The following is a 68378-nucleotide window of genomic DNA, read 5'->3' on the forward strand; positions in this document are numbered from 1 at the left end:
TTAAACAGTTTACAGGAAAACTACCACATAAATGCATGCAGAGTGCCCTCTGAAGAAGTCTTGCATTGCATTCATGTTTCGTTTGTTTAATTGTTCTATTTAAATTTAGGTTTAATAATAAATTCATCTGAATAATAGAATTAAAATTAAGAGTTAAACGTCAAAGTTATATATGTTTAAGTTTCATTGAAAAATTTAAACTCTTAAATTCCAGCAACACATTTATAACAATAACAAATGAACTAAAATGAAATATCCAAGGTTAGTTACATTTCTTTATTCACACTTGCATGCATATATATATATATATATAATAACGATACCTCCAAATCTGTTTGTAAAACTAAAAATGGTATTTATATGTTAAACCTGTGGTTTACGTATTATGAAATATGTTAGACAAAAAAAGTAATTCTCTTAATATTCAAATGTGAATCAACATCGTTCAAATATAAAATGTAATAAAATTAGTAATAAACTGGAATAGAATTATTTCACAGAACATAATTTTAACAGTATCAAAATTATTATTTTAGATATAGTAGAAGATTTTGATTTAACACTACAAAAAGAAAATCACTACATGCTTTTATGCAAAGCAAATCTGCTAATGCCATTTTGCGTATGGGCTAAACGATACCTTCCAACATACATAGATTAACTTTAATAACCCCCTTAATTTACTTACTTTTTTATGTTTAAAGTGCACAAATAGAGGTGAACGGTGATTAGGAAGTAATAAAAACTCTCTTTATAGTGACAAAGTAAATGTAAATTTTATTTCTAATATGGAAAAAAGATTTTAATAAGCATTATAATAATAAAACAATGAAAGATTTTGTTGTCTCCCTGAAGAATAATGATGTATATAAGCTTCAAGATCTTATTTCTTTTATTAACTTACAGTTCAAAATTCTTTGTTTCGATCTTGATAGATTCTATTGATTAATTCTTGATTTCTATAAATTTTAATAGGTCGTGAACCTAAAACAGAATTAATAAAATTAGTATCAATCACACAATAGATAAAGTGTAAGATTTGCTACATTTTAGGTTTATCCCTTATTTGGCTATAAATGTGTAAAATATCGTTGGTTGGCATAAATTTCAAAAAGCTCATTAGCACGACAAGAACTCTTTTAGAGTGGTGACAACCTTTCGGCCGACTTACTTTCCTATTATTCATAACTACAAGTCAGACATATTGGACTTAGCCACTAATTACTAATATGAAAATTCTCAAGGCTAGAAGTGTTATTAACGACTTATGAACGTCGTAGTATTAAGTAGGCGTTACATTTAATCTCGGAGAGGTTAACATTTTCTTGTCGGGGATTTGTAAGACACGCCCAACTCTCATTCAGATGCTTTGCATTATTGAAAGTGATTTTATTGTAAAATAAATACTTCTTAATATCAACCTTTGATTTCAGAATCACGCCAATTATATTTATCAAGGTCTTCATATAAGAAATAACATCTACCAGTGATATAGATTATATCTCTGATTATGATCTATATCAACTATTTTTCACTTTGTTGTAAACAAGTAGTTACTGGTTTTTCAATTTTACTTTCACTCACTCAATTAAAAATAATTATTTTTCCGATTAAGTAAATAGTTTATTATTTCCTATGTAATTCAGAATTCCTGTAATTGCACTTGATTCTTATCAATCAATATTCGGATCTCTTTTTTTTCTTTTGATGTAAATATCATTCCTTTAACTATACTCTATATTAACCAATCATTCGACTGCATTCGTCCGTTGCCTTTGGTAAAATAATCTCAGGTGAAGAGGCTAGTGCCGCAAGGCAAATACCCCGAATAATACGCTTACATTAAAAAATTATCTACCAGTAGAATTAAAGAAATGTAGTTTGTGGTAATATAAAAATAATATTCTCCCATGCACCTAATATTATATAACATCAGATTCTAAAAGTTGCGTCTGCTTCCGACAGATCAATGCGGATGCAACAAGATCAATTAAAGAGGTAACAGTTTCAGTTAATCGTCCTCTTTGTTTGTCCCTCAGTAAAACAGAGCTAAGAAGACCCGCTGCATGAATCGTTGTTATTACTCGTGTCTGCCTGCACGTGATCGTACACCTGCTTCGAAATTTTGAAATAATGTCCCATAAATGCATTTCAAAGGATTCTCCATTGTTTAGATTGTGGCATTGAGACCCTTTTGAAGAAGAAACACAATGACTGCATTCATTTCATACATATTTTACACCAATTCATTATGATGAAAAATTTTGCTCTATATAAACATTAATGATGAAAGCATTGATCTTGCAAATACAAAATTTGGTTAAGAATGTAAACAATATTCACTAAAATTGCACTTCTTAGAAATCATTTTTTTTAAAAATTAGTNCCTACTTATTTTAATATTTTTTAACATTGTGTGTCAAAGACAATTTAAGCACTTCCTTCTTATTTTTGCTTATTTTAATATTGTCAGAGGTTCGCGCGGTTGTAGCGCGGAAAAATTATAAAAATATATATATTAAAAATTATAAAAGTATAAATAATATTATGTATATAATATTATATATATGTGCACTTTTCTTTGATTTAAACTTTACTCGTAATAAAAGAAAGCATTATAATTTTTATTGTATCATTTCTAATATTTGGCGGCACATTTTAAGAATTTGGCGGCACACAAAAGTGCCGCGGCACAGTGGTTGAGAATCACTGACTTAAGTACTTAGAGCGTCGTACCTTTAATTTCAGAATCACACCAATTATATTTATCAATGTCTTCATATAAGAAGCAAAATAAAAATTATAAGAAATAACATCTACCAGTAGCTCTTCTCCGATTATGATCTATATCAACTATTTTTTCACTTCTTTTGTGAACAGGTAGGCACTAGTTTTTCGATTTTACTTTCACTCACTCAATTGTTAATATTAATTTTTCCGATTAAGAAAATAGCTTATGATTTCCTATGAAATTCAGAATTCCTGTAATTGCACTTGCTTCTTATCAATTAATATTCGGATCTTCTTTTTTTCTTTTGATGTAAGTATCATTCCTTTAACTATACTCTTCAGACCTGCCAACTTTTAATCCCTTCCATTATCATTTTCCCCAGTGGTATTAAAATGGAATTAAAACTTCAATTTTAAGCAAACAAATGCGTTGTATTTGAAAAAAATTAAGTTGACAACCATGATAGTAAAGCATATTAATATACAAGCTTAATTTTTGTAAGAATAGTGGTGATCAAAATCATTTAAAAATTAAATTTATAAAAGAAAAAATAGTATATATTTACTACCACTTTAAATATGAAAATAAAATCTCCCGCAAAATGCGGGAGAGTTGGCAGGTATGTCTATATTAATCACTCAGCTGCATTCGTCCGTTGCCTTTGGCAAAATAATCTCAGATACCCCGATTAATACGCTTACATTAAAAAATTATCTACCAGTAGAATTAAAATAATGTATTTTATTGTAATATAAAAATAAATTTTATCAATGCACCTAATATTATATAACATCAGATTCAAAAAGTTGCGTCTGCTTCCGACAGAGCGGATGCAACAAGATCAACAATTAACCTTTTCGCGCCGACTGTCACAAATAAGTGTCAGCATAAAACTGTATAAAGCAGGGTAAAAAAGATAAAACTGGTAATCAAAGTATTTCTTTAGCAGTTTATTTGTGGGCGGAGTTATAATTGTTTCAATTATTTAATTCACCATTACTTTGTTCAAAATAAAACTATATAGTTATACTTTGAATTCACATTGATTATATATATGATTAAACTAACAATAATTAAAGTAAAAGCAAAGTAAGTCTGTCAAATTAACAACGACTACATTTAAGGTACCGTTTTTTATTTAATTACAACTTGATTCTGATTTTGTACGAATGCTTTCCTGAATCACCCGTCCCCAAGGGGTTAAAGAGGTAAGCTCTTCAGTTCAGTTAATTGTCCTCTTTGTTAGTCCCTCAGTAAAGCTGAGCTACTGAGAACCCGCTGCATGAATCGTTGTTATTACTCGTGTCTGCCTGCACGTGATCGTACACCTGCTTCGAAATTTTGAAATATGTCCCATAAATGCATTTCAAAGGATTCTCCATTGTTTATTAATTATTACGATTGCGGCATTGAGACCCTTTTGAAGAAGAAACACAATGACTGCATTCATTTCATACATATTTTACACCAATTCATTATGATGAAAAATTTTGCTCTATATAAACATTAATGATGAAAGCATTGATCTTGCAAATACAAAATTTGGTTAAGATTGTAAACAATATTCACTAAAATTGCACTTCTTAGAAATCATTTTTTTTTTTAAAAATTAGTTTCCCCCCTTTTATTAGGATATGAAAATTAATAACTATTATCTAGAATAACTAAATAATAAACAGAATTATTTTAAGTATATAACTGATGACATAGACAAATACGTATCTTTATAATTAAGCTCACTCATTATACTTTTCGATTTCAAAGATATTCCTTTTTATAAACAATTATTATTTTTTATCCTAAATCGAATTTGCTGCTTTAAATATTCGCAGAATTTTAAAACTGCTTTTACATTTACTTTGTGAGGAAATTTAGTTTAAAGAAAATTAAATTGAATAAGAATGTTAACATAAGACAAAAATTGTTCAAATCTCACTTTTGAAAATTTATATTTAGGGAGGAGTAATAATTTCATACAAAAAATTTAATTCGTAAAAAAAAAATCAGTTGTTTATTTTTCTGCTAAAAGATTTCTTTTTCCGTTAATAATTAAAAAGAATTTTTATATAAGAACTATTTAAATATATTTCCTAATAGTTGTAATTTTAGTGTCATTGAGAGAAAAGTTATTTGTCTGAGCCATTTTGCTTTTTAAAATTCTATCCATTAGGACAGTGTTTCACAGATGCCACCAACAATTGAACATCATAGTTCATTTTATTCTTCCATGCAGGCGATTCAACCCTCACAGTCAAAAGTTAAATTTGAACTTATAAGGACCGGAAGTACTCCACAGTGTGCAGTCTTTAAGGACTCCTAAACCATCCGACCAAAAGCTATGAAATTTGGCATACGCGTAGTTCAAAGCACGAGAAAGGTCGCTATCCAGATTAGAACATTCTATAATAAACTGTTCGAGTTTGATGAGCGAAAAACGTAATGGAATTTTCTGATTGATTAAGCTTTAGCCATTGTTTTAAATGTAACGATTCAATTGTTCACCTATTTCAAAGATATCATCAGTGATAATTGCTGGCTTATACCTAGTTTATTGCACATATTTAAATGTTAAATTACTTTATATTCGCTGTATTAGATAAATTCAATGAACACTATGAATACGTGGTCTGCGGCGCCAATTTTATACTTTGTCTTATACCACTCACTTTTATTATATTTAAATTAATTATTTTAAACGTATTTCAAAAAATTACTTATTTAAAACCAACAGTAATTGAAAGGGAAAAAAATGTTTATGTAATTAAAAGCAAAATTAATAGGAAAGTGGTACTAATTCATTTAAGAGAAAGATGAAAAGCAAAGCCAATGATGCTTAATTAATTAAGGTACGATATGCATATTGAAATAAAAGTAATAAGCTATGTACTAGAAAGTAAAGGAAATGGAGTAAAGATATTTATTTGTCTAAAAGAACCGCAAGAAATAGTCATACCATCAATGCCAATACTTAGGAATTAAGTGTTTTACCTCCCCTCGAAAGGGATAGGTACCTGAGAAAATCATTTAATAATGAATTGGTAAATTTTAACTATCGCGAGCAATAGTATTATGCCAAGAGATGCTAAATGCATTTTATCGTTATTCCAATGGTATGAATTACAAACAACGAGCTTTGTTTTAATAACGTAATGCCACCAAAGAGTACAGCATATAACATTAAATTTTTAAAAAAACTGAAATTTATTTTGCTATATTATTTAAAAACTTAGTGGAAGAACCATGTAAGGGACATTTTCAAAACGAAAAAAAGAACACATGTATCCAAATTATTTTATTACTAATTTTTTAAAAGGTGGGACTAATAATTCCTTTCTTTTATTTTTTTACCTCTGCCGAATTTGAAATAAAACTCATTCAAGCATACTAAAAACTAACATGGATTAGTTATGTTAAGATAAAAGTGAAAACAAAAACAATTCTATTTCATTAAACATACCCTATATCGATGCAAACACTTTATGTTAGTTTCCCTAATTCATTAATTTCCTTTAAAATGCCATTCACTTGATTTTTCCATCTTTAATTGAGTCTGTAGGGGAGAGTTGGATAAAACGGGATAGTCGGACAAAACGGGATACGTCACCTAGGGACCAGACTATTGCAGCTATCTAGTGGACAACGACAGAAACGTGTTATTCGACCGTGATTATATTATTCTCGGTGCGTCCCATCTCGAGATCACTATTCGATAGAAAGTTGTAGGTCTCAGAACTTTTTTATTATATTTTCTTGCCATTTTCTACATTTACGTACGTTGTTTTTTACATTGTACTGCCTCTATATATGGGAATAAAATTCCGGTGAGTATTAAATTTGATTAACTATTTATTTACCAATATTTTTATGTGCAGTCTATCTAATTTTCTTTGCACATTTAGGCAGCAGCCATGTTTGTTTCAAAAAGTGTCAGAGTCGGACAAAACGGGACACTTATGAGTTGGATAAAACGGGATAGAGTTTTTTATGTCCCGTTTTATCCACCTATTTATTTGTTGGATTATTACCTTTTAAAATAGCCATATATTAATGTAGGCCTAGGTTTTTTGAACAGCTTATTTATATTAGCCATAGATATTTTTGAAACATTTAGTCTCTTTATATAGTAATGCAAAATTTGTTTATTAACGTTCATTATTAAGCATTTTATTTTCGACTCTAGGATTTCACATCATTCTTTAGAACTAATTGTAATGTATTTCTCTGATGAAGACTTGAGCTTTTTTATATATAAACTTCTTAAATTTCTGGATTGCTCAATTCAATCTACAGTCAATTCTAAAATGAATTCTTCTCTTTGTAACTGAATAATTTAAATGCTTGATTATTAAAGAGTATTTCAGGGATGTTACGACATCAATGGAGTGAATTAGAAATGGAAGAAAAGGAAAGGATTATTAAACTACAAAAAAAAGAACCAAGAGAATTGAAGGAAAGGCTGCTAAGAAATCTCTATTAAGAGCACAAGGCACATCTCGACAACGAAAAAATGTGAAAATAAGCCTTCATGTTTGAAAACTCATAGTCTTTAAAAACAAATGTAGCATCATATTTTTTTGTGTACTTACTTATAAAACAACAATCTATATAAAAGTGTTAGAACAGTAAAATCCCATGAATATAATTTATAGAAATTTTGCTTTGCAGTTCTCTGTCAGTTAATTATGCTTTTCACTTAGTTTTATGCAAAAAATTAAACATTGTAAACCCTATCCCGTTTTATCCAACCCAGGTATGCTAAAACGGGATATGTAAGAGTTTGGAAATTAATTTTTTTTTCCATTTCACAGTCATTAAAATTAGTTTGAAATATGTTTTGTGTGTGCTTCAATAAATGTTGTAGCTACAAAAAAAATAATGTATGGTTTTCCTTAACAGATATTCCGTAGTAAATAAAAACAATAATGGTATCCCGTTTTGTCCAACTCTCCCCTATATGCCTTTCAGTTTTGAGCATGATTGCATCGTGTTTTTCAGTAACGATTTATTAATTATTTTTTAGCTTTTTATTCAACCCTGGCGAAGAAAGCGTATTCAGCTGGTACAATAATATAAAGTTTACTATATTTATACCAGATTAATGCAGCATAGATTAGGTTTTAATACATTAACTGCCTATACATACATCAACCTTATCAAATAATATACGAAGTAGACTCCTGAAAGGAATAAATCGAATGAACTGGGCAGCTCACATTTTCAGAAGGAATGATGACTCAAATTTAAAGAAAATCCAATTACACAAACCCCTAACGAACAGGAAAAGAGATAGACCCAGGCTGAGATGGCTGGATATAGTTGAGACTGATTTCCTTAGAAAAACTGGCGAACAAGTGTCAAAAGTAGAGAGAAGTGGATTCGAATTCAAAGGAAGGCATTGGCCCACCTTGGGCTGTCTAGCCAGATATGATGATAATGAGACTCCTGAAAGGAGAATATGGCATCTTTAAAAATAATTTTAATTATGTAAATAAATTGCAATTTTGAAGGAACTAAATAAAACTTGTGTAGGTAGTTTATATGTGCCATATCTTTAATGAGAATTACTAACAATAAAGACATTATGTCTTTTACATAAATTATTAATGAACCATTATAATTGAATGACATTATTAACTAACACATAGTAATTACAATTTGAAAAAATAAAATACACAAAATGATAATTAGCAGCCTCTATTAAACAAGTCCCAAAAAATTAGCATTAAATAATGAAACACTATTTTTTCATGTCCCAATAAAGCTTAAAACATTTTCTATTAACAAAATCATATTATTTAGCAAATATGCGCCCACAATTTTAATTATTGAGGAATCAGTAATAGTTACATCAATTTCACCTTATTAATTAAAGTAAAATTCTAAGCACTAATTATAATATTTTCTCGCTTGCACTCAAATACATTCATAAATAAAATACTATCTTAAATTCTGTTTTTAAAAAAAAAATCGCTGGCCATTTATATATAATTGAAACGATAAAAATGAAAAAAATTTTTTTTAGTTATCATGGCGCAGCTGCGTCGCAAGCACAGCAGAAGTGCGACACTGCGCATATCATCATTTTTATAGAAGAGACCTTAAATTAACATTTAGAATATCTCGATAATAAAATTTTTTTTTATACATTTCTTAAAGTAAAGTTTTAATTTCTAAATTATAAAAAAAAAAAAAAAAAAAAAAAAAAAAAAAAAAAAAAAAAAAAAAAAANAAAAAAAAAAAAAAAAAAAAAAGATCAGTTAATAGGTCCGCTCACTTACGGCCGTAGACTGTTTAGGCAAGGCTGAACTAGATTATCCTTGATACAGAATAATTTGGATTAAGCATTTGTAATAAATAATCCCTTTAAATGGTCTAACAATAATATTAAGTACATCAAAATATTTTTAAATACATCAAATAACATAATTTCTAAATTATTTGATGGGAGATAGCAGTCTAAAATGCATTAACGAAGAGTTCATGTGAGAAAAATTTTTTATTCTTTTCAAATTAAAAAAAAGCAACAAAACGATATAAAATAAAGTCGCTCTTACCAGTCGGCACAGCGCCAAAAATAAAGCGGTCGTGTTTTACTTTAGAAGAGCAAATAATTAACAGCAAAAAAATATTTATGTGCTCAGCGGCAACCTTGCGTTGAGAGGGTGGAAGTTTGAGAGAAGAAGATTGAAGAATCTTACATTTAAGGAAAGAAAATTATTCTTCTATTATTGAAAAATAATTCAACCCTATTCATCGAAAGAATTAATGCTGCGACTGGTCACATAAATCTGCAAAACAATTTAATAAGAAAAATAAAATGAAAAATTTTAAGCTAGAAATTTATTTAAAAAAAGATTCAAAGATAGAAAGATTTAAAAATTCATTAAAGTCTACAATTTGAGGAAAAAATGTAAAACAATGTAAAAATTGAGCATTCAAAGTCACTTTCATCACTATCAGCGACAAATAAGTTCAAGATTTCATCATTTGCTGTATAATCAACACTAGAAGAAAACTCATCAGAGTCATTGCTGTCGGAGTCATCCTCGATGATGCCGGCATTTTGCAAACGCTCGAGTCTCCGCGGGTACCGCATCCCTATCCACTTCCTGATAATCTCATAGCTTGCTCTCTTCCTCTTTCCACTAGCAATCTGTCCACTAGATCCTCTTCCTCCTCACACATCCATTTCCCCATCTTTTCCGAACTTCATTTTTAAATGCCCTGTTGATTGTTATATCAAGGGGTTGCAATTTCTTTGCCAAGCCTCCAGGGATAATGGCTATTTGGGTGGAACGTTACCTCACATTTTTTTCAAGTTAAGTTTCTAACTCACATTTCACATAACTTCACATTTTTTTCAAGTTAACTATTTGCATGGAAAATAAATTATAATATAAAGTAAAAAAAAGTGCTAAAAATTTGTGAAAAAATATTTTTAAATCGTAATAACTGTTGACATTTTCACAAAAATGTTTTATCACAAAGAATATTATAGTGCGGCTTTGAGAAGAACTCTCCCAGACTGAAAGTCTGGGGCCGTCTGCTACTATGGTGAGAAGCGAGAGTACATCTATAATGGGGGCGAAATGGAGGAACGAAGTTGTCGACTGGTTTACTCACACCGACCTATGCCAAAACTATTAACCTCACACCCAAGTGTCTTTTTCTCGTAACCATAGTACCGGTCACAATCACGAGACGGATGTCTGGAGTAGTTCTTCTGAAAGCCGCGCAATACTAATTTCAAAAATAAAGCTGAACTGACAGAGGGAGGGATTAAGTTACATTTCAGTGTAAATGTTGTGTCATAAACACTCATGAAAGAAGCTTCTCTTTAATGCAAATGTAAAAGATAGAACCTTTTTAAATGACTATTTGGTGAGAATCTTTTGTTGCATAGACAACAAGAATGCAAAGTACCACCAGAATAAGGCTAATTTCAGATTATATGCTACATTTTAGATTTTCGTATTCATGACTTAATTCCAAGAATTTTTCATGACTTAACGAAGTTACTATTTTCTCCGACAAAAACACAACAATAAATTAAAAAAAAGCATCATAATAACATTAATTGAAATGACAGGTATAACCAAAGCTGTTATATTCAACATCTTAAAATTTATAGATTTCAAATTTGAAAAACAGAGTAAAGAAAGAGTTGAAGCTATAAAGTAGCCGAAAATAATACAAAAGCAAATTTTTTTTCCCTTTTTTTCTGTAAGAATTATATTTAAAACACTCTTTTCTTGTTCATCAGAAAGGAAAGAAATACTCCTAGTTTTTCTGTTCTCATATCGGAATAAAAAAAAAATTGGTTAATGGCTGCCTTGATTCAGCTAGAATTTGAAATTGATAAAATAAAAATTGAAAAAAAATAATAACAAAATTCTGAAATTAAAGAAGTTAAAAAGATAATTTGCTCTCGAAATGATGTTTTTTCTTTCATTTTTTGAAAATACACAATAATTTTTAATAACCATGATAAAACATTTTATATTTTTATAAAATATGAATGTGAGTGAGGATTTTGTTACGAATTCAGATATTCGAAACACCATGAAATTGAGGAGGGGGGAGTAAATTCCATTTTTAAATTCATGACTTTCCATGATTTAAAAAAAAAATAGTTAAAATCATGACATTTCATGACAAATTTTGTTCAATATCGAAATTCGTGACTTTCCATGATTTCTCATGGCTTTCCAGGTGCGCAGATACCCTGTAATTTTTATAATGAATGCTAGAGTGGAGGAGTAAGTAACATTTCAGTGAATGTTTTGTGTAAACACTGTATGAAAAAGCCTTCTCTTCAGTACAGTTGAATCAGATAACGCCTCTTTAAATGATGATTTCTTATGAATTTTTTATCTCAAAGACTACAAGAATAATACTTGTTGCAATTATAAGGCTAATCATTATTCTGAATAATAGAGTGACGAATTCAGTCATATTTCAGTGAGAATGATTTGTCACAAACAATGAGGGAAAAGGGTTTCTCTTCAATATGAATGTTTTAAAAATGTTTTATCACAGAGACTACATGAATAAAGTTATAAATCAGCATGAATACAAGAGTGACGAATAAAATTGTTTTTATCTAGAAATGTCTTTTTACACTCATGGCATGAAAAGAGTACATCAGTGCTATGAAAATGATCATGTCTAATTACACCAGTTTTATCTTTACGTCATATGCATACAATTTCTCACTATCCTCATTTTTGCAATGCATTTTTCGTCATTTTCACTGAAAGGAAATTTTTTTTATTAGCCTGAAGAGAAATACGTCGTGTTAAACAACCTTAAGTACTGTAATTTTTACTGCACATGCACACACTACATGAATAGGGTTTCTCTTTAGTGTGAAACATTTATATGTTTCTGAGTTAATGAGTGTTTACTTGCAAATATTTAATCATACACTCTGCACTCAAGCCAAAGTACTACACGTCTGATCATGGATGCTGAATAAATAAGGTATTAGAGCAGCTTAAATTAAACAATAAAAATTTGGAATGAATGCATAAATATTCTGAAATCAAGAAATAATACAAAGGTTACTATATAATAAAAACCACCTTTGATATAATAATGTGAGCTGCGCTTACAATCATAAACAAAATTTAAATTATCTTTTAGAAATAAAAGCTAAGATTAAATTCAGAGCTCTTAGATTGGCGATCGAAATGGGCTACAGATGGCGTAGAGCAGAACTCTCTACCTATGGCACATTTCGCATGCTTTCACCATCAGCGTGTGGAGAGTCATAGAAGAAATAAATACGTTAGTTACTGTCTTGATTTTCATATAGATTAAATTGTTTTAAGTTAGGAAACAATATGGAACTGAAAACTGCATTAAACATAGTTCTAGAAGAAAGCATCATGGAAATTTCAAAATATATTTTCATTAATTAAAATGGAAAAATATTAAGAAAACGAAAAAATATCGTAGTATATTCCTATACAACTGAAAAGAGGAGGAGAGGGAAGGGAGAAGGGCCAAACGCACGGAACCGGTCTTCTCTCCAGATGGCGTATTCGAGCGCTGCGATCGATAGGAGGATAGTAAACTATCTTGAAAGAGAACTTAAGCTTGTGGCTTTCTAGGTTCAGATCAAATTCAGGGCTTTCTTTTGATTGGTTCTCATTTCTTGGTTCTTGAGTTGGATTAAAACAGACAGCCGAAAACTTTAGCAATCAAACAATCATGAAATTATATCAATAATCACTTTTGTGGTCACATCATCAAGTTACAATTTGTTTGTATAATGTGTCTTGGCATAAAAAATGTCTTATTAACGCGTTTCAATCTCNTTGAGCGCTGCGATCGATAGGAGGATAATAAACTATCTTGAAAGAGAACTTAAGCTTGTGGCTTTCTAGGTTCAGATCAAATTCCGGGCTTTCTTTTGATTGGTTCTCATTTCTTGGTTCTTGAGTTGGATTAAAACAGACAGCCGAAAACTTTAGCAATCAAACAATCATGAAATTATATCAATAATCACTTTTGTGGTCACATCATCAAGTTACAATTTGTTTGTATAATGTGTCTTGGCATAAAAAATGTCTTATTAACGCGTTTCAATCTCATGTTTCTATAATTTTTTAGGGTGCGTCAAATATTTTTATGCGTACATAAAAGTTAATAATTTGACTCTTTTTTTCAATAACGGGATCTTTAAAGCAAAACATGTTCTGTGAGTATTGAATCATCTTATTTTTAAACGTGTTGTCATCACTTTTGAATAAAATTTGTGTAGTACTTTCAGATCTTAACTCTTTATAGGTTTTTAAAATTATATCTAATCCGCATTTAATAATTTTTGCTGTAACAGCAAAATAATTTGCGCCTATTATTTTTAAAAAAAGTGCTTTTTAGTTTATTTAATGCATGTAACTAATTGTTTATTTATATGCATGAATATTAAGTGGCAATAAATAGAGAACTCTTCTTCATATTAAATCATTACTATTTAGTCAGCATTGCTAAAAAAATACAAAATTCTGGGGGAGAAGGAGCAAAATATAGAAAATTGGAACGATAGATTAATACTAATTATAACAATGCTTACATTAATTTTCTCTATGTGGCAATTTAATGAGTAATACACTCTCTATTGGAAATAATCTATTTGCATCATATATCAGGGGTCTATCTAGGCCAAGTACCTTCACAACCTGTAGCAGTACCTTCACAAATTCAGTTTTAGGAAAAATGGTAGTTTATCTAATTACTTTTTCTTAAAATTTTATTTTTGTATCCCATACAAAACGATAAATCCATATTTTCGTGTTGATTTTTTAATTTTCACAAAATAGGTACCTCTCAGAAAAACCTAGACAGACCCCTGTAATATGTATATAAAGTTTTAAGATACTAATGTAAATCAAGATATATGCATTGAAATTTTCAGGAAATTTTTTTTTTGCAAAATAATGTTATGTTTATTATTTTCTTGACAATTGAGTATATCGTTTAAAGAGTTTCATTTATTAAATTTAAAATAAGTTACAAATTGTTAACAATTTCTGTTTGTTAAACAGTTGAAACAATTCTTTTATTAAATGTTAAATTTTTGAATTCTTATATTAAAAGTCATGTTACTTGCTTTACTACAAGTAAAGTTGGCCGTTAAGCTTTGTTTAAGGTTAGAATTTCTACAATGTGTAAAATAAAAAAATAGCACACTTAAATAACTTTTGAACTAATGATTGGATTTTCACTCATGAACATGATTATCATCTTTAAGTTTCTAGGGTTGACTTTAAATGAAAAAAAAATAATTTGAATTGTGAATATTTTACATTGTGAAATTAAATTAGAAGTAGGAGATCAGGTCTATTCTGGAAAAAGTGGTGCTAACTGTATTTTATTAAGCTCCTCAATTGTTCATTGTTTCTAATTCATTTTAAGCAAATCATTGTTGTAATTTTAATGTTAATGCACTGGGTCTATCTAATAATTAATTCATTCTCCTAGCTTAGTCTTTAGAACTTTTATTGAATAATATACTTTGTTTAAATGAAAGGTATAGGTTTTTTTTATACTTATATATTTTTTATTTATCTATTTACTTTTTTTTTTTAGCTAAAAAGAAAGTTGCGCCGGTCATGCAACGTTCTCGCTTTGCAAAAGCGAAACCTAAAATTGTTCCGAAAAGTTCACAGTCAAAAAATGAAAAAGACCTTTCAAAGTAAGTTTTTTTAATTTATTATTCTTTTTAATACTTAACTCACTCAACGGAGCTTTTATTTAAATTACTCAAGTTTTCCATTTCTTTAAGTTGTTTGACTGTTATTAACAAAAATATTTCATTATTGTTTGTTAGAGATAATGACAGTTGAATCTTTTTTTTTTATATTTCAATCATATAAAATTATTTCTCATAACATATCTTCTGTAAAATTAGCATAATATTCTAGTATAGGAACCGGTACATTATGTTTATTTGATTTTTTTTTTTCACAATTTTTATTTTGCTTTTATTTTAAACTCTTTTTGTATTACTAGGAGACTCTGCTCCCTGCTTACATGGTCCGGTTTAAGATTAGGTTAAATTAAATTACTGTACATTCTGGTGTATTATTCAACCCCCCAAAACTTCAAGAAAATTGGGGGGTTGACTTTTACGTGGGTGATAAAATCAGGCATTTGTTGTTTGTTATATATCAATGTATTATAAGCAATGAGATAAAAAAAATAATTTGATGGAGCAATTTTTTTATTTTTTAAAAATTGTAATCACCTGTAACGGCAAAAGTAATGGTATCAAATATTTGTAAGGAAATGTTTTTTTTTTGCCAAATTTAAATAAATTAAAGCCCTTTGACAGGTCCTTGAAATTCCTCTAATTTTACAGAATATATTATTTATTATAATTTTTTTTTAAAAATTTTTATTGTTAAAATTTTCTTACTGCTTGCAGCTAGTCCCTTTTTTTTGTAAACAAAAGTATTATTATGTCATATTATTTTTATTACTTTCTCTTCCAGGCATTTGAAATTCGCATAATTTTGAAATTGTAATACTTTGATGCTGAATTTTTAATAATTTTTAAAAACTAAGGAGTTTTTAAAAACCTTTTTATTTTCTACAATAATAGTACAGAATTGTTTAAGCTTAAAGCTTAAGTATAGCAGAATAAAGCACCAGAGAAACATTCATGGGCCCTGTACACGTTTTCTTAAATCTCAATATTTCAGATGAAGAAAAGAGAAATTCAAATCTCACATTCAAATAAATTTTTTTGATGCGTTTGATTTGTGTTCTATCCACATGATGTTTCGATAATTTTTTTAATTATATCGATTTTAAGTATTTTAACATAATACATTAGATTCCCGACATTATTATGATACATTAAATTAATTCATGCACCTTAGTATTTATTATTTTACACTAAAATTTTATAGTTTTTTAATCTAATTTTCAGCAATTATCACTATTTATTATCGTATATTTTTTTACATCTTGATATTTTTAATACAATATTCTTTATTGGAACATGCAAGTCTCGAAACACCTTTTTGATGCTTCTGATTAATGTGATTTTTGTCATAAATATAGGTGTTTTTATTATAAATTTTTTTCAATGTTGTCACGGATTTTAAAATCTTTTTTTTTTCCTTGCGTTGATGAATCACAATATTTTTTATGTATTAGTGAGAAAAAGATTTATTTAATAAATGTTTTTTATATCTCTCTTTAAATTTTATAATGTTACTTTTGTGCAGAAAATTGAATGTTTTATTTATCTTCCATGTATTTAAAAAAAAATACATGTTGAGAAAAAAAAATTAAATTTTCTCTTTACAGCATTTAGGTACACATCTGCTGAAACATTTGATTGATATATTTAAAACAACCCATCTCCATCCACTGTAAAAATATCTACAGCGATTTTATTAAACTTCACAGTCGGTAATTATTCGCTTATATCAAGGTTTCTTCTAATAAGAACACAATGTGTAAAGGTTACTGTTGTGTTTCCATCTAAATACTGTAATAAATGTTTTAACCCACTGGTGGCTTAGTAATGTGCAAAATTAGGAGAATGTTTCTCCTTGATGCACTATTTCCTTTTCCAAGAACATGGGAAGACCGGTTTTGATATCCTGATTAGACAACTGGTTCAAATACGACTTTTTACGTGCAGAACCTGCAGTGGGTTAAACAAGGCTCATTGACATATGAGTCTTTCATGCAATAGTCAAGTCACTTTAAATTTCAATCCAGTAAAAACTACTGTTCCATACGACCTGATTATAATTAAATTCATGGTAGGTAAGTAATTTGTTTTCAAAGGATCTTGAAATGCTAGAAACTCAAACATTGGAGGACGTCTTTGAGTAGTTTTCCTCTACTCAATTACGTTAACCCTTGGATACAGGTTACGCATGGACAGTTCTCTAGTACTTCATTTTTTTATACTTTAATTTTAATCAAAAACAATTCTATAGTGTTATTATAGAAAAAAAGAAAGAAAAATTTAAAAGTTTTTTTTAATTTTTAAGAATATGATTTTTATTACTCTACTTCAAGGGGATAAAATTTGAAAATTATGCAGATTTCAATATATAATTTAATGTATTACTTTTGTTTATAAATAAAAAATCCTCCTATACTACTTGATTTTGAATTTTTTTTTGTTGATTTATTTTTGATTGATTTTTATTCTTGTGGTTTTGATTTTTTTCGTTTAAAAAATTTAATTATCGACTTACCCTAATGAGTGACTCTGTGTCAATTTACATCTTTCATAAACTATATTTAATATATTATATACAGTTAATTTTTACATTCACTCTTGTCATATTTTCTATTTTCTCAACATATAAAAAATGTGCTTTTCTTTTAAAAAATACTTTAAATTATTTTTAGAAACAGAAGTGAAGAATAAAATAAAAAATACAAAAGTATTTTAAAAAAATTAAAAAATTAAAACTTTTCAAACATAACATAAATCTACAATTAAAACTCCAGAATATCATCTTTGCTGTATTTCATAAACTTAGTAATAATGTCAAAGGAGTCCCGCTCTGCAATTGATTCTATTTCACCCTCAGCTGTTGCGTCCCACGCAAAGTAGGTCTTCGTAAAGGATTTTATAATTAAATAGAAGTTTTCTTTCTTTCTTCTTCTTCTTTTTCTTTTTTTTTTTTTAGTGGTCAACTTATACACTTGACCACAAATTTGCTATCTCATAATCAAAAGTAGGGGATCGACTTATATGCCGGGATATAAGATATCATAATAATCTATTTTCTCATTAAAACAAAAAGTTCCATTAAATTTATTTTGATGTTTGTATATACATATATATATATATGTTTTTTTTTATAGAAGTTCTGGTGAAGAAAAAGGATCTGAACCTTTAAGTCCTGTAGCAAACAAAAAAGCTTCTCACGATACATCAAGCACTTCTGAATCTGTGTATGTTATTTGGATTTTAAAGTTATTTTATTTGTAGTGTTATTACCATTATTTTTCGAAATACATTTTTACTCTTCCCCTGTTAGCACTTTTATTTTATTGAAATATTCAGTTCTGCTTAACTTTATTTTTACAATAAATCTAATAAAAACCTATAAAATGTTTACGTACTTGTAATATTTTTCTATCACTGGTCCATGAATTAGTAATTAAATTTTTTTTAATTTGTACTCTCTAATATTTTAGTCAAGTATTTACTTTAAGAAACTTTCCCTTCATTTTTCTCGTATGATTTTCTCTACTAGTTTAATATTAAAATACGACTTATTTTTGTATTTAGGTCACTTAATGAGGAGGTGAAAAGCCCTTCTTGTGAGAGTGTTGATGAAGTATCGCCAAATAGAGGCAATTTAAATAAAGTCTCAACTGATGCGAGAGAACAGGAAAAGCCTTCTCCATCTAAAAAAGAACATGAGAACTTAGACAAAAATTCCTCTCCACAAGAAGAATCCGAAAATCAGATATATAATGGGAATCAAGAGCCACCTGTTGCCAGTACAACTCCTCTTTCTGTTGCACGCACTGAAACTTCTCCTGTTAAAAATTCTAGTTTAAAAGAACTGAACAAGCATACAGAAAATGAAAACAGTTATTTTTCGCCAAATTATGAAGTAATCGGATTTATTATTTTATTAGTATTCATATCTGTGTGTTGCTCTAAATTTGGGAGATAGTTTACACTATATATATATATTATTTCCTAGTCGCAGAACTAACTGTGCAGACAAAAATTTCCTTTTACAGTCAAAATTAAGTTAAACTGAATAAAAATTTTTTTAGTACTTTGTTTTACAATCTACTAACACTACTACAAGCTACTACTTGTGCAAGCTTGAAATTAGTACCTTGTTTTTCATAACATTCATTTCATTTCATTCATAGTCATTTCATTTACAGAGTTCTGGTTGCGTGATAACAGATTTTTAAGCACATTTGATAGAGTGTAGGATGCAACTTAGGTCTAACTTATAAGCTTATAGCATCCGAAAGATTTAAAAACAGCAAACTATGCAAATATGTGATAGGCGCAGAAAAAAAATATTGATGATTTATTTTCAAATGTCTATCTTTTGAAAAAAAAGCAACCAGTAGTAGCATTTTTAACAGTAGCCACTTTTGAAAGCATGGCTACTTTTTCCAAAACTGAGGATTCTAAATCATTAAAAAAGAATATTGATATTAGTAATTTAAAACATTTCTTTCAAATCGTTTCTCAAAATATGGTTAACAATACAGGGTTCATTTCTATTGTGGGGAAAAAATGCTTGACCTCTTCAAGTTGGTTTATGCAAAATTTAATTATTGTATGTAACACTTTCCATAAGTGAAGTTTAAGGTGTGACTCTTTGAACCAATATTACAAAGTAAAATTAATGTTTATTAAAAAATATAAAACTTTGGTAACAAACGTAACATTAGTTACGAAATCAATCTGAGCTAATTGTAATCATAAGATTGAAACATATTAATTAATTTAAAATATTACTAGCCATAAATTTAAAAAAAAAAAATTATGAAATTGAAATACACTTGAAATCAAATTTGGTAACCAAATTTTGTACCTCCAAAATTTTGAATTAGCTTAGAACAACCTGAACGCTTCAAAGAGGATTACAGCTTTTTCGCGCAATAAATAATGTGAAAAGTTAAAACCACATATTTTAGAGCAAATGGAATGCAATTTTGACGAAAAAAGCGGCGATTAACAAACACAGTTTAATCGTCATTTTTTTTTTTAAATATTTAGTTACCCTGTGGTCAGTGGCGGCCGTTAATTTTGCTCTATATTTTCCAGTCTCCTTAATATTTTTCTTGTACAATATTTTGTGTAAACTTGATTCTGTCCTGTATCAGCTCAATTCTAATAAGATGTTCCAGAAGTTTATTTCCTCAGCTTTGATTGCTTCTTTTTTTTGTTTTTTTTTTGTTAATGAATCCTAAGTATTGTAAAAACTTTTTGGCATTCATCCAAACATTAAGTAGTACTCAATGAATAATGATTTAATTTTAAATAAAAATTTTGCTAATCTAATCTATGTGCCTTTTAAGTATCTTTATATTGAAATTTTGCCGTATTTTAGCCATTTACCTCATAATTGTTATTCATTCTAACGTATTATTTAATATTTTAGTTTACTTAAAATATGTTGCATTTTTCCCATTTTAATTGTAGTTTTTTTATGTTTAAGTTGTGATATTCGTAAAACCATATTGTGTTTTTTAATAATAAAATATGCATAAAAAATAAATTAAAAAAAGTTTATTTTTATTTGTTGCAGCGCCCCAAAACTATTGAACTGGTGGAGAAAGTCATCCCATCTCCTATCAAAACTTCTGTTGTCTCTTCAACTGACAAGAGTTTGAAATATCCATGTCTGACTAAAATATTAGCAGCTCCTAAGAAAAGGCCCCACAACAAGGAGGTGAATTTTTTTTGTTGTATTTTGAAATTATTAGTTTAAAAATGCTACTTTTGCTAATTGATTTTAAAATTACTCTTAGTTTACGTCTATAATAATATTTTTTCTTTGTATGATAAATTATTTTATTTCAAGCCTGTGCAGAATTATTTATTTATAAACAGATTTGTCAGCAGATTGACAGATGTCATTGAGTTTTGCACTTAAAATTTTCAGGGTTTTTAAATTTCTTTCACAATCACTCATAGATTTTTATAAATCAGAGTTAAAATAATTTTGTTCACAACTGCATATAAATAGTTTTATTTGACATATCTAAGATTACTTTGATCAATTGCCATGTTTCTAATTAATTTTTATAAAAGTATGGGTGTTTAAAAATTATCTGCTTTAGTTTACTATCCACTGTAAAATTATTTTGCAGAAACCTAAAAAGAGGGTTTAGGACAATTATTTACTTTACCTAGGTGTTCTTCAAAATCACATTTATTTGCACATCAACTATGAAATGCCGTATTAATTGTGCTTAACTCATCATTTCTTCATTTTTTAAAGATGAATGAGAGGAAGAAGAAAATGGCGAGCTACAAAGAGCTTCCTCCTAGAAATGAAATGACATTTACAGATCTTATTTATTGGAATCCAAATACTGCTCCCATGAAGTAATTCTTTTCTTTTTGTTCACTTTTTCTTTAACTTAAGAATTATTTGTTGGCAAAAATGGAAGAATTTTTAACTTGTTTTATTACCAAATAAGTATTTATATATCCATTTTTATGTTACTTTTTCTTTCTTTAACGTAAGAATTCTTTGTTTGCAACTAAAATAACTTTTAACTCGTATCATCATCAACAGAGTATTTATATACCCATTTTTTTGTTCACTTTTTCTTTCTTAAACTTAAGGATTCTTTGGTTGCAAGTAGAAGAATTTTTAACTTGTTTCATCACCGAAAAAGTATTTATATATCCATGTTTTTTGTTTACTTTTTCTTTCTTTAACTCAAAAATTCTTTAGTTGCAAGTAAAAGAATTTTTAACTTGTATCATCACCAAATAAGTATTTATATATCCAGTGGGATATACAAGTACTTATTTATCCTACCTTTTATATCCCCCATTTATCCAACACCGTTTGAGACCAGGTGTTCATTAGAAAATTGAAATAGTCTTATAAGTGAGGGACCTTTTCAAGTTGATTTTTACAACGTATAAACATTAATCTATCTGTAAAATTACTCTAAATAATTAGTAGCTATAATAATTTCATTTTAAATTATGTTTATTTTTGTGAATGTGTATGGGGGCCATTCAAATATTGCACAAGTTAATAATAGGGGGAGGAAGTTTGTGATTTGCTTATTTTTGCTGACAAGGCGGAGAAAAAGTGCTAGCAATACTTACGTAAGACATTAAAAAACTCTTATTTTCAAGATTTTCTTTAAGAGAAAAATAAAAAAAATTACGTGTGGAAAATTTTTAAATTAAGAACAGTTTTGAACTATGTTGTGGATTGTAACTTAACTTATGCAATTATATAGAAAGAATTGAATATCAATAGAAATAATTTCAAACAAGTAACCGTAAACCGTAGTAATTCGTTTAAAACGGGTCATTAAGCTAAAATATGGAAAACTTCATGAAATATTTAGTATTTCTTAGCATCAAACAATATGGAGCCATAGAAAAACATTGTGTAAAGAATCAGCAATTACCGGCATAGTTTACTTATTTAAAACTCATTTGGCTTGAATGCAAAACAATACGGAGAATGCAAAACAATACAGCATATAAATGAGAACGTTCAGCAATATCCTCTGGTGAACGTCAAAAAGAAGAAAGTTAAAGGTAGGAGATTGGTCAGAGCTTTCAGTCAACAAACAAAGGCTCACAATCAGTACTCAAAAACTATCCAAGAGAACACAAAAAGAAAACTTAAAAGATTCATAAAGAATAAGATATCCATCACTCCAGAGAGTTTTCCATGACATCAGAGGTAATTAAACGACATAAAATTCTTTGAATCATGATATTAGTTTGAATTTTTTTTTCTTTCTCATCCTGTAACACTTCTCTCAGCAGATTTATTTAATCTACTACATTTCTTCTTAAAAACTCAGCCTGTAACAGTTCCAAAAACCTGTAACAGTTATTCAGTCTATCTCATTGTGCTGCAATTAACTATTGCTTAGGTCAGTCCTTGTTCTTGATGACTCTCAAAATACCTTAAAAATCAAAGGAAATTCACTAGATAAACTATTTAATTTTGAACAATAATTTTTAAGTTCTTCAGTTTAATTTTTTTCTTAAAGATAAAATCGTGCTTGTAATAGTCAGTTTCCAAAATTAATTAACAATTTATTTACGATTATTTGAGAACAGATGGTAACTGGATTCTTAATTCAGTCAGTTTAAATAGCTCTCAAAGCACAAATTTATAAACGACGACCCTATGTGGGATTCACATTGTTTTAATTGACCTTATTAGATATAAAGAATAAGAAAAAAAATTCAATAAAATTCCAGTAAAACTAGTATTTGGTTAAACAGAGCTGCAAGCTAGAAAATAACACACTTCATTTTTAAAATAAGTGAAAAAATAGAATTGTCTAATGTTTGTTCATAACAATTTACAATGAATATTTTAGGAGAAAATTTTATTTTAAACGTCCTTCCTGAACTAAAAAAGTAAATTTTTGGACAATATTTAGGATTGGGTGTTAAAATTTTCCTTGTTATCGAATTCAGAAGTTTCAGGATCCTAACAGAAAGAGGTCTGAATTTATAAGTGAGACGTATAGTCTTTTTTTTATTTATTATTATTATAGATGAAGATCAGTCAGCAATATTTTTTCAAATCATGTTTCATGTATATACAAAGTGTTGTATGTTCTGCTCTTATATACAATTTTAATAAATATTCTTTTAAAAAGTGAGAATAAAAAGTAAAAAAAAAAACAAAAAAACTTCAGAACAAAAATTTAATTGACGGAAATTTGAAGATGTTTCTGATAATCCTCTTTTAACTTCTCTTTTCCTTTGTACTTGCTGATTGATAATTATATCTGTGTTCCTGCGATGACATTGGGCAGAGTTTAATAGTATTTTTATTTCCCCCTTTTAAATATAAATTTACGACCCTCGATGTTTGTGCTTTTTTAGCTTAGTTTTTAATAAGGATTCTAAAAATAAAGCATAGGGCTATCTTTACGGAGCATCTTGTATATATTTTCAGATTAAATGAAATAATTAGCTTTAAGGAAATGATTATATAGACTTAAAAAAATTTCTTTTATTTATTTATTATTATTTATTGCTAATGTACTTTATAAATCTTATATTAATCTGTACTGTATTTCTTATAGAAAAAAAGAAAAATCACTGACTGTTTTTGATCCAATGTAAGTTTTTTAGTCATTATTTTTTAGTATCATTGTTTACAATGTATGTATTTTTACTTCAAACAATGTTCATAATTTGAAACCTCTCGGCAGCGACCACGTCTCAGTAAAATGAACCTTCTTAGGGAATACTTTAATTGACTTCAAAATGTTATCAAAGTTAGATTTTTGCAACTAATATTAATTTTTTTGGTGCAAAAATATCACTTGTGTTCACATCATGAAAACAGGATTGAGGAATAAAGTTTAGTGTTAGTAAAAAGACCTTTACTGATATATTTAAGTTTAAAAACACTTTTACCAATTATGAATGATAGAACTATTTTAAATGAATAAAATATTATATTATTTTGTTTAAATTTGCATTTAGTTTTATATCATAAAAATTAAGAGCCACTCACAAATATTTTAAATACATTTGAAACTACTTATTTGTTTTGTTAATATTTTTTGTTTTGATATTTTTTTGTGTTTCCACATTTGACCTTTTCCGTATTTGGTTTAGATATTTTGCAAGGTTGTTGGGAGAAATTTTAATGATCTCTCTTAAAGGTTTTTCCAAAGTCTATGGAGAGAAAAAAAACGCAAACTTTATGGAAAAAGTTTCATGCCCCCTGAAGGTATAAATAAAGGCGGTCGCTGCACAACAGTGGTCTTTCCTGGAGGTTTCACTGTATTTGCATATTTTTTCTTAACACTTGAAAAATATGTGACAAAAAATATACATTAAAGAGAACTCTGAACTTGATGTAAATTTTGGGTTAAAAAAATTGCACAAAAATTTCTTTGAAGAATTTCAGATGCCAAAGTTTTAACTACTGTAGAAAAACATAAAAAATTCTAAAAATATTTTACTCAAAACTTTATAAAATTTATTGAAACATTAATTTTAATTTTTGCAAAGTTACATTATTTATTTAAATTTAAACCTAGAATCAGATTATTTCAATACAATTCTAAGCACATGCAAAAACAGGAACAGGAGGCATTGCAATTTTCTTATAGAAGCATGGGGGGGGGATTTGTAATTGCTGACAAGGTGAGTTTAATGTTACCAAAAACTTTTTTAAATGTCTAATTAAAATATTTTTTAAATGTCCTCTTAATAATATTTTATAGTTCTTTTTGTTGCAAAGAATTTAGGGAAAAAAACTAATTTTCTAATAAATTATTTAAAACTAACCCTGTGCATAACACATTTAGCATAAATAATAATTGCTTACGTATTTTCTTACTTTTCAGTGAACAACAGACAGCGGCTGAAGAAGAACTGGATGAGGATGATGATGATGCTTCCATTGCCCCCAAACTGTTTGTCAATGAGAATGGAGAAATCATAGTGGATGAGACTTCACTTGTGAGAGAGAGAAAGAAAACATTTGTAGATATGAATGCAGAAGCTGTCATACTAGACGACAGTGATGTCACGTATGCAACATTTCGTAGAAAGGTCTCCAAGAAGTGGTCTCCTAAGGGTATAGTTACAGTTTTTTTTCTTCTAAATACAATCTTATGTAATGTTTTTGCAGAGATACCGTATATTCCGGCGCATAACGCGCCCCGGCGTATAACGCGCACCCGTAATTTCTAATAACTTTTTTTAAATTTTAAGATATACTCTTCGTATGACGCGCACGAAAATTTGGATTGTACATGTGCAATATCTCGTCTAGTATCAATAGAGAACCAGAAAGCCTTTTAGTGTGGGACATGTTTAGGTACCACCTTACAGATAATCAAAAAAATTGTTGAACGAATGTAACACCGATATGGCAGTTATTTCGGGCGGATTGACACCATTAGTTCAGCCATTGGACGTCTGCTTAAACAAACCCTTTAAAGCCAATTTAAAAAAACAGTGGAACACTTGGATGTTGGAGGGCAAGAAAACCTTTACGAAAGGAGGACTTGTGCGTCATGCAAGTTTGGAAACAGTGTGCGAATGGATATTAAAAGTATGGGATGAAATTAAGCCTGAGATGGTTAGAAAATCATTCAAAAAATGCAGCATTTCAAATAATCTGGACGGATCAAAAGATGACTATTTATTTATGGATGAGGGTAACACAAATGATGAAGACGAATGGTGATGACGTGCCTGAAGAAATAACGGAAGACGAATATAATGAACTATTTATGTAATAACGAAAATCAATAAAGTATATAGGTAAAGGTATGTTATTTCTTTAAAATAAAAGTATTTTTCGATATTTAAATTTTTTCAATCTATAATTTTTTATATTCGGCGTATACCGCGCACCCGTAAATTCCAATGTTATTTTTTATATTAAAAGTGTGTGTTATACGCCGGAATATACGGTAGATAAAATAAAGTGAAAACTGTATATTTTTAATTAATATGACAATACAGGGTTGCCACTCCACAGGAAAAACCTGGAAAATACAGGGAATTTTAAAATCACCAAAAATAACAAGGAAAATACAGGGAATTTTGATAATTTTCTTTACAAACTGGGAATTTTGTTTCTCTTTTAAAAAATGGTGACCACTCAAAACGTAATCTATGGGATATTTAACCATGATATTTCAGCTATACTAAATTATTTTATTTCCTATAGCATTATTTAAATGTGTTCAGCTGTTTTTCCTGCAATTAAAACTAATAAGTATAGTTAGCCCAATATAGTTCACAGAGGAGTACAGTAAATATTGTTTCCTCTTAATATATTGTGTATAATATGTACAGGAAAAACACATGGAATTTTTTTTCCAGATTTGAGTTGCAACCCTGTAATAATATTATAACAATATAATAATACTAATATAATAGTAATATAAAATAATATTATTATTGTAATTAAATTTTAAAAAATTTGCAATTATTATATTATTATCATAAGAATTGAATTATTACAATAATGATAATATAATAATTATTAAAATAATCAGTGTTAAAAAAAGGTGTTATATTTTTATCTGATTCCTTATTTATGTGTCTTTGCAGGATCACTAACTCATAATTTTATTTAACTTATGTTTATTTTTTAATTTGTAAACATTATGCCTTTTGTTTCAGAAACTGTTAACTTTTATAAAGCGCTAAGTGTAATAGGAACCGATTTTGCTTTGATGGAAAGTATTATCCCTAATAGGACAAGGCGAGAATTGAAGGTTCGTTTGTTTTTTGTCTATTAATGACCTAACTCGATTCTTTTAAGTTCAAGTTTAGCAGATTGAACAATATATTAATGATTTCAGATAAAGTTTAAAAAAGAAGAAAAAATAAATATGGAACTTCTTCACAGAGCAATGTGTAAGTAACACTTATATTATGATTATAAATATTTGTAGTAAATGCTGTCAGTATGTACTAAAATTTTATTTATGTATGCCTCTTCCTTCAGATGAAACAGACACTTTTCAGTCAGAGTTGAGTGTCGAAGGTCTTGATTTGGAAGTCATTGATATCCCTGGATTGGAAGAAAGTGTTGCTGATAGTGCAGAAGGTGTGCATGTTTAACTTTTAACAATTTTTTTATACAGTTGAGTCCTGATTATCTGAGTTTCTGCTTTAATCAAGCTATCAAATATTTCAAGAAGTGTTTTGTTCAAGTTTATTTTTTATTTTTAAAACTACTGCTGAGAAAATCCTGAATTTTATCTTCCAAACACTCAGGAAAACAAGCTGACGGACTACAGGGGATTACAAATGAAATGATTGTTAATATTGTCAATAATGAAAATTAATCTAGCAAAGATGATGAAGACAGTGACAATTCAAATCAGCATACAAAACTCTCTCCAACAAATGGACTAAAAGCTACCGAAAGTGCTATTGAATATATAGAACAACGAGAAGAGGCGACACCAGCCTTCCTGTTATCTCTAAAAAAAATGGCACAATATTGCTGCAGAAAAGTGCCAAAGTAACGTAAAACAAAAACGATTAAGAGCTTTTTTTTTAAGTAAAAAACTCTTTAATTCTTGTAATGAATGCTCTTTAAGTGCTTTTAAGTAAGCTTTTTTAATTATAATAAGAATTGTACGTGGTGTACTTGTATAAATTTTGTATTTGTTAAATATATTATATTTATACCTTCTCTTTTTCTTTCCTTTTTTATACTTTTTGCCTTAACCGAGTTTTTCAGTTATCTGATTTAGTCGTGATCCACATTAACTCGGATAATCAGGACACTGTTGTATTTTATTGAAAGCAAATGAAGTAAAGATCCGAATTTTAAATAATGAAATGTGTTAATCAATAGTTTAGAGATTTAAATTTTATTAAGTAAATTGAAAGATAATAAATTTTAACTATCTGAGTAATATAACATTTCCAGGTTTGTTTGTTTTTTTTTTAACTTCAAGTTTTGCCCATATTTAATTTTCATTAATAATTTGATTTTTGTTTTGCTATTTAATTATTTCGCTTTAGTTTAAAAAGTGCTGTGCAAAGCAAATGAAATGCTCCTCTTAAATTTTGCAAAAGCTACTGTTACTGTTGTCAAAATGTTGTCAACCCTGATATTATATACATAAAGCATGTTGTATAATCCATATGCAATGTATAACATTTTCATTTGGAGACTCAAAAGGCCTTTCCTTTCCCAATTATCAGGAAAAATTGCCTTTCTGCTTAAGTTAAAAGGAGAGGAAAATCTTCTTTATTTAGCTCTATTTTATGGTCTAAATACCAGCCATTTTAACCATTGGACAATTTTATATTTACATTAGTTTACACCTAATGTTACGCGTTTAAGAGCTATTATGTCTTTATCTAAACAGTCTTTAAAAAGGAATATAATGTATTGAAATAGTATTTATTTATTTTATTTTTTAAGAGAAATTTCTGTAAATAGTTGTGTGTGAATAAATTTAAAAAAAAAAAAGAAAAAAAATGTGCTATTTTAGACTTATTTACAAAATTATATTTGTATTAAAACTTATAAATTTGAGAGTTTATGTTTTTATAGCTTCTAATGGAAAAAAGCATAGAAAAAGAAAATCTCAAGTTTTGTCAGAAATTGCAAGCAATGATGGTTCCAATGAAAATGGTATTTAGTTTTATCTAGTTACAACTCTTCTTATTTAACGAAACTCTATTTTAAATCCAATCTTTTATTTTCATTTGATTATATTATTTTCTGTGTAAGGGAAAGTTGGAAAAAAAAACTGTGCAAGTGTGCCTATTTGTCTTTCTGGACCGTTTAAATTATTCCTTATTATTCAAAATTCTTCAATTCTAATTTATTGAAATATTACTCTTGTTACCTCTAGGAAAAATATTTTCCAAAACTAACAAAATTCTATGTATGTGGGAGGGTTTTATATTGTGTGTATAAATAAACATACAGTAACAGTTCGATATAATCTTGTACAACATATTACAAGAATGGTGCTGTTATAACAAATTTAAAATTTCCTTCCAAAATTCTAATGTTAAAGGTATGAATATTTGTATGTTTTGACAATTTCAAAACTGCAAGACTTCTGATATTATGACAAAAAAAAATTTTTTAGGTAGCTACATTTTTTTTCTTCTGTTTAATGGGTAATGTTCTGTAAAAAAAAGGTTTAAATGAAAAATGTTTTTATTTTTTTCGGGTATTAATACAGAAAATCAAAAATCTCACATTGTTTTTTACCACCTTATTTTTTAGAAGTACTGTAGGCTGACCACCAGTTAATTATTCTTCATTAATGAATGAAAATTTCTATTTTTAAAATTTTTTGTCATGCACTTCAAAGGAATGCCTCTTTGTGGATCACATTATGTGCCATTTCATCATGTTTATTTCTTACAGAACAACTTACTGTTAAAATCAACATTTCCGTATCATTGATTGCATTTCATTTACTTACAAAAATTTGTTACTGTTTCGAAATTTGTTGTTCTAACATTTCTCTTCTAGAAATTTTGGTCTTTTATAAAATACAGTGCTATATAATTCATTCTACATTCTTCAGATAAAAAAGTCTACTCTAAATATGTATTCTTAATCAAAATAGTTAGCTCAAAATGAAAGCAAGCAAAATAAATATTTCCATTTAATTCCTAATCTTTTTAATGCTTTTTTTTACATTAACTCTATGTATTTGTTCATAGCAATAATTTATCTTCCGTTATAAATTGTCATTATATGACGGTCTTTTTCTGCTAGTACATTAAACATGCATGTATCTATATACATGTATGTGTGTGTATTTATATATATACAATATAGGACTCCAAATGCAGCACTCACGGGGCTGACGAAATTATGTATTCAGAATTTGCCAGATTTCGAATCTCTTTCGGAAATTCCAATATAGTGCCCATATGTTAGGATAATTCAGTTATACTGTTAATTTCAGAAAAACCAATAAAACACATCCAATAAAAAAAATGCTACAAAAGGGATAGAATTCCTTTTGTACTCCATGTGGTAGTTTCTATGTCAACTGGATGTGATCAATTTATGGTCAAACAAGGAGATTGAAATGTGGGGACAAACCAGAAGAGCATGTGCACAACTGTCAAGATTAATTAATCAGTTTCTCCCAACTTACATTTTTTTTTTGTTTATTGGAAATGCTGTTTCATTTGACACATATTAATTTATTATTTTTTCATGCTTTTTTTTTATTTTTAAAAGATAAAATGAAGTTACAGACTCCCACAGAATAAAATTCCAAATAAGGAGAGAATGTAACTGATTTTGTTTTCTCTTATCAATTAAAATTTCTTTAAAAAAAAATTGATCAAATTGAGTGCTGGATTTCGGGATGCCAGGTTAGGGGTCCCATACCGTTTATATATATACACACACATAAATATACATGCATAATTACATCTAGTTTAATGTATATTTTCCCTAATTCTCAAAAACAGATTCTCAGCCTTTCAAGAAGGGCCGTGGACGCCCTAAAGGAAAGAAAAATGCTTGCAACACCTCTCATGCTGAAAACTCTTTTCCACCTATTGAGCCAGGTAATTATTTCACTAATTTAATTCACTTCTAGAATTAATTTCGAGTTTTATACTTGCTTATCAATTTGAACTTTAAACAGACATGGCAAGTTTCTTATATAGAGGAAAGAACTATGTAAGAAATTGCAATGAAAGAAATAGGTTTCTTCAAACTCGAGTGGAAGAAACTCATTTTCATAACGTAATATCAAATATTAGGGCAACTTTTATAAACAGTTTATAATTGTATTCTAGTTCAGGAACTTTATTAAGCTCTTTAATGAGCCAATTTGAAGTAAAGGAAAACTGGGAAGAAATTTGTATTTTATGAATTTCTAAAGAGTTTTAAATGTTTACATTTTATGTCAATTTGCATTGTAGAACTTAATTTCATAATTATATAATAAAATTGTTAAAATATAATTATCAAATTTTATTACTGATATTAATTAGCTAATCACATATATTTATATTGCTGGAAATCACTTATTGAATTCTGTATTGTAAATAATAATTATTTTTATCTTCAAATGCTGTTAAATATGAATACTCAAACCGAATCTTAAATAATGTGATTAGTTGCTGATTTTGAAATTCTGTATAAAACTAAGATAATATGAATGTTTTTATTTTATGAAGAAAAAATTACTTCTTTTTATAACATAAAAAATTTTAAAACTCTAAATTCAGAAAACTATATTAAATTTAATTTCTTTAAAAATTAAGTTATTCTTATAAAACTTGTCTAAATGATAATTGATTAATAAAAATATTGTGTTACCTAAATGATAATTTTAGTCATTTTTAGTTTCTTCTAGACAAAATGCCAACTCTGACTTTTAGATGAAGTTGGCTAAAGATTTTGATACACTTTTTAACTTGCATTAGATCAACTTCTATTGGCAGAATAACAATTTATTTTGTTGCAAAACCTCAATTAACATTCTATAAATAATTTTTTGCAAATTATTATTTAGTTCTACTTTTCTATTTTTTCCCCTGTCTACAGCTATGTTATGATACCTCTATCGTTGAAATATAAATTTTCTCCCTTGTTTTATTTTTTTTCTTTCAAGATGATGATTGTAGTGTAGAGTCATCGCCTCTTGTAAGAAAAAAGAGAGTGACAACTTTGCTGAGAGATTCTGTGGAGCTTAGCGGTAAGCAGTGCTATCTAAAAAAAAAAAAAATTGCAGTCTTTTCCCTTCTGTATTAATTTTTGAGGAGTGAAATTTCAAAGAATGTATTGAACTTCAAAAAAATAAATCAGATTCGTAAATTACTATAATTTTATAATACGTATTATTTTATAACTAAAATATAATTAAGATGAAGTTTTTAACTAGAAAAACATTATTTCTAATTTGTTTACATTCTTTTCAAATGAGTTAGACTATAGTTTCATTAGAAACAGAACTTATTATCAAAGATCTGTGTGACCCAATTTTATAAACTGCAATATTTCATAAATCCCTCTCAAATTTGCTGATATCAACAACAAAAACTGCATTGAGGAAAATTCTTTAACTGAGCAAGATCTATCAACAGTTCACTGGATTAATCGTTTGTTAAAAGATAAAAAGTCTCTACTACAAACCAAAATTAATAATTTTTTGTTGTTGTATAACCTTTTGACCTGTTAATAAAATTTAGGAAAGTGCATGTTTTTATATTTTAAAGTAATTTACATCTAAATATCATTTCTATAATAAAGTTTGTAATTTTATATGGCCATATACAAAATTTGAGCAAAATCGTTTGAATAATTCCTGAGAAATCAAGTTTTTGGATCTCTCTTCTGACTAACCTATGGGGTCCACATTTTCCAGATTATTGCTACCCGCTATATTTTGGGGGTCAGAAATCCGATCTTTTGAGAGAAAAAAAGACATGTTTGTTCAAAGAAGGTACAATTTTGTATCTGATTTTGTAACTTAAAAATATCATTTGCCCTAACTTATTAACATATTCAACGTAACCTCCTCGAAACATTACATTTGAGTCCTAGTACGTGTAGATCCAATCTTTAAATCGAACGTTACTTATGGTGGTCTTCTTTTATTTTGTGCATTGTACATTTTAATTCATTTTATAAAATTTTGAATACTTCGAAGAAATTTAAGTTTCGTTTAAAATTTTTCAAATATAACTTTTATTGTTACTTTTTACTTAATCTAAGTAAAATGTGGAGATAATTAGATTTTAGTACATTACATTATCTATCCCCCTTGTCCACAAAAATTAGCAAATGGCAACCCCTCCCCCATAATACTTGAATAACTCTCTTACAATATACCAGTCTAAATTGACTTCACATGCTGTTCAAGTGCACAATGAGCTGAAATCAATCAGACGGTTACAGCAAGAGCTATTTGAATTTTCTGTTTGTTGTTTTATTAGGAAAAATGAGCGGTAGAAGAAAATCTTACTAAAACATGTTCTTTTCCTTTCTTCTTTATATGTTTCTTTTATCAATTTATATTTTTAAATATTTTGTTTGTCTGTATTTTTGCGTTTTGTGCGTGCCTCTTTGTGAAATTTTCTGATCTATCGCTACTGCTTAAGCTGGGAAAAAGTATTTTTGTTAATGTTTATGTGGAATTTTGAGAAGTTAAAGGATTCAATTATAAACCAATCTCTTACTCCTGTTTACAATTTCAAAAATTTTCCTCTGATTCTCGACCTTTTATTAGAAATATGCAATATTTTTTAAACATTTCATTTCCTGATAAACATTTCATTTAACTCTTTAGATAATGCAATAATTGAAGATGATGAAGCATCACCAATTATGAGAAAAAAGAAAACAAGAATTTTGTCTCAAAGTTCCCAAGAAGGTATTTCCTTTTTTAGTTATCTTCTTCCTTACTCTTTCCGACAGCTGAGTTTAATCGTTTAATTTAAACTGTTGACTTCCTAAGATAGACTGTTTAAAAAGTGATAAAATTACGTGTTTCATGCGATGTGATCTCTCCATATAAGAAAAAGCAAAGTATACAGAACATGATAGGAAGCATGTCCTTTCTACTATGTCTATTAATGCGAGTGTCCTAAATCTTTTCATGACGGTTTTTATTTTAATTACTGTCCTTGAACAGCCGTCCTGATTTTTTTGAATTTGTGACTACCAATGTTCAACTCCATGGCCTCGTAATTTTTAACCCAATCCACAAGACAAGGGAAATCCTGGATAAAGTATTGGGTCAAATATTGCTTTCTGAGTGGACTTTTTGATGGAACTATACCATAATTGTGTTACGTAAAGGGGAGAACCACAAAACCTCTCGCAGTTAGCCTGATTGCAAAAGGACTCTAGCCTATGATATGGATATTTTTACATCCGCCCTGTGGTCAGTGCAAGCCTGGTGGGGAATTCATATTGACCAGTCATGGCTGGGATTCCAATACAATACACCTCGTTGAGCAAGCACTCTATCCCCTGAGCTATCAAGGCTCTGAAATCATTAATTATAATTTTTATGCTGTATTTCCTCTTTCAATGCTGTAAGACTTAAATGAAAATGATACTAAATCACTCATCAATCCTGACACTATGCACAATAGAGAAGTACCTAAGTTTTTCTGTCACTCTGAAGGTGTTTCAAACATGTGACAGAATCATTGGATGAAATATGTGAACATGAAGATGGAAAAGAAAGTATCCGAACAGCGGGAAAGTTCAGAATACATTATGCCTCATTTCTCTAAAGTAAAATCAGACTTTAGTTGTGTAGTGGAAACAAAAAGGAACGTTAACAATACATTAATCTAATGAACCCTACTTCATTAAAATCTTTATTAGCAGCTGTAAATACCCTACCAAAAAAAATTGAATGGTTGGCTGGGTAGATTGTAGGTGGGACGCGATGTGCAACTATCTTCACTTCACTAGTTTTCTTTTGTTCTGAAACATAATAAGGGAGGTAAAAATGAAGAAAAATGGGTGAACTTTGTTTATTTCTAAAATGTTGCACAAAGGTAAAGAATTAAAATATTAAAAATTATTATTACAAGAAGTAAATTTTCGCACTGAAATGTTCCGAAATTAAAAAAAAAAAAATTACTTGCTCTAATATATACAAAATGTGTATCACTAACATTAGTGAATTTAAAGTATTTTTGACCCATCTTAATATCTATCAAAATCTTTTTTTATTTACAGATGATTATTGTGAAATTCAAGTTCAAATAAATGCTTTGACTGATGAAGATATATATAATCCGAATGGTTGGTATTGTATTTTCTATTAAACCAATTTATTTATACTGTTATTAGTCATATTCTACATTTTTGACAGGCTACATTTTTTTCTGCAAATTACAAGGTATGTGTCAATTCAATTAATATTATATGAAGTATACATTTTAGCCTGTAAGTTACAACAACTATTTCATCTCAGTAGGCAACTTACAAATATCTATGTTTTATCTTGTTTTCTCCTGCTCTTATCCTTAGATCTATTGACATTGTGAAATTATAAATGTTGAATTATAAATGTTGAAACGGTAAAAAAATGAAAAATAATAATAATTAAAAACAATTTACATTAAGCTGAGCAAGACTAAAGGAATTAAAAATGAATTTTTTATTAAATGAAAATGAATGTGCATAATCTATTAATGATAATCAAATTTCATTATTAATAACTATACCTTTATTGAAGCATTATAGGTGGGGGGAGGGAAGCTATTATAGTTTGTAATGAATGTTGAATATTTATAGTTAGCTTTATATATTTGTTTCCTTCCATCATAAATTAAAGGCGGTTTTTTTATTTTATTTATTTATTTATTTTTAGATAACTCAAATATTTATTTGCAATCATCATCTAGTTTAGAAAATAATGCAGAAGGCAACATACGTGCTGAAGAAAGTGGTAATTGATATGATTTTCATAGTTATTGTCGTACTTTAATTAATAAGTGTTGATTAATACAAATGGTTGAGTTTATTTCTAAAGAAGCATACAGTAAACCAACTGTTCCCAACTTTTTTAATTATAGGGATATTAATTTTTATAGAAAATTTTGAAGCTCACTAACTCTACTAAATATACAACTAAAGATATAATGATAAGTAGACACTTATTATAGGCATATGATGTTTATATATGTGTGTATATACACATCTTCTTCCTAATCTCCAAAATTAGCAGGGCTAAACAATGTTCATGAAATTTATGACCCGAAGGAAGTCGGCCACCAAAAATGGGTTTTCTAGAATGTCTCTCTTGTCCAGTCCAGGATATGTTGTGAAGAAGCCTGCGTGTTGTGGCACCTGGGGCAGTTTGGGAAGATTTTAACACTACCCTCTAAAGAAATAGACTTAAGGTGGCCTCTGGTAGGCCTGGTAAGCGCCATCTGATCCTTGCGGTTGCACCAAATGTTGAGTGCACCTCCTGGATGGGTGCTCTGGTACCAGTGATGTTTGAGGGGTATGATCCAGGAAACATTGTCTTCTTTTTTCTTTTTCGATGCCAGTTCCATGAAGGTAAATGAATTTGGACTCATCGAAGTTTCTTCTGTCCCCTCCTTAGCCAGAGTGTCGGCGATATCATTGCCCAGAACCGGATCCACTGGAGGTGGACTTCACGCAGTCGTGAGAGGAATTTAAGTTTGTGCAGGGTTGAAGCTCCTCTTTTGCCTCTCACCTTCCTCCAATGCGATAAGTACTGTATGGAGCTGAGACTGTCTGAGAGTATCCTGATATTATTGTGATCCTATGTATGTACACATAAGAAGCATATATGACTGTAATTTGTTACAGATACTGTACAGAAAGAATTGAAAACTATTTTTTTATAGAGGAAAAAACTTTATTGTAATCTTAGCTATCAAAATTGTAAGAAAACTGAAAAACAAGTCATCAAAATTTTTAAAAAATAAACTTAAATGGGACGACAATGCTGTTTATACTCCACGATAGAATGGCCCTGCAAATCATTAAAATTTAATCAAGTTGTTCGAAAGTTTATTTATTTTTATTCAGAGCAAATGATTTCTGAAGTAAACAGAGAACAGGGATGAGATTTTTCCGCTTTTTAGCGAGTTTCCACTTTTTTCACTTTTATCTCTTGAATTTTAGCTTTTTTATCAAAAATTCAGATTTTCTAAACATTTCACTTTTTTTTATAAGTATTCCGCTTTTTCAGAAAATTCACCGATTTTCAAAGAGAAGCAGAAAATTCAAACTACATAGCTACCAATCCTTTCTCATTCTTATTTTAGCTATTTTCTCCCTTTTTAAACGCAGCAGATAAGATTTTGTGAATTTTTTACCGCCCTCCAGATAGATCCGATTTTCGTAGTTCAAACGACACTGCTTTTGACAAGCCTTTTAGAGGTCCCGAGCCTGGAATCTGCTAATATCTCGATTCTTATTCAGACAATTTTAATATCAAACATAGCTTTTCATATTTGTATTTACGCATTTTAAAAATTCGTTGCCCCAGTTTGAATTTTCTCATTTTCAAAATCGTATATCTAGTTTCATATTCATGTGATTTCAAAAGCCATAATCAGGGCTAAAAATTAACGGTGGTCCGTTGGTCCGTGACCACTAAAATCGGAGTCGAACCAGCATAAAATAATAAACAGTGGTCCGCCGGACCACCATCTGCCGAAACGAGAATATAAAAGGAAAAGAAAGACATTTTCACCAATTCATCGATACAGTCATCATGGCAAATTTAGTGGCAATTTGTAGGAACTGAAGCCACTAGTGGATAACTCTTTGCAATATATAGATTCACAATTGTCGACAAGCAGAATTCAATTTTAGATCTTAGTGAAGCTAATGGCTTCACATCCATCAAACAGCACAGTGGCTTACTAAAATAAAGTTCATCTGCCAGTGAATCATCAAGTCACTACTTCTGATCACTGCAGTGGATTCTTAAGTTAGATTGGCGAAGAAGAAAAGCATAGAAAGCAAGAAATGGACACCCAGCAGTATTTATCCTGCAATCTAATTTACATGAATTTGATGCCAAAAACTAAACGTTTAATATTAACTATTAGTAATCACCAGGAAAGATTAAAATGTTTGAAAATATATATATAATCTATGAGAAAATAGATAAATACATGGAATCACTAGGTAAGATATATATCCATGCTATATATTGTGACAGTTCTGGCTTTTCACCATGATTAATCATCTCATACAACTACTAAAAGAGGTATAAACAAAGTTCTCTATAATAAAGAAAGCCCTAAACTTAGATAAGTAATTGCATCTTTTTTAATTCAGAGGTCGGCAGAACTTTATATAGCAAAAACTAAAAGATCAAAGAATTTAAGATTTAGAATCATTAACTTATTAATGAGTTAATGATTCTAAAAGATTTAGAATCATTAACTTATATTACGAATTTTAAAATGTTTTCTTTTTATGTCTGAAAAACACAAACGTAGTAGAAAATTTTTCTCTTGGGATGGTATGAAGTTAATTCAGAAACCATATGTTTGTAAATAGAGTTATAGAAGTGCTGAATTTCTCTGATGACTTAAGTAACCTGTTTTCTATTTTGATCATCATATTTAGTATTTACATGATTTTTTCTAGTCAACGAGAATGTCTGCTTAGAATCATCCATTAATCCTGAGGAGTCACCCACAGAATATACTGGTAATTATCATTTGATACTATTTTAACATTGAAAATTAACTTTAAAAGTGAGTCATTTACTATTGTAACTTGTGTTCTTGTATAACTCTCATTAATCTGATTCACCTGGCAGAAAGTGAGTTTAAGCTGGAGTTTGATTTTAAGAAGAAATAAAAATTATAGTTATTACAAATTAAATAGCTTAAAAGATATAACCTCGTCATTGCTCACATGATTATATCCGCAAAAAGCAGTGCTTTCTAATATTGTATTTATATAGCCGAAGCAAAATGTATCAATCAATACACTATTGTATTGATATATTTTGCTTTGGCTATATTAATACAATATTAGAAAGTATTCCTTTTTGCGGACATAATCATGTGAGCTCATGACAAGATTATATCTTTTCATTATTTTGTTTTCCAACTTTATATACGTATATATATATATTAAAAAAAGGAAAAATTTCAATATTTTTTAAAAATATCTTATTTTAAAAAATTTTCTCCTCCTCTTTTTATTAATCTTTATTTTATTATTCTCCATGTTTTTTTCCATAACTTATACACTTTAACTTATTTTATGATTTCTTTATACTTGCAGCTTATGCGCAGTAAATAAAAAAACTCATTGATTTTCTTAGTTTTTACGTTTTTTTTTTATTTATATATCCTATTCTTCCTTTGTATTTGTAGGATTATCAACATATTCTTATGTTAGACTTCAAAAGTTACCAATCCCAGAAGAAATGATTTCTTTAGCAAGCAAAAGTCCTCTTAATTCGAACTCTATACTTGAATCTCCAAAAACTGATCATGGTCCATTAGAAATATTGTCAATAAAAAAAGAGAAATTAGGATCACCTTCTCTTCCCATGAGAAACGAATTTCTTTCACCTGCAAATAAGCAAACAGAAACACCTACCACACCTGAGCCCCCGATTTCCAAATCTTCCAACAGTCCAGTTAATCCTAAAGCTACTCTTCAAAGAGGTAGAAAACTCAATATAAAACCCAATGTAAAATTACAAAAATTTAAAAATGTGAGTTCAGAAAGTACAGCTCTTTCATCATGCAATGATTCTCCCAATGTGGAATCTATAGGCTGTTCCGAAACTGTAGTCCGTGATCCAATAGACATAATATCGGTTAAGAAAGAAAAATTTAAATCGACTTTGCAAAATGAACCTATAAATAAACAAACTGAAAAAACTATAGCATCCAAACCCTCGATTTCTGTATCCTCTAGCGACTCTAGTACTAAAAGTGCTTATCAGAGAGGAAGAAAGCTCAATGTAAAACCCAATGTCAAATTACCAAAATGCAAAAGTGCCAATCCACAGCCTGTTAAATTTGAGCAGGAAGTACGAACTGATTATAATGATCCAGAATCTCTCACCGTCATCAGTATTCTTGATGAGCAGGTTTTATCAGAAGGGGCAACTGATGTTGTCACGACACCTGCTGTGTCCAGAAGACAAAAAACTAAAGGAGCTCTTAAAGGATCGCCTGATAATAACCAAAAACGTTCACTTCCATCATCGTTTAGCTATACTCCTGTGATGGAACCAGAAACTGATCCACCCTGCGTACGAGAGTCGTCGACTTCGCGGGACGAGCCACGGTTTGTAAGACAACCTAGGCAGCACACTCACTCTCGTACACAACCGCAAAATAACCAAAACTGCTTACTGCCATCGTCAGTTAACTATACTCCTGTGATGGAACCAGAAAGTGATCCGACCTGCGTACGAGAGTCAACTTCCTGTGATGAGCCGCGGTTTGTTAGACAACTTAGGCAACAAACTTACTCTCGTATGCAGAGTGATGCACCACTCGCAAATGTTGGAAGTCCTTCTTACAACATTCAGGCCTCTCCCAGTTTAGTGAGATCTTCATCTAGTCCACTTGTTACAACGTTAAATACCTCTTCAAATAGAATATTGTCCATTCCTATAACGCCAGAAATGAGCGGAGGGAATGAAACTGTGATGATTGTGAATCCCTCTCCAAATGGAAAAAGCTTCCACTTCTTTGTGCCTAATCTAGCGGGTAGCACGCCACTGCCTCCTGAAGTTTCAGCACCACCTTCCAGAATTCGAAGACCTGACTCATTCTCGTTAGTTGAGTAGTCTAAGATTCCAATTAAATTATTTATTTAATTACATGCTTGTTATTTGTTCAGACATGTTTAATATTCTTATTTGTACTTATTCGTTGACTGGATTCCAGGGGAAGATCCCTGCACCAAAATTATTGCCGAGTTTTTAAAGTTTTATTTCAAAGTACAAAGTCAAAATTAAAAAAAAATTTTATGGGCACATGGGCAGTTGTAGCATTTTAACAATGGCCACTTTCTTAAAAAATATTGCACTTTTATATAATTAAAAAAAACTTAATTTTAATTATAAAAGGCATTACTTTTGAAGCTTTTATTTAATATTCTTATCCACTTATTTGTTTACTGGATTCCAAATGAAAATTTCTGCACCAAAATGATTGCCAAGTTTTAAAAGTTTTATTTCAAGGTATAAAGCAAAATTAAAAAGAAATTTTTTTTTCATCACATGGCAGGTTGTAGCATTTTAACTGTGGCTACTTTTTAAAAAAATTTACTAAACTTTCAAATAATTTGAAAAAAACCTGCTGTATTCATTATAAAAAGCGTTTCTTTCGATTCGAAGCGTTTCACAACTATTGTAAACATTGCAAGGTTCATTTCTAACAGTAAGTTTTGAGAAACAAGCATGAAATAAAATAATTTTCAGTATATTATAAAGTATTCATAATAATTCTATATTTATATATTAAAATAAATATGGAAATAATATTTATAATATTTTTTTAGTCTATGGTTTATATTAAAAAAATAATAAAATTCATGAGGTGCATTGTCTATGGCAGTGATTCTCAACCTTTTTTTTGTTGCAGCACACTTTTAAGGATTTCAAAATTTGACGGCACACAATGAAAAAATTAGATTAAAAGTTGTTTAATTACCTATTTTACACTGTGTTAAATAGTTTGTGATAATANATTTATAATATTTTTTTAGTCTATGGTTTATATATTAAAAAAAATAATAAAATTCATGGGGTGCATTGTCTATGGCAGTGATTCTCAACCTTTTTTTTGTTGCGGCACACTTTTAACGATTTCAAAATTTGACGGCACACAATGAAATAAATTAGATTAAAAGTTGTTTAATTACCTATTTTACACTGTGTTAAATAGTTTGTGATAATAATTTTGAATGTGAAATAAAATAATATGTACTACAAAAGCACATTTATTAAGGGATGAATTATTTCTTTCGACTAATTTTTTATTAGTTAGTAACAGTTATTTAGTTTTTTGCTAGTTATTAATTCTTAGCTAGTTTTCTATAGTTATTAACTGTTAGGTTTTTTTACATTAACTGTTATTTTTTTGTGATTTCTTGTTAACTAGTTTTTTTACTAATTATTAATTGTTAGCTTAATTTTTTTAGTTATCCTTTGTTAATTTGTTTTTTATAAATATTTTTTAGTTATCCTTTGTTAATTTGCTTATTAATTGCATAACTTACTTTAATGATTAGCTCTTACACCATTTTTTAAAATTGTGTGTCATATACAATTTAAATACTTCCATCTTATTTTAAGATTGTCAGAGACAAGACAATCGCCAACAAAGTTGTTCACGTGGTTAAAGCGCGAAAAAATTATAAAAAGTATATATATACACTTTTCTTTAATTTAAACTTTACTCTTAATAAAAAAGGCATTATAATTTTTATTGTATCATTTCTAATATTTGGCGGCACATTTTAAGAATTTGGCGGCATGCAAAAGTGTCGCAGCACAGTGGTTGAGAATCACTGGTCTATGGGTTGTGAATGGCTAACCATTTTTTTTTTAATTTTGCTTTTTATTTTAAAATATTATTTATTAGTAAAAGGAATAGTTACTGTGATACAGTTTCAAGTAAATGAACTTAGCTTATTATTTTTAAACTGCATCTTAAGTTGAATTTATTTTCAGTAATTTTAATAGATATATACGATGTTATGCCAGCTGCTTAAATTGATTTCTTTTCCTTTATATTTCATTTTTTTCCCGTTAATTGAATGTAATAAAATGTAAGTCCATCTGTATCAAATAACTAAACAGCAGAATGCATTAGTGATAAAGCTTGCTAATTTCAGCAAAGTTTTATCTGGGACCTAGCTAATAAATAAGTATTTATTTTTCTAGTACTTTTTGTAAATTATTTTGTTCGATATCAATAAATGCAGGAAAAAGAAATATGATTGAACGACATTTTAAATAAGGCTTAAAAGTTTGTACATAATATATCTGAAATAAGAAGGGTAATCAAAAAACTTTTTTTTAGTTCTTTTTACTTGTTTATTGAGTCGAAATAGTAACCATTTTGTTTGTAACTTTGAAAACCCTACTGTGCACTGTTTACTCGACTCTTGTTTCTCAAAGTGATTCAAATCCATGCAAAAGGGCGCTAATAAATCCCATAACAATATTAAAAAAAACTTTTAAGGTTAGCAAGAAAGTTTAGATTTTGATTTTTTAATGTGAAATAAAATTCGGTTTTATTCTACATGAATGATATTTCAATCAATTATCTTCCATTCTGTTTGACAATCTTTTGCCATCTTTTTGGTAACTTCATGCTTCTGCACTTCTTGTCGTTATCAACAAAAAAACTCAACCAAGTGCAATTTGTGGTCATCATTATTAGTGAAATTTTTATCATTTAAAATGTTTTGTGAATTCCCAAATAAGGGATAATTCGATGCAACATGACTCCCTTGTGATCTCCCATATAGTCTTTCACCATTGAATTGTCATTTATTTAGAAAATATTTTAAATGGTAAATATATATCCTTAATAACGATGATATCTGATCATATTTTGTTGAGTTCTTTTGCTGATAAGGACCATAAGTTCTATGAGCTCAGGATCATGAAGTTACAAGAATAATGGCAAAACAGAACGACAGAATATTTGACCAATTAAAGTTCTTGCAATATAATAGCAATGCCAAAAACTAGCATAGCAACATTAAAAATTGCCATAGTTTTTACTGTACATGTAAATTATATTAAACGCGAGTAGAGATAATGTTTTGAAAACAATTATGTTTAATAACTTTCTTATTGATTACAAATAATTTACAAATTCTTATTATTTTTGAAAATCACTTTCATGTGCAATGAAAATATTTTTAAGGTATTCTTGAAAATAATGTAAAGAAAAAATTTTTTTTATATGAAGTTAGCATTTATGTAAAATTTTAAAAGAAATTTTACCTAACTATGCCAATTTTTTTTTAAATCTATTTTTTCTGAGGGGGAAAATTATTACAAATAGTTTATTGTAAGTTAAATTTGATATTTATTCCAAGACATTTTTCCCTAAAATATCTTAAATATATTGGCTCAATAAAACATGTCTTTACTGGCATACTATATTGTAGAATAAATGAAAGCTTAAGCGAAAATTAATCAAATTAATAAAAATTCAGTAAAAAGTTAATAATTATGAAGAGGTGCCAGCCACTGCGATTTCATAGTCAATAATACTGTCTTACGTTTTCTGAAGTTTTTTAATTGACAAGTACATCTTTCATATCAGTTTTCTTGGGATTATTCAAGTTTTAACTAGTTTTAATAAAGAAGTAATAAATTTCAATTTGTGTTATAGTGAAACTTTACCCATTTCACTTATGTGTTATTTTTTAATTTCATTAATAATTGATTAATGAATAAATGTATTTGTAATCTGAGATTCATTATGAAATATTGACATTAATTTATTTGTCCTATTGAGAAATATTTAAAAAAAAAATACTAACATCACTTTTGTAGTAAATACTGAAATCATGTTGATTTGTGTAAATTTTGTTATGTCTATTTATAGTTTAAAGATTTTTTATCTAAGTAATTTGTATAAGATTATTATGTAAATAAAAAATTTGATTCAAACATGTTGTGGCATCTTTAGCCTTGGAACTGTGAAGGATTTTTTTATTGATTCCATTTTGCTGTGCCAGAGTTATTCCCAATTTTCTACTCACATTTCTTTTTTAAAAATTTTTTTAGTACAATAAAAACTCGATATAACAAGCCTGGCATTTAATAAGAAGAATATGTGGGCAAAAATGTTTCTAGGTGTGCATTTTAAATCAAATAAGAGTATCAAACAAAAAAAATTCACAACATTAAATGTGTGCGTTTGCTAATAACAATAACCTCGTTATAGCGGAAATACTATTATAGCGAACTTTTACTGTATTTATATCCTATCCTAATTGACATGATGTTGATGCCATCATATATTATTAAAAATTTACCTTAAAATTCCTCCTAATGCAATAATGTATTATTACTTCAAAAAGTAAAAGATTCAATCATTATTTTAATGAGTAGTCATTTGATGCTGTCGATCTGTGAATTCTTACAATCCACTGGTATGAGCAGCAAGGACCCAATGGTCACTAAAACTGGTCGAAGCATTCCGTAAATAAACAACCGAACATCATTGAATACAGATAAGTTTAAAAAAATACTCACGCCGGCAATCATACTCGAACCCCGGTCCCGCAGTGGACTGATTGTTAAGACACGGTTCCCATCAGATCACCGAAGTCAAGCATCACTGGCTGCGGTCAGTGTGCGGGTGGGTGACCCGCTTGGATCAGCCTGCGTTGGGACCGAGGGTGTGCGGTGTTGGTCCTCGTTAAACTGTGCTACCGTAAAGTGCTCGACTTCGCGTGCAGGTCGTCGGGCTACCGTAGCGGGGGTGGCATCCCCTCTGCAGAGGATCAAAATTGTGATGGCATGTCTTCGGATCATCCTCCGGAATGTTTCCCAGACCGTCGCCAATAGCCCATCCTAAATCATAAACTGGTAAAAAAAAAATCCTCATTCTCGGAAACTCTGTGACCCTTCCATGGAATCCCAGTGTTCTGCAGAACACCATTTGGGAACCGCTGCAGCAGATAAATTCGATATAAATATCTCGGTGTCGTTTTACTACGAACCATTTTCAAATTAATCATCTAAATGTTAATTACAATTGAATTTGAGTTGTATTCTTCGATATACGTTATTAAAGCTTAATTTAGAAGAGCCATGAGAGATAAGTGAATTTTTTTGTTGAAAAATTAGTTTAAATAAAGCCAAACTCCCAAAGTAAAAAATTAATTTAAAGATTAAATCAAAGATGAATAAAAGATTAGTTCATGTTGCCCATTTCATTTCATAATAAAATAATTTAACTAAATTAATAAAGAAGCGATAACTACCAGGTAAATCAAATAAATACAAGATTTCTACAGACTGATTGATTTATTCGGAATAAAATCGTATTAAATTTTTTTTTTAAATTCTTGACTGATATCACAAAATTTGTAGTAACACATTCTAAGTTTACTTAAACTGTAAAGAGTTGTAGTTGCAGTTTATTTACATCGCACTAGAGCTGCACAATGGGCTATTGGCGACGGTCTGGGAAACATCCCTGAGGATACTCCGAAGACATGCCATCACAATTTTGATCCTCTACAGAGGGGATGGCACCCCCGCTACGGTAGCCCGACGACCTGCACGCGAAGTCGAGCAGTTTAACGAGGATCAATACTGCGCACCCTCGGTCCCCACGCAGACTAATCCAAGTGGTCACCCACCTGCACACTGACCGTAGTGTAGAATAATTATTGTAGAATAGTTATGCCACAGTTAAAGTAAAAACAATTCTGTTACATTGAACGAAACCACATTGATGCGAACACATTATATAATTTTCCAATATTAATAAATTCCCTTAATAATAACCCTCGAAAATGTCACTTTCCTAATTCCTCTACCTCCACCGCATGGATGACTTTTACGAATCTCCAGGTTTTAAGAAAGAGGAGTTCTTATTACTGTGAAGAGGGCAGTTATGACTTAGTCTATGAGTCATAGCTTTAAGATTGGAGCACTTATTATAGAAAATGCGTTCTCCTCACTGATAGGTCCTGACCTTTAGTTACCATTTTTTCATCACGCATACTCACCTTATTACGCCTTACTATTTTTTACTCCCGCATTTTCACACCAGCTACCTGCTTTGAGATCTTGTTTAAGTGTCTTAGATATCAATGTTACGTAATGGATATCCCTTGGATATCTGTGGTTATTCACATATATCTGTCAGATTTTTCTGGAATATACATTAGATGTCACAACGTCTAAACATTCGATGGAGTGTCTAAACATAGTAGAAATCATACGTCTTTAGAAAGATATTTCATGTGAATTCAGAAACTTTGGAGATCTCTGTTAGACTTGGAAATATCCAGTTTTTTTTCTTGTAAAAGAGTTATATTAAAGATGTTCTGGGGGATATTTGTGGCTGAGCTGAGTGGAAATATGGCAGTGGAAATTTTGTGGTCTGAGCTGAAATCATGTTAAATGGACTCAAACTCTTCTTTATGCTTGATAGAGGCACTTTAAAAGGGCATAAAGATGAGATCTTAGAGTCCCACATGTTTGGTATTTTTGAAGGGCAGCTTGCTCTGATTTGACTTCGTATGGACATTGATGCGCGACCATTAAATGCCTTTCTGATAAGTGATTCTCCCGGAATTCATCAGCTGAATTTGCCAGCAAGACATCCAGATTTTAATATCAAAAATCATCTCTGAGATTATATTTTTTTAATAATTTATTTTATAAACGTCGTTGAAGAGCCGACGCAATTTTTTGGGTTTACGCTTTGTAATTTTGAACCCAATCCAGAAGAAAAGGTAATTCCTATATCATGTATTGGGAGAAATTTACTTGGAGGACTTTTTAATGAAATTAATTCGCATTTGCGTTATGTGGAGAGGAAAATCACGAAAACTTCCCACTGTTAGCCTGATGCAAGGGGAATCTAGCCCATGATCCGTTTACCACTGAGGATATTTTAAATCAGCACTGCGGTTGTTGCGAGCCAGTGCGGAATTCTTATCGACCAGCCATCGCTGGGATTTGAACCCGGGTCACCTCATTTGCTAACGTTCTATCCCCTGAGCCACCATGGCTGTTATGAGATGCTATTATAAAGAATAATTGTTCAATTGAACAATTATAAAGAATCATTGGTTACCTTATTATTCGGTTCATATCACATTTTTAAATAATAATAATAGTGAAATTAAAACTTATGATACAGAAAAAACACTGTTTTAACTGTATGCTTCCAAATTAATGGAACATTTTTTAGTCACTGTTACAAAACTTAATCCTATATAAATACAGTGAAACCTCTCGGGAAAGACCACCCTCTGTTCCACAGTAAAATGGTCGTTATTGGAGGTTGGTCATTCTTAGAGGTTAAATCAATTGAATCCAAAATGTTAGAACTATTATAAATAAATGAACAGTTATGTTTTTGTGTAAATCTGCATTTAGTTTTATATCATAAAAATTAATTTACTTTAAAAAATTAGAGGTTTGTTTGAAATGTCTAGTTTTTTTTCTAAAGTAACTTTTGTTTCCTATTTTAATTTTGAAACTAAATCATTGATAGCATCGTCTTTATTACACTCAGACTGTAACATAAGGTTGCCAATCTCTAACTGAAATGGTTAAAAAGAGCTCTCTAAATATGAGTCACTCAGAAATATTTTGAATACATTTGAATTTTCTTATTTATTTTTTTAATATTTTATATATATATTTTGTGTTTCTTTATTTAACCTTTCCCGTTCGGAGGTCTCCCGGTCACTGGGAGAGGTTTTAATAGCCTCTCCCTAAGGTTTTCTTCAACACAAAGTCTATGGAAAAAATTCCGTTCTTCTCAAAAGTTAGGTTGTAAATAGAGGTGGTAGCCACACAGAGGTGGTGTTTCCTGGAAGTTTCCCAGTATTAAAGTCACTAAGGTTGGGCGAAAGGGAGTTTGCAATTCATTTTCCCAATTACTGCGTTCCGTATGTTTTTGATATGTGTAAAAAAGTTTTCTTTTTCTTAGTCTGTTGTTTTCATCGCATTGACAACACTTTTAGTTTCTGTTAACTTACAGTGTCACCTATCAGTGAGATTTAAAGTTTTTTCTAACCACGCCTAAAATATTTTCATTACTTAAGGAGCATACTGTGATGAAATTTCAGTTCTCTTGGATACTGTATGTGAATACAGGAAGAAACCGTCGAGGAGAAAGCCTGATTCCCTCCGGGATAAGGCTTCAAAACTTGCACGGACTTAAGATCTAAAGAGTCTTTTTAATGATCCTAAGGTCGCTTAGATTATTCGATCCCCAAAATCTTCTACATCAGAAATCAAGTTGGAATACTGCATATCACCTTCTTTTAGCCATTTACCTCCGGGTATCCAGTACATGGAGAGATTCAGCATCATCTCTCTTCAACATCATTCCAGTTCCATATTTTTAAGCGCTAGTTACACCATCATTACGGAAATGGCTTCATTGGCCACGCATCTACTCCTAGTTTCTGCAGTTCTCTTGGATCAGTGGTTTTTGTTTGTTACAGGGTTTCAATTTCACAACTTGAAAAAAATCATACACTATATAAACTATTGAAATAGCATACAGAATGACCAAAAAATAATGCAACAAATGCTTAAGGATAGTTGGATAAGCAATAAAGATTGCGAATTGCACAACTACCTATGCATCTAAAAGCAAGATAGGGGAAAAACAAGCGTGCATTATTCCTTCAATTCATATTATCCCTTCTACTGTAGTTTATACTTCCATATACCCTATAATGTTAATTAACTAGATACCTTACTAAGGTTAGAAAAAAATTAAACAATTCTATGACTATTATTTTTATTAGACGAACCATTTCTTTCTTATATACAGTACCTACTATTGCTATACAGTTCCTTACTACTATATTCCAAATTTTACATATATAAGTTAAGTGTAGGTATCATTTCCTTTTAATTCCAACATCATGCTTTTCGCTCTCGCGAGCCAATCCTCTGGAAGGCCGACGAAGAAGGCGATGTCCACGTCCCACATATCTTTAGAAAGTTTCCCACCCAAGTTTTTCTGAACTCTTCTGGACACTTTGTCACAGACCATCTCGCGGAGGGCTATGGTCTTCACACCCTCACAGAACGTGCAGCTATTCTTATCTCGGCAGCAGCCGTGCCACAGGCAGTGCGCCTGGTGGTGTGGGTTCACTTTGGTGTGCCTGTCCACGCACACATTCCAAATAGAAGTGTTCATCATGTCCTCGAATTTCTCTGAGTAACCAACCAACATGATGGGATCTAGTTTATCGATGTCGTGGATTCCTGATGAGTCCTGGCTTAGAGGTTTCACCTGTGATGGAAAAAAAATTAGAACAGAAATTTTCATATGATGTTTCGTAATACAAATGCTTGATTCAAATGTTGCAGTTGGGCTGGATAGTTATGGACTCCATTTAAGTCAATTGGGATGTCTAAACTTTTTCCATATTGGTTCTAGAATGACTTTCAATTATGGACCATGATTCATTTCTCTCTAGGTCCTTTATAGGTTTATAATGTTGGGTAAATATAAGGGGTGGCTAGATCTTTTAACATTGGTCGTAGAAAGTCTTTCAATATTCAGGATCAATTTTACTTTTAATGTAGGGCCCTTAAAAATTTTAAACATTGAGTAAACATTGGGATGTCCAGATTTTTTAATAAGTCCCAGAATGCCTTTTCATAATGGACCACGATTCATTTATATCTAGCCTAAAGGCTAATAATTTTGGGAAAATATTGGAATGTCTAGATCTTTTAATATTGGTCCTAGAAAGGCTTTCAATAATGGACCATGATTCATTTAGATCTAGGCCCCTTATAGTCTTATAATATTGAGGTGTCTAGATCTTTTAATATTGGTGCTAGAATGGCTTTCAAAAATGGACCAATATTATTTTCAATGTTAGACACTTATAGACTTTTAATATTGGGTAAATATTGGGATGTCAAGATTTTTTAATATTGGTCCTAGAATGGCTTTCAATAATGGAACACGATTCATTTCTTTCTAGGTCCCTTAAGGGCTTATAATGTTGTAAAAATATAGGGTGTGGCTAGATCTTTTAATATTGGTTATAGAAGGGCTTTTAATAATGGATCATGATTCATTTATATCAAGGCCCCTTATCGTCTTAAAATGTTGGGTAAATATTGAGGTGTCTAGAATATTGGTGCTAGAATGGCTTTCAAAAATGGATCAATATTATTTTCAATGCTGGACCCTTATAGACTTTCAATATTGGATAAATATTGGGATGTCAAGATTTTTTAATGTTGGTCCTAGAATGGCTTTCAATAATGGATCAATATTATTTTCAATGTAGGACCCTTAAAAACTTTTAATGTTGAGTAAGCTTTGGGATGTCTAGATTTTTTAATATTGATTCTAGAACAGCTTTCTATAATGGACCAAGATTCATTTATATTTAGTCACCTTATAGGCTTATAATGTTGGGAAAATATTGGAATGTCTCGATCTTATAATATTGGTCCTAGAATAGCCTTCTAGAATGAACCACGATTCATTTATATCTAGTCTATAGTTATATCATGTTGGGTAAATATTGAGGTATCTAGATCTTCTAATATTGGTGCTAGAACGGCTCTCAAAAATGGAGCAATATTATTTCCAATGTTGGATCTTTATAGACCTTTAATATTAGGTAAACATTAGGAAGTCAAGAATTTTTTAAATTGATCCCAGAATGGCTTTCAATAATGGACTACGCTTCAATTCTATCTTGGTCACTTATGGGCTATATTTTATAATATTGGTCCTAGATAAAAACTAATCATGTTCCAATATTGAAAGCAATCTGAACCAACATTGAGACATCCCGTTATTGGATCCTCAGTGCATGGTCTTATACGACCTATATTGAACCAATTTTTAGCCCGACTGAGGCCGAGGTAAAATTGTATCTAAGGGTATCATGGGAAAATTCCTATGCCTTGTCTCAGTAAGAAAATTTTGAAAATTACTTCAATTAAGTTATCAGTAATTATCTTTTAGATAAGAGGTTATTAAAATAGTCCATTTAAATTATACCCGATTTATAATAAATAGGCAAAATCGTGCAATAATTTTCAGTCGCTACTTTTACGCTAAAAGATACGTTATACATTTCACATTAAGTTACGTTATATACTTCAAATTAAGACGACAAAAAATCAATAACATCTCTGGGGACGATTTACAGTATGTTAGAGTGTACAGAGTGATTGTTTGACGTAAAATTGGAAAACCTGAAATTAATCAATTATAATATTTTGAAACTAAAAGGTGGTGTCCAACACTACGAAATATAATATTTATCAAAGCATAAATGTTCTACTACTTTTGTCATTCGGGAAAATTTTTCATAGCTACGAAATATTGCTTTTTCGCAAAAGTTTAGTATCCTCAGTAGTAGTCATATAAGTTTCGATTTCCCTTATTTAAAAATGTGATATGAACGGAATAATTAGGTAATCAATGATTCTTTATAATTGTTAAATGGAACAATTGTTCTTTGTAATAGTATCTCACAGGAGCCATGGTGGCTCAGGGGATAGAACGTTAGTCTTCCAATGAGGTGAACCGGGTTCGAATCCCAGCGAAGGCTGGTCGATACGAATTCCGCACTGGATGGCAACAACCACAGTGCTGATTTAAAATATACTCAGTGGTAAACGGATCATGGGTTAGATTCCTCTTGCCATCAGGCCAACCGTGGGAAGTCTTCGTGGTTTTCCTCTCCATGTAACGCAAATGAGAGTAAGTTTCATCAAAAAGTCCTCCACGAAACAAATTTCACCCAATACTTGATCCAGGAATTCCTTTTTCGTCTGGATTGGGTTAAAAAATTACAAGGCTACGGAGTTAAACATTAGTAGTCATCATACACCCAAAGTTGGGTCTGCTGTTCAACGCCGGCTATAAAATAAAATGTAAAACGAGGGAATCAGAATTTATTTGAATAAAAAAAGGATCGAGAGCATCAAGATGAGCTGTTTTGGTATATGGTCGAGTCTATGAACGGCACAAACATAAATAAAGAAAAACATTTTTTTTAAATACATGTGCACGGCCAGTGGACATGCGAATTCAACTAAACATTAGTAGTCGTAAGCCCAAAAAATTGGGTTGGCTGTTCAACGACGGTTTCAAAATGAAGATTCTTTTCTTTAAACATGAATACTTTAAAACGTAAGTCATAGTTTTCGTCACTATTGAATAAATAAAGAGGTTATAAATATATTAAAGTGAAGTGTCATTTCCACCCCGTTTTGCATTTTTTTGTCGTCTGTGGTAACCCTAAATCGAGAATACTCCTCTATCGAAAACAAGGTAAATATGAACTGATTTTGCTGCCAGCTTTTCCTCGTTTCTGGGGTTCAAACTACCCTGAATAATTTTAATTTCACTTTTCAAGATGCTTTAAGTTCATCACATTTAAAAATAAATACAATAAATACGAACCCTCTGCCCTAGTGAAGCCATTTTATCAGCCACCATTTGGAAGAAATTCAAATGATCCAAATAGTCAGAAAACGCCTCCAAAATCTTTAACTCGTCAAGTTGTCGAACATATTGACCACTCTCTCCGTTGCTGAGTTCCTTACAGGCACCCAGCGCTGTCTCAATCCATAAGGTGGTGTTCGTTACCCACTCTTGAACGCCATTTCTTCGTTTCCTGAAGGTTGTAGGATCGTCATAAAGGGCTGCATCCTTCTCCAGGCTCGATTGTAGGATGTCACTGTTGAATTGACAACTCCACGCCTTCGCTCTGACCTCCCTTTCAAAGTGTTGCCAATACTGTGGATCGTGGAACACATTCCATGAGGGTAAAGCGTGACTGTTTGTCTCAGCGCCTATGAAAATCACCAATAAAATTTAGCAAGTAGAGAAAACACATTATAATTTCAGGCCTGCAAACTACAACGCTTTTTGTAAAATATTTTATAGAGTGGTAGACATTGAAAAACCAAAGTTTTCAGAATTATTTGGTAATTTTGCCAACATTTTAATAGCGTCACTGTGAAAGAACTGGTACCAAAGTGGTGTTGCGTATGAGCTTTCAAATTATTAATATATAGTGGTGTAGAAAATAAGTTTAAATTAGTAAAAAATAATATTCTAAAACACAGACTTAGCTACCACTAGTATTAATTTTTACAAGAAGCGAAGCAAGTTGGCAGCCCTTTAATTTACAGATGGAGACTCCAACTATTTGACGCTGTTGCGAATTATTATTTTTTTTTTTGGCTGGAAATGAGCAAAATATAAACAAACGAACTATTTAAAAATATTTATTTGAACTTAAGCAGTTGCTTCTATGCAGAGATGTCAACAGCTCAGGATTCGATAAAATTAAGGCTCTTATACTATCAGAGCTGACCTATCAAGCAATATTGGAGCAAACAAGCTCGCAAGTTAACGATATGTTAGTATTATTTATGTTATTACAGAGATGCCAACTGCTCTGGACACGCATAATAATTTAAAAAACGGTAAATAACTACAAAGTAAAATTTGCAAATAGTTGACAATATTTGCTTGCTTTTAAAAATGTAAAGCATGTCATAAGTACTAAAAAGTGATGAATTATATAAGCCTACGTATTGTTTATAGATAGTGGTGGATTAAAATCTACTAAATCGAACTTATTAAACCAATAATTACAATTCATAAACTACCACTTGAAAATATTTATTCGCTGTGCTTATGTTAGCTCTTTGCTCCAACAATAAATGATAAGTCGGCCTGTCTAATTCAGGGGCTCTAGATAAAATGTTTTTAAAAACGATGGAGTACTAAAAGCTAAAATTTGCAGGTTTTCAGTTAACTTTGACAATTTTATAAAAAGCTCAACGCGACCTAACTGTAACAAAATGGTGTAACACATAAGCCTTTGGATTATTTAGAAGTAAGTAAAACTCTATAAATCGAATTTAAATAACCAAGAATCATATATATTACAAGACTATCACTCAAGAATATTTATATTCGCTGTGCCGAGCAAGTTGTAGCGATGCAAAATTGTTCCGCATTGTAAAAAGAACATTTTCTAGTGGCAGTGAAGTTTGAGTTATTTTTAGTATATTAAATTTAGTTTCAGGTTATTTTTTCGCCACTACGTATCAAACATTCATAGCCTCATATAGAATACTACTTTTAGTTTCATAGCCTCATGGACAATATATTTTTAGTTTATAAAGTTTGATTTCAAATTATTTTTTCACCACTACTTATCAAAAATTCATAGTCTCTTATAGAATACTACTTTTAGTTTCATAGCCTCATGGAGAATATATTTTTAGCTTATTAAGTTTGATTTCAAGTTATTTTTACACCACTACGTATCAAAAATCCATAGCCTCATATAAAATACTACTTTGTTTCAATTATCTCTTGGTCAGGTTTCGTACGCACCTGGAAATATTTAAAAACTGTTTTCAATTTTGTTATAAGGAAGTTGAAAATTTCTAAATATTATCTTCCACTTTCGTATCAAAATTTCATATCCTCCACCTTCGGATCTACGTATATTTACTTAGAGAAAATAGAATATTCTGGCATCTACAAACATAATAGAAATTTTTTTTATCATATTGCTAACACTTTTTAATTTTTTCCAAGTGCGGATGAACCCTATCAATGAGATTACTGAAGAGTTGGCGAAATTATTATTTATTCTACAAGTTTTAACCCTTTAACGAGCCTTTTATTTTTAGTAAAGGTAAATTAAAGTATTTTTGGAATTGAAATTGTTTTAAGAACAGTAATTGATATTAAAAAAAACTCATTTTGTTTATAAAAACGCCATTTTTTTGGTGGTAAATATATTTAACATGACCTATTAGGAACTTACTGGCTTTTATTTTTATTTATTTATAAAATAAATTCCTCAAATGTTACAAACTTCAAAAGGAATTATGTATTTTATAACTTTTATACGTTTATTAAAAGTGACAAATGGTTACCAATTTTATTCAAACTCACTTCAAGAAAGCTGAAGTTATTGAAAAATGGAAACCTAAATTAAAAGTGGTAAAACGTGGTGGTAAGTATACTTACCACGGCCTTCAAAAGGGTTAATTCGCTATCAGTTTATTAAAACTTCCTTATAAGGCGACGCATTTGGCATCTCTGCACGTGAAGAGATGTCAACCACTCCGCTTTCTACAAATTTTTTAATTAATTTGTAACGAATTAAATAATTAAACTTGTAGAATAAGGACAGCTATCCCCAATCTTTGGAAGTGTCACCAGCACCACGAGGTAACTGCAATAACGTTGCAATTGATATCATGCTTTGAATTTTTGATATATAGTGGTGGAAAAATTATTTAAAATAAAATTTACTTAACTAAAACTAACGTGAAATAATGTCAAAAGAGTTTTTTTGAAGTGGTAGAGAATCGGCATTTCAATGCAGAGATGCCAACTGCTCCGAATTGAACAAAATATTTAACAAAAGAAAAAAAAATGAGAACTACAAACTAAAATTTGCATATTTTCGATTAATTTTTCCAACATTTTACAAGAGTCAGCTCGGCTTAACTGTAACAAAGTGGTGCATCACATAAGCTTTTGAATTTTTTTTAGAAGTGATCAGTAATAATTCTATGAATCGAATTTACTAAACCAAGAATCATACATTACCATTTGAAACTATCATAAGCATATCTGACAACTCTTCCGGGTTTTTCCGGAAGATTTTATTTTCACATTTAAAGTGGTAGCGAGACTCATGTTATTCCAATTAACTTTTTGAATTATAATGATAATTATAAATGAGTTTGACCACCACTACATATAAATATATAAAAGCATAATAACTAATACGAAAGCGAATTTCTACGTAGTCAAAATACAGTTATATGTCTGAGTCAGATTGTTTTTCGTTTATTGTTTTACTACCACTTGCATACCTGTCAACTTTTCCGGAAGATTTTATTTTCATATTTAAAGTGGTAGCAATACTCAGGTTATTCCAATTAACTTCTTGAGTTATAGATGAGTCTGACCACCACTACATATAAATAATTACAGTAAATATATGAAAGCATAATAATCTTTACGCAAGCAAATTTCAACGGGATCAAAATATAAATATATTTTTGAATCAGATTGATTTTCGGTTATTGTTTTACAACCACTCTGAAAATCCATTCTCGGAAAGAGTGAAAGTTGGCAGGTATGCACTTGGAAAGTCCATTCTCGGAAAGAGTGAAAGTTGGCAGGTATGCATAAGACTACCATTCGATAAATATTTATCCGTAGTCCGGAACAAGTTGGCATTTGAGTTTCCATATCACATCTTGTAATTTCAGTCGCCTGTCTCATCCCTGCCACTTTAAAGATCTTTCCAGATCGAGAGAACACTGTATTTGCAGAGATGCGACAGGGGGGACTAACAATGTAAAAAGGGGTAGAAATTAAATTCATTTTTGTTTCTTTATTATCACATTAATTATTCTATTTACTTTACTATGACTTAATTTCAAGATATATTAATATACAATCACTTACAAGTGTGAACAAGAAATAATATGCTAGTAAAAGTAGCTAGTTTTAACCCTTTGCACTCCGATGCCCCCCACGGAGTTCAACCACTTTAAAACAAAGAAATTTTATAGGTTAATAATTAGTATCCAAATTGTTTTAAGAATTTTTAAACTGTATAACAATGAGTGTTACAAATGCTATTGTGCTGATATTAAATTAACCCTTTAATGAGCCGTTTATTTCTAGTAAAGATAATATATTTTTGAAATTGATATAAGGAAAAACAACTTATTTAACTTATAAAAAATTAATCTAAATTTTAATGCCATTTTTTTGGTGGTAAGTATATTTACCACGACCTATTAGGAACTTATTGACTTTTCTTTTTCTTTATAAATAAATTTTATAACTGCCAAACTTCAAAAGGAATTATGTGTTTTATAACTTTTATGCGTTTTCTTATACTAAAAAATGATTGCCAATTTTATTCAAACGCATTTCAAGAAAGCTGACAAATGGAAACCTCAGTTAAAAGTGGTTGAAAATATTAACTTTCACTAGCATGTTTTTTTTTTAAAAAATTACTATTCATCGCGAGTGTACAATATTCTATTTTAAATATAAATAATTTACAATATAATTTCTGGTGTTAGTNAGAAATTAAATTCATTTTTGTTTCTTTATTATCACATTAATTATTCTATTTACTTTACTATGACTTAAATTCAAGATATATTAATATACAATCACTTACAAGTGTGAACAAAAAATAATATGCTAGTAAAAGTAGCTAGTTTTAACCCTTTGCACTCGATGTCCCCCACGGAGTTCAACCACTTTAAAACAAAGAAATTTTATAGGTTAATAATTAATATCCACATTATTTTAAGAATTTTAAAATTGTATAACAATGAGTGTTTCAAGTGCTATTGTGCTGATATTAAATGAACCCTTTGAGGGCCATTTATTTCTACTAAAGGTAAATTAAAGTGTTTTTGAAATTGATATAAGAATAGTAATTGATATAAGGAAAAACAACTTATTAGCTTATAAAAAATTAATCTAAATTTTAATGCCATTTTTTGGATGGTAAGTATATTTACCACGACCTATTAGGAACTTATTGACTTTTTTTTTCTTTATTTATAAAATAAATTTTATAACTGCTACAAACTTCAAAAGGAATTATGTATTTTATAACTTTTACGCGTTTTCTTATACTAAAAAATGGTTGCCAATTTTATTCAAACGCATTTCAAGAAAGCTGACAAATGGAAACCTAAATTAAAAGTGGTTAAAAATATTAACTTTTACTAGCATATTTTTTTTTAAAAATTACTATTCATCGCGAGTGTGCAATATTCTATTTTAAATATAAATAATTTACAATATAATTTCTGGTGTTAGTTACGATTGAATAATTTAATATAGTAAATAGTGACAAAATTTAACAGATTAAGAATTGAGATTCTACATTTTAAGTCGCCCGTGCTATCCCTGAAAAATGAGTGAGATGGTCAAATAAAGAGGAAACGATACCTTACCTAATATTTCACGTCTTTCGCGAACACCCATGTCAGCAATATTAAAAGCAAATTCATACTTACCTAATAGTGTTGAGTGAAACCACAAATAAATCAAAAAATGTGAGAGAAACGATGTCAACATGTTTGGAAAAAAATATATAATATCCACGAGGTAATTACGTCATCAGGGGAAATAATTTTGTGAAAGAGCATGCAAAAACAATTTTGACGAAATTGAAACCTCATGCGGTAATGGATGAGTTAATTGTTTTTATGTTCGAACACGATCGAAGACGTTGACTTATTCTCAGTAAAATATTATCAATCAGAATATCACAGGTGTGAGCTTGATTTAAAAGATATCGGCAGTTGATAATGACTCAAAGCTGTGATAAAATTGAAACATTATCATTGATATTTTTTGTCAGAAAAAAATAGCGTCTTTTTGTAGCTCGTGATTATTATTCTTTTGTAGTGACCTTGACTTCTTTATTTCATCAAAACATTTTTTAACCTTTCCTACTTTTTGTTTTATTTATTTATTTTTTCTTTCTTTTCTTTTTCTTTCTTTTCTTTTACTTTCTTTTTTTTTTCTTTTCCTGTTTGTCAGTCAAAGCGTTATGTAAAAGTAAAAATATAAATGTTCATAAAGGGGGAAAAAAACGAATTATACTTATTGCATTTAACTTGTTGTTTCCCGATTCTAAATGTATCGGTCACCAAAGCGTTAGAAAATTAAAAGGATTGCACAAAAAATTAAAAAATGAATAAAAATAAATTTCGCAAGTGTACACATTCTTTAGAAATTTGTCAAAAAAACACATAATAATAATAATTTTGAACATGTGTAGTACTTTTCTTTCATTCAAATTTGAACAGATATTTTAATTTTAAATGTAACAAAAGCTAATTTCGAAGTATTCTACATACATCCAAAACAAACAAACCCTATTTGGGCTTTTCCGTGACGTCATAGCATATGATATAACTATTTCTTTTTGTCAATGTTGGTGCTGTGAATCCAACTTAAAGCAAAGCAAACCAAATTTTAATGCACATGGATCACATATTATCTCCTAGATTGATGTTCATAACAAAATAATTTTTTTACCACTTTTTACGTTTCGAACTATTATTAAAATGAAAAGTAATACTTTCTGTAAGATTCAGTTCTGAAAAAGATAGTGTAGTGTAGTAAACCATGAAAAACGGAAGCTTTCAGAATATATAATAATTTTACCCACATTTTAAGGCTGTATTTCGAAGGATCTGTAGTAACACGAAATGACGTTTTTTGGGGAACAATATATTATTTTATTAACTTATGTGAGTTTGCAACTCATGACTAAAGTGACCACATTTTCATTGAGACAAATGGGATGAAATGAGAATTACAATTTAGTTATGAATATTTTATTGTATACATTCATATACTTGCACAAAAATGAATTTATTATTAATTATTGGTAACTATGAAAATATTTGTAAAAAATAATAATTTGAACATCATGATTTTTAATCAAATTAAATTTTTTATTAAAAAAAAATATTATTTTCTTTCACGATCATATTTTTGATCTGAGTGAATACTTAGCAATAGATTCGGATCATTTATTAAAATGTCGTGAAATATTTCACATGAATTGGTCAAATTATATTTTACACTTAAAATAGATTTTTAAAGTTTTAATGTTCAACTGCGTTCTTTCAGTTGTCCATATTTTATTGANCGCTAGGTTCATTTTCATTATTGACGATATTAACGATCATTTCATGGGATCAAGTTGTTAGATTTTGTTTTCCCGAGTGTTTGGAAGATAAAATTCAGATTTATTTTTCGGCGGTATTTTTGAAAATGAAAATCAAACTAGAACAAAAAAATCCTTAAAATATTTGATAGCTCGGTAAAAGCGGAAACTGGGATAACCGGGGCTCGGATTATCGGGACTCTACTGTATTTCTTTTTGTCAATGTTGGTGCTGTGAATCCAACTTAAAGTAAAGCAAACCAAATTTTTATGCGCATGGATCACATATTATCTCTTAGATTGATGTTCATAACAAAGTAATTTTTCTACCACTTTTTGCGTTTCGAACTGTTATTAAAATAAAAATAATACTTTAAATTAGATTCAGTTCTGAAAAAGACTGTGTAGTGTAGTAAACCATGAAAAAAAGAAGCTTTCAGACTATATAATAATTTCATACCTGCCAACTTTTAATCCCTTCCATTATCATTTTTCCCAGTGGTATTAAAATGGAATTAAAACTTCAATTTTAAGCAAACAAATACGTTGTATTTGAAAAAAATTAAGTTGACAACCATGACTGGATCATGTAATTTTGGCACTAGACCTCTGATCTGTGTTATGCCCTAGGGCGACTGAAACTAATGGCATTGGAAGACAACCATGATAGTAACGCACATTAATATAAGTGCTTCATTTTTGTAAGAATAGTGGTGATGAAAATCATTTAAAAATTAAGTTTATAAGAGAAAAAATAGCATATATTTACTACCACTTTAAATATGAAAATAAAATCCGGAAGAGTTGGCAGGTATGTAATTTTATCCACATTTTAAGGCTGTATTTCGAAGGCTCTGTAATGATACGAAATGATGTTTTTTGGGGAATAATATATTATTTTATTAACTTATGTGAGTTTTCAACTCATGACAGTCAACTCACTCTATGCAGAGATGACAACTTGCCTCTGTAATATATAACGGAAATTTAGTTATTTATAGTTTAGTATTTTTCATTTTAAGTCATTTTTCAACCACTATATATCAAAAATTCTTATGATATGCAACTTTACTGATTGCAGTTACCTCGTAGTGACGCTTTCAAAGGGTGGATGTAACTATATTTATTCTACAAAAGTTTTACTATTTAATTCGCTACCAATTTCTCAGAAAGAGCAGTTGGCATTCCTGTCTATGTTTATTCTGAAAATGGTGTATAACTTCAGTGTGGAGACGAGCCACAGTTTTGAGGAAATGAAAAACATTTATGTTCTCATTTTTTTAACTTTTTGAAACTTACTCCAATGTTGCATTATCTGGGCACATAAGAATTTGCATAAAAATGGAAATAAGGGCATGGATTTTGGATAATTTTCAACTTAAGGGTAAAATGTTGCCACATTGGCAATTTTTAAAAATGTTTAATGACTTTTAAAATATTTTAGTTATTTGTCCGTTCTAAAGACCAGATAATTCTTTACAGCGAAATGGCACATATAATATGAAATTATAGCCTTCCTACAAGTGTAAGGCACCTAAACTGTGACTTTTTTATTTTCATTGGTGAAAGAGTGTCGAAAAACCTTGTTAGAAGCCTCACCACGAGCTGCAACAAAGTGACTTTTTAAATAAACTTTTGTATCATTCACATTTAGTAGTGTGGAAAATAATTTTAAATCAAATTTACAAAAACAAAAAATCATACATTAAAGCATAGAGCTAGCTACGACTAGATTCTAAGAAATTTTCCCAATAAGTGTAGAAAGCGTGGCATCTCCATACCTGCCAACTTTTAATCCCTTCCATTATGATTTTTCCAAGTGGTAGTAAAATGGAATTAAAATTTCAATTGTAAGCAAATACAATATGTTGTACGTGTTTGATAAAACATCAGCTGACAGCCATTATAGTAACGCTCATTAATATATATGCTTAATTTTTTTAAGAATAGAGGTGATCAAAATCATTTAAAAATTAAGTTTTTAGAAAATGTAGTGTATATTTAGTGCCATACCCTCCAACTGCTACGGAATTTCCGTAGTTTTAAAATTCTTCTTTTCAGACGGTAGCAAAATTAATGTCTTAATATTTTAAAAAAATTAATTTTAGCGTAACTTGTCCACTATTACTTATGAAAGTGCAGGCCATATGGCTAGATTCTTAAGTTCTGATAAAAGTTTTATGAGAGATCCATTTGCTTTAAAAATTTCTACTTTGGTTCGCTACCACTAGAAAGAATTATTTTCAAAATCCTCATAAGTTGGAGGGTATGTATTTACTACCACTTTAAATATGAAAATAAAATTTTACGCCAAATGCCTAAAAGTTGGCAAGTATGCATCTCTAATACAGTATAAGGGCCATTTAGGCCTCAGATGCCCAGTTCTAAAACAACGAACGAACTCTGATACAGTAAAGTTTGCAACAAGTACAAAAAATTCATCCACAAGGAAAAGAAATTTGTCATATCTGTTACAGTAGAGTTTGTTACAACTACCAAACGTTTTTCCACAAAGTGAAGCAATAAGACATATCTGTTGCAGTAGAGTTTGTTATAACTACAAAACGTTTTTCCACAAAGTGAAGCAATAAGNTTGCCAATTAACTAGTTTCAACTGATCATACGAGAAATTTAAATATTAATGCGAAATTCTTATGATATGCAACTTTATTGATTGCAGTTACCTCGTGGTGACACTGTCAAAGGGTGGATGTAACTATATTTATTCTTCATAAGTTTTACTATTTAATTCGCTACCAATTTCTCAGAAAGCGGAGCAGTTGGCATTCCTGTCTATGTTTATTCTGAAAATGGTGTATAACGTCAGTGTGGAGACGAGCCACAGTTTTGAGGAAATGAAAAACGTTTGTGTTCTAATTTTTTTCTTTTAACATTTTGAAACTTACTCCAATGTTGCATTATTTGAGCACATAAGAATTTGCATTAAATTGGGAATAAGGCATTGATTTTGGTAATTTTCAACTGAAGGGTAAAATGTCGCCAAATTGGCGATTTTTAAAAATGTTTAATGTCTGTTAAAATATTTTAATTATTTGTCCGTTCTAAGAATCAGATAATTCGATAGTTCTTTACAGCAAAATGGCGTATATAATATAAAATTATAGCCTTCCTACAAGTGTAAGGCCCTTAAATTGTGGCTTTTTTTATTTTCCTTGGCGAAAGAGTTTTGAAAAACCTTGTTAAAAGCCTCACAACGAGCTGCGACAAAGTGACATTTTACATAAACTTTTGAATCATTCATATGTAGTAGTGTAGAAAATAATTTTAAATCAAATCTACAAAAACAAAAATCATACATTAAAGCATAAAGTTACCTACGACTAAGTGTAATTCTAAGAAATTTCCCGAAAAAGTGCTGTAAGTGTGGCATCTCTGTTACAATAAAGTTTGCTACAACTACAAAAAACTTATCCACAATGTGTAGCAACTTGACATCTCTTTTACACTAAAACATAAAGTTTGCGACAACTACCATAATTTATCCACAAAGTGCAGCAATTTTGGAATCTGCAGGATTGCAATTTTTAAAAAAATCAAAACTAAAGAAAGACGCAAGTTTCATATTATTTTATTGCCTAAGTTCTTACTCATATAATAAAGGGTATTACAATATGTCATTGATAAATAATATTAAGGTAATAACATATTAAGTCATATAATATATACTCATATAATAAATATTTGAGTTTTAAGGAAAATAAACAATATAACACTGTCGATTTAAATAAAATGTATAAAATATGACGTCACTCACTGCATCACATTTGGTAGGTGTCATTCAGCATACAAGATGATTTTTTTAATTAATTAATTTATTATTTTTCTAATAATTTGAATTAAGTCTTTGTTTTGCAAAAAGTATTACAAAATAAAACAAGCAAAGTCTAAATCTGTTTAACTGTTTTAAAGCCATTTCAATTGTAAATTATGAAAATTTTATAGAATGCGATAATATTTATCAATCAAAATAAATAACTTCTGCTAAATTTAATTTCAAATACAAATTTATAACTTCATATGCACTGGCTAAACAAATTCGATTTAAGGCTAAACCTTGGCATATTTGTTGCAACCTAAATAAGGATTAAATTTAAAAATATTTTCGCTTAAATTTAATATTAGTATCATATACTGTAATTAAGTATGAAAATAATTAACTTGTACTGACAATTTAGTTCAACATGACGCAGTTTCGAAATTGCAACAATGTTATACAACGCTAAATATATTAGTTAAGCATAGCACCTTTTCTAAGTTACAACAATGTTGAATAGCGTAGAATATGTTCAACATAACACCTTTTCAAAGTTTCAACAATGTTGAAACAGTTTAGCATGAGACCTTTTCAAAATTGCAACAATGTTTAACAATGCAGTGCTCCAACTGCACCCACATCATTAAAATTTTACAGCGATTCAGCTTTATATGAGATACATTAATGGTTGTTACGGTTTAAATAGTTAAAACTACATAAAACGTTTTAAAGTACGCATAGTGCTTCCAGCTAAGTATATGTATCATTTCCTTTTAATTCCATCATCATGCTTTTCGCTTTCTCGAGCCAATCCTCGGGAAGTCCGGAGAAGAAGGCGATGTCCACGTCCCACATATCTTTAGAAAGTTTTCCACCCAAGTTTTTCTGGACTCTTCTGGACACTTTGTCGCAGATCATCTCGCGCAGGGCTTTGATCTTGTTGTCTTCGCAGAACGTGCAGCCATTCGTATCCTCGCAACAGCCGTTCCACATGCAGTGCGCCTGGTGGTGTGGGTTCACTTTGGTGTGCCTGTCCACGCACAGATTCCAAATAGAAGTGTTCATCATGTCCTCGAATTTCTCTGAGTAACCAACCAACATGATGGGATCTAGTTTATCGATGTCGTGGATTCCTGATGAATCCTGGCTTAGAGGTTTCACCTGTTAGCAAAGAAATAAAGGAATGTAATTTTTTCCTACTATGTCCAAAGGAAGGGAAAGGGTACACTTTGGTCTGTGCAGACTACCGTAAAAAACAACATGAATAAAGCACAAATAAAATGACAGAAATGGACATACTATAGTTTCAATTCTACAAGCAAGAACCTTCCTCATTTGTCTACAAATGGACTGTTTGGTCTCTATCCACTGAAGAAGATCCTTGTAGAGCAGAAACTAAAGTATATCCAGTTCTGTACTTTTATTTGTGCTTTATTCATGTTGTTTTTAGCATTAGTTGTTAGACAATGATTTGTAATAAGGATGCTGAAAGTGAATTATCAATATATCAATAATCAACTAGTTTATCACTTGATTAAAAATTTCATTCGCTTCAAAAATACCTTAATAGAAAATAACAGTCGACACGTTTTAAGCGCTCAAAACCTGGTGCTCATTTTCAAGACTTGCCAGGCGTGAATGAGAAGAAACAGAAGAGATTCTTCACCCTCTCTTCATAGCATGTGGAAATGCATTTTGACCTGATTCCCCCCCCCCCCTCTGGCAACTCTGTTTTCTCTTGGTCTGTTTTTCATCTTTTTTTACTCTTGGCTAGTTTTTTGTTGACTGTTATTTTCTATTTATATATTTTTGAAGCGAATGAAGTTTTTAATCTAGTTATATGATACCTCTTACGCTTTTTTGATTATTTATTTAATAATTTTTATGTATAGTTTACTAACGGTAAGAATTATTGTTATGTACCATGGTGGAACTCTGGACGGAGTTTTTCTAACACCGTTTTCGAAGCCACGTGATCTCAAAGTTATAATAACAGTAACATTCTCAAAATAGTGAAAAAGAAAGGCACGTTACTAAGTCTATCCTCATACTTATTTCCTTGGCAATCTTTTATAAATTAAAAAAATTTGCTATTGAGTTTTATTCACTTTAGAGTTTATTTACCGGAAATTACTTGGAATAATTATGTTTTTTGATGCATATATTTTCGTTTACTTGGTCAACACAATTGAATTTATATGTAGTTATATTTTTTTATGTACCTGGACTACTTTTCTTTAACTAAAGGTCATTCATTATATAAAATTACGATTTTAAAGACAAACATACTGCTTTTATAATTGTTTTGAGTTGAAGAAATAGTTCTTTAAATCTGTTACGCGATTAGCGTTTATCTAAATTTTCAACAGATTTTTACCGCTTTGACCTTGTGACAAGTGAAAAAATAATAAAAAATAAAATAAAATATGGACACAATCACTTGAAGTTTGCAAGCCGCAGCTCATTGTTTACCAAGGTTAATACGTAACTGAAAAAAATTAATAACTCTTATCTATTTTGTTATAAAGAAGATGAAAGCTTCTGAATGTTAGCCGTAGCTGCCAACTCGTGTGACCGTTGAGAAATAATTTTCTTAGTAATTCATTCGGCGTATTGAATCTTAAAATTTAAAAAAAAAACTTTTTTAAACTACCACGACGAATCAATAATTTAAATAAATTATGTAGATCAGATCTATTTCTTGAAGAACATCATCAATTATGTCTTTCATTTTTCAAAAATCAATTATTGTACATATCAAATCATGCTTTATCTTTATTTTCAATTTAAGTCTAGAATCAACATTTCGAATGTTATGTAAAAACTCCAATTTGTCCGACTGAAAATTTTATTGTTTTATTATTTCACAAACAAACCGCTTGATTTTTTTATGGCTACCACAATGTAAATATGTTCCTTTCAAATTATGTTTATATTTATATGTGTCAATTTAGATTCGATATTCAAATGTTATATCTACTATATTTATCTATGTCAACCTATGCATATATATTTCAAATTATGTTTTTATTTATATGTGTAAATTTAGTTTCGATATTCAAATGTTTATTTACCCAAGCAAGTACTTGTAATTTTGTATTAGCTACCACATCGACTGCTAAATTCAAAATGTTATCAATTTAAATTTATGTAAATTTCTAGATCAGGGATTTCCAACTGGCGGCCCGGGGGCCGCATCCGGCCCGCGGATTCTTTTTTTGTGGGCCGCGAACTAAAATATATTAGTTGTTATTTTTTGCAGACAGTTTTCGTAAAAAAATCTATATGGGCATTAAATATTTTTCTCGTTAATAAAAACTTAATTTTTTCGTTTCTGTGAAATTTAATATACCAACGGTGCAAAAAAATTTATTTCTCAGGTTTTGCATCCAAGAAAATATTTATTCAAATACAAAAATAATCGTGTATGTTGCTCTTTTTTTATTTCATTTTTTTGTATTTTGTGAATATAATTTAGCATGTGTGTGTCAGAAATTTTCTCGAAGAAATTCACCGATTTAACTTTTTGAAACCACTAATTTAAGACGAAAATATTTACACACACATTTGTAAATTTTAAGTGAAACCACTAATTTAATCTATTCTCTGATGGTTGCAGTAGACAGACCTCAATTTTCTCATTGAACATTTTGTGTGCTACTATGTAAGTTTTAATATTAACCTTTTTAAAGTTTTATATCTTAACAAATAGATATCTGTTGCACATAAATTGTTCAATACATAGGTGCACATTAAAGTTATTGTAGCCCGAATTTTTATTACTTATTTAATATTTTTTTGAATATTATTAATAACAATTAGATATTTTTAAAAATCAACTTCTTATTTTAATTTGTAATTCAATACTTTTGTTTTGTACAACTTGGTAAAAATCTGACAGTAATATTTAATGTTCCTTCAAACATAAAAGAGTCCTACATGAAATTTTGACAAAGTTGTGGCTCGCCATTTGATTTGTGTTTTTAATTGTGGCCCAGGTGCCCAATTTTTTATAAATAAAGTAAGTAAGTCTTGAAGAACATAAATACATACCTCTGAACAAAAGCTTGTTGACTGTTGAGGATTAACAGCAATTTTCATTATATTTTTGGTATTTATATATCTGCTCTAATTGACGTCAGCAGCTTTTGCGTGTATGTTTTTAGGAGTAAAATAGCTACTTTAAATATTTCTTAATATTTTCAAAGTTTTAATTCACTATATATATATATATATCAATCGTCGGGAAG

General features: G+C 29.7%; 3 protein-coding genes across 8 annotated transcripts in view; 1 reads left to right on the forward strand and 2 right to left on the reverse strand.

Annotated features, from left to right (window-relative positions):
- Positions 1-13180: 13180 nt before the first annotated feature.
- On the forward strand, positions 13181-40738 carry LOC107445595 (transcription factor TFIIIB component B'' homolog Bdp1). Of its 3 annotated transcripts, XM_043046364.2 has the most exons (19): positions 13181-13436; positions 14828-14933; positions 18083-18172; positions 18513-18843; positions 20512-20655; positions 21208-21314; positions 24017-24052; positions 25295-25527; positions 27090-27184; positions 27272-27326; positions 27418-27519; positions 28987-29067; positions 30885-30983; positions 32039-32122; positions 33716-33799; positions 35125-35190; positions 35762-35839; positions 38530-38592; positions 39270-40738. In XM_043046364.2, the coding sequence occupies exons 1-19, from the start codon at positions 13430-13432 to the stop codon at positions 40703-40705; spliced, it is 3297 nt and encodes a 1098-aa protein (XP_042902298.1). In that variant the 5' UTR covers positions 13181-13429; the 3' UTR covers positions 40706-40738. The 3 variants fall into 3 exon arrangements, with proteins under 3 accessions (XP_042902298.1, XP_071042072.1, XP_071042073.1); XM_071185971.1 differs by lacking the exon at positions 35762-35839; XM_071185972.1 differs by lacking the exon at positions 32039-32122.
- Positions 40739-49377: 8639 nt separating this feature from the next.
- Positions 49378-59094, reverse strand: LOC107445611 (uncharacterized). Of its 2 annotated transcripts, none has more exons than XM_016060051.3 (3): positions 58688-59094; positions 53049-53440; positions 49378-49895 (listed from the first exon to the last, which is right to left on the reverse strand). In XM_016060051.3, the coding sequence occupies exons 1-3, from the start codon at positions 58746-58748 to the stop codon at positions 49485-49487; spliced, it is 864 nt and encodes a 287-aa protein (XP_015915537.2). In that variant the 5' UTR covers positions 58749-59094; the 3' UTR covers positions 49378-49484. The 2 variants fall into 2 exon arrangements, with proteins under 2 accessions (XP_015915537.2, XP_015915531.2); XM_016060045.3 differs by having other exon boundaries at positions 58625-59008.
- A 4832-nt stretch (positions 59095-63926) lies between these two features.
- LOC107449832 (uncharacterized) overlaps positions 63927-68378 on the reverse strand; it is a 15695-nt gene continuing 11243 nt past the window's right edge. For all 3 annotated transcript variants that reach the window (XM_043046368.2, XM_016065492.3, XM_043046367.2), the window contains one exon: positions 63927-65289. In XM_043046368.2, coding sequence (XP_042902302.1) covers positions 64879-65289 — 411 coding nt within the window. In that variant the 3' untranslated portion in view covers positions 63927-64878. The remainder of the gene's footprint in view (positions 65290-68378) is intronic.

Source organism: Parasteatoda tepidariorum, chromosome 9, assembly GCF_043381705.1.
Source record: "Parasteatoda tepidariorum isolate YZ-2023 chromosome 9, CAS_Ptep_4.0, whole genome shotgun sequence".
NCBI lineage: Eukaryota > Metazoa > Arthropoda > Arachnida > Araneae > Theridiidae > Parasteatoda > Parasteatoda tepidariorum.

What these genes read in the sequence shown, in the direction of transcription:
- LOC107445595 (XM_043046364.2), top strand. An exon ending in AAAGGCCCCACAACAAGGAG is followed by an intron (nt 20,656 to 21,207) that starts GTGAATTTTTTT and finishes CATTTTTTAAAG; the next exon opens with ATGAATGAGAGGAAGAAGAA. An exon ending in CCAAATACTGCTCCCATGAA is followed by an intron (nt 21,315 to 24,016) that starts GTAATTCTTTTC and finishes TATTTCTTATAG; the next exon opens with AAAAAAAGAAAAATCACTGA.
- LOC107445611 (XM_016060045.3), bottom strand. Translation starts at nt 58,748, where the DNA reads ATGTTGACATCGTTTCTCTCACATTTTTTGATTTATTTGTGGTTTCAC. An exon ending in CGAAAGACGTGAAATATTAG is followed by an intron (nt 53,441 to 58,624) that starts GTAAGGTATCGT and finishes TGATTTTCATAG; the next exon opens with GCGCTGAGACAAACAGTCAC. An exon ending in TGGCTTCACTAGGGCAGAGG is followed by an intron (nt 49,896 to 53,048) that starts GTTCGTATTTAT and finishes TTTCCATCACAG; the next exon opens with GTGAAACCTCTAAGCCAGGA.